Genomic DNA, 69,445 nt, shown 5'->3' on the forward strand with positions numbered 1-69,445 from the left:
TTTAAGCCTGTTTTTTAAACGAACCAAACACAAACAAAGCATGCTCAGTTCATTTATATTCATGAACAATCTTATTTATGTTCGTTTAAAGCTCATTTAATAAATCAAATTTGCTTTTATTGTTCGATTATTTTAAGTAATATTATTATAGTTTTTGTGCTTATTTAATTTACTTATAGTATACTTTTTTATTCATTAATATTGTTTATGAATGTTTAATGTTTACAAACAAATTCATCTAATTTAAAAAAATATATATAAACACCCATAATTAAAAAAAAAGGATGAACACAATTTTAAAATTATTAACAAATAAGAATCGAACACGAACAACAAATCTTGATGTTGGGTTTTGTATGTAACATGGAATCAAACCATGTTTCAATTGTGAATGGAACGTATTCGATTCAATGGTGGTGGTTCCTTAAAGTCAATATTAGCATGCCATTCTTCATCATTAACATTAAGCTTAAGACCAATATTAAAGCTCTGGAAATTGATGATAATAGCAAAAGGATAAGAACACTGATTTTGTTGCGTGAAAGAAAGCAAAATGTGGAACTTGCCTTTTTCCTCCTATTTTTTTTTTTATCATTAATTTTGGATGACTCTTTTTTCCCTTCTTTTTAAAAATGATATTCATGATTTGATTATATATATAACATGTTGAGCATGAGTAGTTGCGTTAATCAAAGTTGGAATTATAAAATTGAGAATACAAGTGTTGATGGATAAGATTAAATTAAGTTTGTTTGATTTTTCCAAAATTTATACCTACACCTCAATTATATCATATTTATTATCAAATAAAAAGTTTCTTTTAAATAATATAATTAAATTATTCATAATAAATTTGGACTTAATTGGATGGCTAAACATGGACCATAAAAGGTCCTTTCAGATTAAATTTGAAATTTGAAAGAAAAATGACATTCATGTTTTAAACATACAACAAATTCTGTTGAATACAACTTCTTGCAAATTATGGTGTTGTATTATGTTGAAGGAGTCCTCTGGTGAACTCCTTTTTCAGTGCCTTTTCCATAATTATATATATATATATATTAAAAGTAGGGTCTAAAGTATCTTTCTCATGCTGGTACATGTCACATATTTGATTTTTCTTTTAACATTTTATAAAAGTGGTTAATTTTCAATTTTGATCCTTCTAATATGTTTAAATTGAGTTTTAATCATTGTACTTTAATTTCTAACATAATTTGATCTTTATATTCTTATAATGTTTTTAATTAGTTTAATATTTTTATAATGTAATTAATTAGTTCATATAGTTAATATCGTTAACTTTTTAATTAAAATATTATGTGGTTATAAATTATTTGAAATTAGATTTATAAATCTAAAGAATATAGGGATTAAATTATTGAAAATAAAAGTAGAAAGACTAAATTTCAAATGTACGAAATGTAGAGCCTTAGAGTCATGGTATTAAACCAATTGACACGTAAAACCAGTAGAACTGGTTGAACAGAGTTAAAAACTGATTGAACTAAGTTTTTTTTCAATATTTTTTCTTTTTTAACGGTCTATTCAATTGAACCATACAAGCTAGTGATCTGATCAATTTGATCACATGTTTGGTTTTGAAAATCTTGCTTAGAGTATATTTTAGTTTTAAAATTTTACTCTACAATTTCATATAAACAAATAATCAATCCAACGTAAAACATAAATAGACCATATTAATTAATTATAAAAATAGTCTTTAAAAGCTTTTAATAAAATGATGCACTAACATATGCTTTAAAAATAATTAAAGTAAATTATATATTTTTTAATTTTTATAGAAAAGCTAATTGAAATTACAAGAAGATATATGTAATGGACTTTTAAAAAAAAATCTAATCTTCATGTGATATTATTATTTATTACCTAAAAATTTTAGAAGGAGCCTCCCACAACTTTCCTTTATTTATTAAAATTTATTAATTGATTGAAAATGTCAAAAAACAATTAAATAGAGAAAAAATAAAATAGGAAGGATTGATTGAAGAGGACTTCACGTTATGAACAGTCTCTCTCAAATCATTTGCCTTTCTCTTAAAATTACTTTGTTGCTACAATTACTCATTTTATAAAGGTCAATTTTGCTATTAGTACAATATTATTAGGAGGGTGGGTTGAAAAAAAAAATTGGAGCCGAAATTAAATTGTAATTTTTACAATAGTAAAAATTTAATTTCATCATTTAAATAACCTATATTTTATGATTTTTAAAAGATTAAATCAATTTTTATATTTTTAGGGGGTCAAAGTATAATTTTACCTTTACTAATTTTAAAAACTTAAATTGATAATTTTCCATTTTAGGGGGTGTCGGGCCCTACCAACCCCTCAATTTCACCCCTATTAGGAGGAGGAGAAATAAAGTTCGAAAATTTTAAATTTTATGTGTTGACACCATTTTTTTTTATAAAACAGGGTCGACTTGGATTTTGAAAACGAAAATGAATACGAGAGTCGCTACCAATCTTTTTTGATGAGGTGTGATCAGGTCACCTCGAAAAATGGTTGTTTTTAATAAACAGTTTAGATTTATTAAAACAATACTTTTGGTCTGCGAAATTCAGAAAAACAGGTTCGGGAGTCGGTTACGTACGAGGAAGGATTAGCACCCTCATAACGCCCAAAAATTGGTACCTAGTTGATTAATTAGTGTCTTAGTGTCGAAAATTGAAAAACTTGAAGAGTTTTAAAAATACGATCCTTAAAAAAACTCGAATGACATGGATTGAGATTTAAGAGGATATTTGGCTATTTGGTCGAACGATAAATCAAAACCCAGCACGTTAGGGCACGTTTCCTCGATTTTCCAAACGCAAAATATTATCTTACTTTGAAATTTTAAAAGGATATTTGACTATTTGGTCGAACGAGAAATCGAAACCCAGCACGTTAGGGCACGTTTTCTCGATTTCCAAACGCAAAATATTGCCTTATTTTGAGATTTGTTACGAATTTAGGTAAAAGAATAGTGAAAAGTTAAAAAACGCATTTAATTTATTATGTTTTTTTTAGAGAAATCATTTTATACATAAAAGGAGCTATACATGGCTACTAAACAATAATACAACATGCATCCACATGATCGCGACATAATACGCATAATAATATACACGCATGACTTTGATATAAACAAATCCTAATATTAACATGCACGAATAAGAATAATGATACAAATAGTAACATAATAGTAACAATAATAATAACAACAAAAGTCATAATAAGAACAAATCTAAACTTCGAAAGGATTTGAAACACCAAAAATAAACAAATAATAAAATAAAATTGCAATAATAATGGCGAACATAAAATAAACAAGCCAATTTAAAAAATGAATGAAATAATAAGATAAAAACTAATGTAAATTTGACCAAAAAATTAAAAGTGAGTAAATAAATAAATATTAATTGAAATACTTAATAAAACTGTTTTTTTAAATACATAAAAATTTAATTAAACAGGCTGTGGATCGAATTGAAATCGGGTTAAAATTCGGGGTCAAAATCGTAAATAAATAAAATAGGGTTGCCAGGGGATTGAAACAGAATGCGCGCCAGGAATGAGGGACTAATCAAGAATATTCCCCATCCCCAAAACGCAGCGTTTCAATGCAGATTAAAATGAAACCTGAATAAAAACCATCGGGCCAAAATGAAAGAAACCAATCGGACTCGATTGCGCAACACTGGAAAGGAAAAGGGACTGAATCTGCAAATAGCCCCTCTAAGCTGAGACGCGCAGATCCTGGCTACTGGGTTGGGTCGATTTCGGGTCAGGTAGTGAAACGACATCATTTTAAGGCTATGGTGGCAAGCTCTAAACGACGCCGTTCAGGGGGTGTATAAAAGTCCAATTTTTTTAAAAAAATTCATTCTCTTCCACTCTTCTTTAAAAAAACAGAGAACCCTTTCAACACTCTCTCCCCTCTCTTCTCTTCCGGCCACAAATGCCACCGCCTGGTCCACCATAGTCATTTGGTCGGTGATTTGACGGTGATCGCCAGATATCTGGCGTCAATTCCCAAAAATATCCCATTTTGATTAAAACGACCCTCTTACTCCCGTTTTAGAGTCTAAACCTCCGATGATCGAGCAAAAATGCCCGAATTAGCCAGAGGCTCTTCGACTTTCGGCCACCTTTCATCGGAGATGGCTACCTCAGGCATCTCGACGGAGGAACGCAAACATCTAGGTGCGCATCTTTCTCTTTTTTAATTATTTCTATATCTTTTTATTAAAATGAAGTTGTAAAAAATGATCAATAAAAGAAAAAAACGAATAGAAAACGGTAAAGGTTCAACCTTTTCGAACTTCTGTTTTGCTTTTTTGATTTCTAATGTGCGTAAAAAAATGTACAACAAGAATATTTTGGCTTTTATAGCCATATTACAACCGTTGATTTTCTATTCTTTGTCTTTTGCCATTTACTGCTACTGTTGCTTTGTTTGGTGGTCTTTTGCAGGTGACAGAGCAGTGTCAGATGCGCGTGGATGGGGCGCTAGCATGCGACGGTGCGAAGGGCACGTGAGGAGGCCACGTGCGGCGCAGGGGCATGGGCCGAAACGTGCGGCGCCTTAGGGTTTTCCCCTAGTTGAAAGATGTTGAGTTTGTGGGCTAGGTTTTTTTTTGGGGGCCTGTTGGGTTTGAATCGGGTTGGTCTGATTTGGGTTTGAATTTACTGTAAATGGACTGGAACTTTTTATTGGGTTTTATTTTTGTCTGGTCTTGGGCCCGGACAAAAATGGGCTATCACATTATGGACTGTAAAATATATATAAATAATATTTTAATTTTTAAAAAGAATTATTATTAATACTTGTATCATAGATATATATAGTAGTGGTGGCAGGGGCCTAACCTCACTAAAATAGAAAATCTCATTTTTAATCTTTTAAAATCTATAAAAATTTTAAGTTAGCTCATGGTAAAATTGCACTTTATTTCTAAAAAATATAAAATTTTGATTTAGTCTTTAAAAAATTATAAATGTATACGCTATTAAAATGGTGAAATTGTATTTTAGCTCTCATAAAATATATAATTTAATTTCACCTCCAGACATATTTTTGGCTTTGCCCTTACATGCATAAGTTGTAGATTAATTTAGTCATTATACTTTAATACGGTCAATTATAGTCATTGTGCTTTTCGAATTGTTCAATGGTAGTTCATATACTTTTCTAATTTTGAAATTTCAATTTTGACCTAAACTGTAGCCATTAACTTCATTAGGTCAAATTATACTATTGGTCCCATAAGTTGTGAGTTTAGTCCCTATTCTCCAATTGAATCACGTTTAGTTTTCATGTTTTTTCGAATTTTGAAATTTTAATCCCGACTCAAACAATAATTGTTAAATCCATTAACTTTCGTGAATATTATGTGAAAATAACAACTTTACATATACACATTTGATAATATTTTTGCTATATAATATTTTGGAAATAGTAAAATTTAACAACTATTATTTAGTCATGACAAAAACTTTTAAAATTGGAAAAGTATAAAATTAAAAATAATTATACCCAAGATTTAATTTAGAATTTTTATCAATAAAATAAAAAAAGTCTCTTTAGCTTAACAAGTTATACAATCAGATGTCACGCATGGCTAAAATTTATAAAATATCCATGCCCTATCTTTTGGGTTATAAAAACAAGTATATAAATATTGTTTTTAATAATGGAAATAATTTAAATGTGGGTTTGGATGGACGGTGTGCTGTGTTTAGTTTATATTTATTACACTACAATGTCGTTATAGTATTTAATCTCACTGTCACCGCTATTTTTACACTAATCACAAGTAAACGCACCATTCGTCCAAACTTACCATAAATTATTTTATAAATGATCCTAATAATTATTTATTTCATATAGAATACATTTTTAGCAATAAAAACTTTTGACAATTTCAAACAAAATAAATAAAATTTTGTTTTAACAAAATGTGATGTATTTTTGTGATTGATGAAGAAGCAATAGCAAAATAACAATGTCAGCAAATATAGTTTATTATAAATGTATAAATCAGTCGTCCATAAAGGTTACTTGAGTTACTAAATTACTTCAAGTTTAAAACTTTACTAAATTACTTCAAATTTAAAACTAACTTAAAGTATCTTTATCCTACAACTGATGTTTTATTCAACAATAAATTTGATATGAGATTATGACATAAGCATAGGAGGGTTAATTCTTTGGAGACAAGTATTTTAAGTGTTATATTTGAAATCGATAGACTATTCAATAAATTTAGTGTTGTCGTATGACTTTGTTGAAAACTCGAGTTAAAGGTGGATTTCATATAGTGAAAGTGTTTCGTCAAATCAAAAGCACAATCACATACAAAGGAAATAGTAGTCATTTGCCAATGGTAATAGTTTGAATCCAAGCCTTAAATAACATCAATGGGGTGATAGACGGGGTGATAGACGCAGGGGCGAAACTAGGGGAGGCTAGCAGGGCCCCAGCCCTCCCCTAAAATGAAAAGTTTTTCATTTAGGCCTTTTAAAATTTTTTAAAATTTAAATTAATAAAGGTAAAATTGTACTCCGATCCCCCTAAAAGTACAAAATTTTGATTTAATCTTTTAAAAATTATAAAGATATAGATTATTAAAATAATGAGATTACATTTTTACCATCGTAAAAATTATAATTTAATTTTGCCCCCTTAAAAAAATTTATGATTTCTCCCCTGAACAGATGACCCGATCCAATGAAACGTTTTCGCTCGATAAACTCTTATCTCCAACTTGAGCTCCCAAAAAAGTTGAGAAATAAAACCCCAACTCTATCTAGAATAATATTGACCATTCACTCTCATAAACAACAATAAGGTTAAAATATTAAAAGAAGTTTCACTTCTTTTTTAAATAACTACCTATAATAACTGATTATTTAGATAGAAATTAGAAGTTCCTTATTTTGGTCTAACAAAATTTAAAATATATACATATATAATAGTAAATCCATTTTAAAAATATATATAATAAATTTAATATATTATTTGGTAGTCGAGTTTGACATTTTTTTAGTGTGGTACCTATACTTTGGTATCCAAAGGTAAAAGATGTTAATTTTTAGTGTATAATTTTATTTTAGGGTTATTCAATGAAAGTTAATTGCTAAAATAATTAAGTTTAAATTTTTATAATTTTGTTAACAAAATGAAATTAGTGTTAATTGTGAATTTGTTTAATTTTATCTTTACAATATGATAGATGCGATTTAATTTTAGTTATAAGGTTGAGTTATTGAAAGTTAATTGCTAATATTATTAGCTAATTATGTATTTCCATCTAATCAACTTTAAAACTCGAATTACGCACTGAAAAGTAAACATTGTTACCTTTAGAAACTAAAATATATAACTTTTATCAAATACATGTACCAAATTGGAAAAAGAATTCAAACTCATAACAAATTATGTCTTAAGTGAATATAATATCAACACAACAAATTTAAAAAAAAGCTTAATATAACATTTAATACCGAACTTAACACTTTTTTCTAATTTGGTACCTAATCTTTTTCTCGATTTGGTACTTGTCAAATGTTTTACAAACTACTCCAATATACTAAAATGTTATTTTTTATAAGGTAGCAAAATAATCAATATATGCTCGACATGTGACGAGATGATATGATATTTTTTGTATTTTATATGTTCAATTACTTTTAGTTTTATTTATTTATTTAATTAATTATTTTATTAATTGAAAATAATGAATTTCTTTTAATTTGAGGTTTTATTTTTTCTTATTTAATATTAATTTGTTAATCATAGCTCAATACTTTTTTTAACATGAATTTCCTCTAATCTCGACAATATACTTGTTGCACAAAAAAAACAATTTTAACACCGTTAGTATTTTGCGTAATTTGTATAACATTTAATAAATTTAGGTACCAAATTGAACCTAAAAAAAAGCTTAGGTACCAAATTAAGAAGACAAAAAGCCAAGTTCAGTACCAAATTGAGCCCAAAAAAGTTTAAGTACCAAATTAGGAAAAAGTGACAAGTTCAGGTACTAAATTGGGCAAAAAAAAAGGTTAGGTACCAAATTAGAAAAAAATATAAAGTTTAGGTACTAAATGTTATATTAAGCCAAAAAAAAGGTATGAAGTTTTGATATAGGGTGAGCCATTGAGTATTAATTAAGTAGGCATGTTTTGAATTGATTTTCCATGCATTTGTGCATGCTTAGAATTTGTACAATAATTACTCATAAATAAAGACTTCTAAAAACGGGAATAAAAACTTGTCAATTCAATTAATTAATTAAATTAAAGAATTTAAATATTATATTTTAAAGGTTTGTAACGTACACCCTACATTGTAAATAAATATTATTTATTTAATCACAACTTTAGTCAAATTGTTGACCACCTTGTCCCCCCCCCAGAACAATAATTTTCACTGCTTCACTCCATTGGTTTTCACAGCACAGTAAAAGAGTTTAAAAAGGAAAACACTTTTTCCTCCCACTCTTCAAATATTTGACCCCACCAGCCCTTTTTTATCCAAAATGGAAACCCACTTTTTGACACAAAGGGTAAATTTGTCCATCAAAAGTTCATATGTTTTTGTCCATAATTAGTGGTGCTCCTCCATTCTTCTGCCGACGGTGGTGGCGCCTTGGCCCCACGCGGTTAACGACAAGCGCGCAAGATTAAAAAAATAAATTTATCTATAGCATGTACATATATATTTTTTTAACTTATTTTGACCGTTGATCACGGACCAATAGTATCGAAACATCTCGACCGTTAGATAAAAAACCAACGAGCAATTACTTCCGTTGGTTTACCCCTTTTTTTAATTCACGAAATGGTAAAAAAATGAGCTTATATTTAAATACATAACTTACAAGGCTAAAATAGAACAGACATCCTCTGAAAGCAAACTGCTGCTATTGTTCTTGCCTTTGCCTCCTTCCCTTTCTAGTTTCTGGGTTCTTTTCTTTGTCTTGTTTTGGGGTTTTGGCTTTCCTTTTCGACGGCTACTTATGTTGTCTTTGATGCTCACTTAACGAAATAGAAAATTTTGTGAACTCTCGAAGGGCAAAAGCTTGAATTTGAAGAAGAATTCGATTTTTTTTTTTTTTTTGCTTTTTATTATGAAGATAACGATTTAGAAGCTGGTAAATGTTGGTTGAACCTTCTTTTCAAATAAGGTGATACTTACTTCGGGGGAAATTTTTTTCAATTTTTATACTATTGATTTTTTTATTATTCGTTGTTAATTTTGTTTTTGTTTTGAAGCTAAACTCACCATTTTTTTTTTCATTTTGGCAGACGAAAATTTTCAGGTGAGAAAGTGGCGTTAATCTCAAGGTTGTCGAAAAAAGAAATAGCAATTAATCGGAGTATGCAAAAAAATAGTTTGACTTAATAGAAAAAAGGGGTTTTTTTTTGTTGTTTCTTTTTGGTGTTTGGATTTTGGGTTTTCTTTGGGTGTTTTGATAATGTCGTCGACTACTTCATCGGAGATGCAAGAACCGAGCATCGACACTGATAAATTAAGTTACGAAATCTTTTCGATTCTTGAAAGTAAGTTTTTGTTTGGCTACGATGATCAGCAGAAGCTATGGATTCCGAAACCGATCTCTCCGGCGTCTGAATCGCTGCCGTTGGTTCAACAGGGCGATGAGAATCCGATGTCGGCGATCAAGAATCAGAGGGGTAAAATATGTATTTTGAGTATCGACAGCGGCGGCATGCGGGGAATTCTGAGCGGTAAAGCTTTGGCTTATCTCGAACACGCGTTGAAATCCAAGTCGGGTAATCCAAATGCTCGAATCGCCGATTTTTTCGACGTGGCCGCCGGTTCCGGCGTCGGTGGTATCTTCGCCGCCATGCTTTTCGCCACCAAAGATAACAGCCGCCCCATTTTTACCGCCGAGGAGACGTGGCGGTTCCTTGCTGAGAATGGGAAGCGGATGTACCGGTCCGGGAAAGGTAAAAACGGCGGTATTTTAAACAAGTTTTTTAAAAACGGTTCGACCGGATCAAGTTCAACCGGTTTGGAAAAGGCGGTGAAGGAGACGTTCACGGCGGACGGAAGGAGTTTGACGTTGAAGGATACACTGAAACCGGTTTTGATCCCGTGTTACGATCTTTCCAGTACGGCGCCGTTCCTGTTCTCGAGGGCGGACGCCTTGGAGACGGACAGTTTCGATTTCCCATTATGGGAGGTTTGTCGTGCCACGTCGGCAGAACCGGGATTATTCGAACCGGTCAAGATGCGGTCTGTAGATGGTCAAACTAGTTGCGTGGCGGTTGATGGTGGGTTGGCAATGAGCAACCCGACCGCCGCCGCAATTACGCACGTGTTGCATAATAAACAGGAGTTCCCTTTTGTTAGAGGGGTCGAGGATATATTAGTGTTGTCACTGGGGACCGGTTCGCTACTCGAGATAAGCTACGAATATGAAAAAGTCAAGAATTGGAAGGTCAAGGATTGGGCTAAACCGATGGCTCGAATATCCGGTGACGGCTCAGCCGACTCGGTGGACCAAGCCGTTGCCATGGCTTTCGGACAATCCAGAAGCAGCAACTACGTAAGAATTCAGGTATTCTTTTTTATTCCCATACATGAATTTTGAGAAAACAGACAGTTAAAACTCCAGTCTTTGGTCCTTTCCAAGACAATGGAAACCAGGCTGGTAATAAGAGTCATTGTCTTTTACACTTGGGAATTCTTGAATTAGGGGTTCAATGGGGGCCATTCATGCTTTCTGATTTCCCATTTTTTACTGCTAAGCTAAGTAATTCTGGATTTTATAGATACCAATTGACATTTCGTTGAAAATGGGGACCTAAAGCAGCCGTTGAATTGTCTAAGAATTTCTTTTTTCTTGTAATGGAAAAGTTTTGTTTAGTCCTCCAAGTTATTGAATAATATAGGAATGTTTTCAACACTGGGGAAAAAAAAGGACCTGCAATTGAGGGGTGGGGTTGTTTGTAAGAAGTAAAAGCTTGAATGGGGACGTCATTTGAGTAAAGCTAAAAAATATGCCATTTATGATTTCATGTCCCTATATCTAGTATAGTGTGGCAAACATGCAATTCTATAATTAGCTCAGGTCCTGGGTTCAATTCCATATATTTATGACCATGGTTTTTATGATTTTTACCCTACCCCTAAAGGTGTTGAGGAAAATAAATAATAAGTGGTGGACTCCCTTAATAATTTGGTCCCTTGATTTATTTATTTCTCTTTCCCTGTCCTTTTGTTCAGTTTCGTTGAAAACAGGCTTCTTTTTTTTTTGTATTTAATTTACTTTTTGTACAAACCTTAATTGTTTGCTTGCAAACCTAGAAAGATTGGATTTTTCATTTACTTTTTTCCCTAAAATATTTAAAATTGATCTCGAAACCCTAAGTCTGATAGGAACCATAATTTTAGTATTTTATTTTTAGATGAAAATCAACATTGCATCTTCATGATAATTTTCTGAAATGAAATATTTGGTGCGACAGGCAAATGGGACCAGTTTAGGACGGTGTTGCCCAAACGTAGACACAGACCCCAGCCCCAGCAACGTAAAGATGCTGATCGCCATAGCCGAGGAAATGCTGAAGCAGAAGAACGTAGAGTCCGTGTTGTTCGGAGGCAAAAGGCTGGCCGACCAAACCAACTTCGAGAAACTCGATGGTTTCGCCGCTCAACTCGTGCTTGAACATCAGAGGCGGAGTTGTAGGATTGCTCCCACTGTCGCTTTCAAGCAACCTAATAACCCTAAACCCACCACCCCTTAAGAACATTTTCATAATTTTCTCGAGAAAATTTGTACCAAATATAATTTATATAAATATATAAAAAAAAGGTATGCTTTTCTTTTCATTCCATGCATTACTATAGTGTTATATATATATATATATTAATATTTGTTCAAAGAAAGCATCTTAAAGAGTGGACCCTTTTAATTAATAGAAATGATCAAATGGGGACATTTGGTTTTATTAGGGAAGATGCTGACATTTTTATTATGTTATAAAGTTATGGAATGGGTTTTGATGATTTTGTCAAACGTAATTATTATTATTTTATGTATAAATGTCATAATTCAATGTGACCCATTGTATCAAGGTTTAATTCAATTTATATATCCAATCTAGTACTTTTATATCTAATATATGACCATTTTGACCTTTTTACTCAAAATCCAAACTTACCTTTTCAACTCTTCAAATGTCTTTTTCAAGTGGAAGCCAGACAATTTCCATACCAATACAATTTCTCAGAAGGTTGACTACCCTATATCACTTGGTTGGACTCGATTTAAGAAAAATTTTTAAAGTGTTATTTGTCAAAAGTTGAGAATTCCTTAACAGTGGTTAATATTGTTCTCAAAATGCTTATACTCATTTTTATCTTTGGCTCTGTCTCCCAACTTATTGAAGAGCCTTAAGGGATTTATAGAATATGAGCACCATGCTCTTATATGATATTTATGGATAAGATGAATAATCACCCGAGGATAAAATCAAGCATAAACCTTTCTTATATTATTAACTACTTACAGATCCATCTTTCCTCAACAAACCTTAATATTATTTATTACATAGTGTTTTGCAAGGCTTGAATTGCCATTTCATGTGTATGATTCAAAGAACAAAAAAAGAACAGAGAGGGAAACAGTGATGTGGGGAAGACAGCTCCCAATGCTGTCTGTCTACCGACACTTGCGGCTTTGAAAGAATTAAAGGGTAATTGAGTCATTTTATGGGGACAAATCTCTCATTGAATATATATAATAAATGGAGAAAGAAAAATGAGAAAAGGTCTGTCCGATTCCGTAGTCCTGATAAAAGGTTTTGCCTCTTTGAGTCTGGTGATCATGTTATTCTTGAAAGGCTTCAAATTCTTTTTCCTCAATTAATTTTTTATTTTAGTTCAATTATATATATATATTTTAAAAGTAAATGTCTAAGTCAATTTATATGATCATTAAACTTTAAAAATTTACGAAATAGTTCTTAAATTATTTGAAAGTTTTCATTTAAGTAATTGAATTACTAGATTTTTTTTTTTGAAAAGTTTAGCTAACAAACTTCAATTGACAATCCAACGATTGATACAGTAAATCAACATATATCGATGAGTAAAAAAATATATCTCAAATCCAAATCGATCTGACAGTAAGTATCAAAGATTTGAAAAAAATAGATGTTTGTACATTAGTTCGCAGATTTGTAACGTTCAAAGATATTTTATGGAAAAAAGATTGATCTATAAAAGAGAATGGAAAAGATTGCTTTAAATTGATGCATATGCAAATAGAAAATGTCATATATTACCGATTTTAACAATTTAATAACTTAAAATTAAGTAACTTTTAAAAATTGAGTTATCAAAACATAAATTTATTAACCACAAGAGTTAGATTAAATGACAATTATCTTTCCTACCTTAATCAATGGTTAAGGGTTCGATCTTCGCTCTGCGTATAGAGTAATTTTAAAACTTATAGCTAACATTTACCTCCTTAATGTTCCTACAAAACACGTAAGATTAATTATTAAATTCACTTTAGTAGACATATTTGAAAAAAAACTCATAAACTTACTAATAATCTAGTGATGGTCGGAGTGATGTTGATCCAAAAAGAAAATAAGATATATGGGCAGCTTTTACTTAATGGAAGTGAGATATTAAGGTACTGTAAACAAAAAGGCTGGGGGCAGAGATCTCGGTGGGATACTTTGCCTGCTACACGACACGCATCATTTATCTACTCCACCTTTCTAACATCGGGTGGTCGGTCATAATTTTTTTAAAATAAAACGAATGCATCAATGAAAAAAATTAATGTATGTAGTCTTAATAAATTTTAATTTTAATTATATTTTAAAATTTAAAATTTAAGTTTAATTGTTAATATTAGTATTTTTTCGATTAAATTTTTGAGGTGATATTTTTAAAAATACTTATAATAATTATGTAATTAAAAATGTTTTAATAAATTTGAATTTAAATTAATCCTAAATTTTAAATTTTAAATTTTAAAATGTAAAAGATTAATTTCTGAAAATAGAAATACATAGATTAAATTCTGTATTTATATATTTTAACGATATAAAAATTGAACCAAGGCCTGAAATCTATTTTTTTTATGTCTAAAATCAAATTAATGAAAAGTATAACATGGAAAAAGAAAGACCTTTTACCATCTTATATTCCCTACTTTTCCTCACAAAGTCCAAATTGTTTTCCTTAAATTATTCCTTCCATTTCTCTACCAATTCTTATATAATATGTACACCAAAATTATTTGCTTCATTATAAACTTTGGGTTTATAAAAATTAATCTTTCAGACATGCTAGTAGGGGGAATTTGAGGGGAACCTATTTTTTTCATCGGGTTTGGGTAGAGATCAAAGGTCTTGAGCGATTGATCCGACAGAACAATTCAAAAGATAAAGAAGTATCATTAATTTCTTCATACTCGTTATAAGCTTGAAGTACCGTTTGTACAAATAAAAATCTCCTTCACTACATGTTTTCTTCTTCATATAGATAGAAATAGGATCTAATGAGCAATTACTTAGAAGTATATTTTGTACAATAGTCCTTCCTATTTGATAGAAAAGGATCCCATGATCCTGAAACGATCTTACCCTTGCCCCAAATGAAAGTTATGCAATTTAATCTTTTATGAATTATGAAATTTTAAGTTAATATATGATAAAATTATACTTTGTCCTCTTAAAATGAAAAAAAAGTTTAGTCCAATGATGAAAACATAAATTAATAAACGATAAAATTATATATTGACCTTTCAAAATTTTATAATTCAATTTCGACACTCACTAAATAAATTTCTAGATTCTCCTTACTTCATAACAATGCCGTCCTCCAAAGTTTGAATCCAAGTCCTCCCATTAATAATACAATATGATTTATCATTGCACTTAATACTTAGTAAAACAACTTTAAATCCAAACATAAACCCTAAAATGGACATAAAAATTCAAAAATTTAAAAACTCCATAAACTAAAGTGGATAAAATAATACCATCCTCTTTAAGTAATATTAGAAAAATTAAAAATAAATGAGAACAAATATATTCTATTCAATTAATTTTGCTTGATCATGGAGAACATAATAACCCACATATATAGGTGAACAGTCGTTTCTCAAAACCATAAATATGAGCCACAGTTCTTTACTTGATCTTTGGTTCTTTCCTCTGTTTTTCTTTTTCTTCTTCTCATTTTAATTTCAGGGTAAATTATTTAGTTTGGTCACTCAATTTTTAGGGTGCTTTCATTTTGGGCACCCAAAATAAATTTCTTGTAATTTGGTCACCCAACTTTTAGGTCGCTTTCATTTTAGTCGGTCAAGCGTTAAATCTCTAATGGCGCTTAACTGTACACAACACATCATGTTTGCACTTTCATTTTAGTCACCCAATTTTTAGGTCGCTTTCATTTTTTGTCACCCAAAAAATATATTTTTTAAGTAATGGTCGGGGTAAAAAAAAATCAAGGATTAAAGTGAAAAAACAGTAAAAACTAAAATAATACACAAATGTGTCAAAATGTACTTATTTATCCCATTGCTGAAAATTCTAATTTTGGGTTTTGAAATATAAATTTTTAAATATTAATATTCAAAACTATAGTAGTAAATCGTTGACATCATCAATGGATAAAAAAATTCAACAATCTTAAGTTATTTTGATGTTATGTAATTATTTTCAAAATCATCAATGAAAATTATTGTCTTTAATAGTTCTCTACAAAATCCAAATTCTAAAACAGAGAAAATCTTTGTAATTAATTAAATTAATTAATTTTATCTTCCTTCCCAAACAAAACTCGTAATTTTTTCATCACTTCTTTACCCAAATGAAGAACAAGCAAGTAATTTTTTTTCCTTTACTTTTAGCTTAGATGGAAGATTCGAGATTATATAATTAAAAGAAATTTAAGTTTCAGAGACAATTATTAAATTTGAATTATTTGAGTTGATTTTGTCAAGGATAATCTAGAAACATAAAACAAAATTCTAAAATTTAAAAGGAGATTAAATTAATTAATTTTAATATTATAGTAACAAATTGAGTGACATTATTAATGGATAAAATTTTTTGAACAATTTATTTTGATGTTTTGAAATTTAAAATTTAATATTAAAAAGAAATTTAGAATTCGCAATGAGATAAGCAAGTACAATCTGACAATTTTTGTGTATTATTTTAGTTTCTATTACTTTTTCGCTCTAATCCTTGATTCTTTTACGCCAATTAATACTTAAAAAAATAATTTTCGGGTGATTAAAATTAAAGCGATCTAAAAGTTGAGTGACTAAAATGAAAATGTAAACAAGATATGACGTATACAGTTAACCACCAATAGAAATTTAACGCATAAGTAACTAAAATAAAAGTGTCCTAAAAGTTGGGTGACCAAATTGCAAGAATTTCATTTTAGGTAACTAAAATGAAAACACTTTAAAAGTAGTTTGGCCTTTAAATTGATTGCATGACGGTGGAGAAGGGATTTTAGGGTATCTTTTTTGACAAGCAACCAACCATATCGGTGGATTGGATTCCGGAATTTGGTTGGTAGCCCACAAACTCATAATTTTTGTGTGCTAATTTATTTTTATATATGTAATTTTTTTAAATAAATTAATAAATTATTTATTCGGGATCTCTTTTTAGCCTTTTTAGGCACATCAAAAGATGATCTAACTTACAAAAAATTCAGAGGTTTCCTTCTTTTTTCTTATTCAGACCTAGGTTTATTTTATCTTATTTGTTGAATGTTGATTTAATTTCGCATTTAAACCATTAAAATTTGAAAAACTCTTTGTTGTGTTACTTTCAATTGTGGGTGATATTTGATTGGGTTGTTTTTACCTAAAATACTATCCTTCCCTTTTAACCATATAACTTATCACTCCTTTCTTTTTTAGGCTTTTAAGTCCATAACTTGAATGCAAAACCAGAATTTTGAATATTTAAATTATTTTGAGATACATTGAATGTCTTTTTTTTATATAAATAATCCATTAATTAATTAGATTCATACTTATCTAAAAAAAGTGTTCATCATTTAAACAATAAGAGCCTGCCTTGTGTAACCTTTAAATAAAAGTTGATTTTTTTTTTTATAAATTCCAAGAATAAGGCAAAGTTTGAACAATTAATACGACTAGCACGACTCGAATTCAGGTCACATCTGGGGCGATGAACACCCTTCACCATCAGGCTATCACATAAGTTCAAATAAAAGTTGACTTTGATCCCAAAATAAATTATTTTGTATGAAAAACGAAATGGATTGGTTAATTAATTTGCCCGTTTTCTTCATATTTTGATATAAATAATTTATAACAGCTTTTGAGAAAGGTTTTGAAATGAAAGTGAAGATGAAGAAAATGAAAATATTTATTTGTTACCAAAGGGAAAAAAAAGCCATTTCTAATGGCTTTTTCTTCTTTAAAATTGTCAACTTGGTCACCAAATTAGAATCCCAAAGTTCTCGTAATTCATGAATTACCCTTTTATATGCGTGTGTTTTCCCCAAATAAGCAAACTTTGTTCGAAAGTTTTCTTCTCTTCTTGTTCCTCCCCTTAATTTGATTAATAATTCCCTTACTTAATACTTGTTTTGGCCCGTGGAATTATTACCTTCTACTTTAATTCCGAAGTAAACTATTAAAATAGTCACTTTTGTTTATCTCAGCTTATATTTTAGTCACTTGTGTTTGAAATATTATGTTTTAGTCACTTACGTTATTGTGTTGTAATATTTTAGCCACTAAGTGTTAATTGTTGTTAACGGTGTAACGGTAAGCTAACATGGAACGTTAAATCATCATTTACAAATGAAAATTTTAGGTTAAATTATACAATTGGTCCCTATATTTTTTTCATTTTGAGCATTTTTTTCTTTTATGTTAAAAAAGATGGAGAAGGGAGAAAAATAGAGGGAAAAGTAGAAGAGAATGGAAAAAAAAAAAGGAAAGTTAAAAAACATAAAAGAAAAAAAATTAAATTGCTTAAAACGAAAAAATATGGAGACCAATTGTATAATTTAACCTATTTTTTTGTTTGAAATGATGCTTTAACATGTTATGTCAACTTACCGTTATACCGTTAACGACAATTAACGGCCCAGTGACTGAAATATTACAACATGTTAACATAAGTGACTAAAACGTAAAATTTCAAACATAAGTAACAAAAATATAACCTGAAAGAAACAAAAGTGACTATTTTAATTATTCCTTTAATATTTGTGCGACCATTGAAGGCAATAGTAAATGAGCAAAAGTGAGAAATTCAGTATAGAATGTTATTTTATGAGTAATAGTAGAATATTATAAAATGTTATTCCACTCTTCAATCCTCGGTGTTCTGATCATTACAAAACCAATATAAATAAATTAGTGATATATTAGATGCACATAACAACAACAATAATAATATTTTAATTATAAAATAAATATTGTAGTAACACCTTATATGGATGTAAAATTCTCGTTTTATTACTTTTAAAAGAATTGAAACTACAAATAAGACAACACATAATATATATTATATGATGAAAATATGATAAATATAACTTTCTTTACTTGCATCCTATTCAAGTTATGCACTTATGATATATTATTAAAATCAAAATAATAGTTGAATTACTTTGGAGTTGTAAATTACCTAAACAATTCATTATAAGTATGAGTAATTAAAATATATGTTAGTCAAAAAGAAATTATGATGCTTGTTATAGTGTTCGTCATTACCCGTTCCTGAACCTACCTACTACCTGACCAAGTCCAACCCACCTCTCCTTACCTCAATAGATATGTAGTTACATTATCATGCAATTCACCACTATGGTTCGTCTATCCACTTTCCCACCATGTGGGCAAACTTATACTAGGAGGGCACGTGTTAATCCTAGGAGAGAGTACGTGTTAACATGCATGGGCCATATTAAATCCTAGTACGTCACATCAGAAAATCATACCTTATAAATACGAAAATGGACCTTCAGGAGAGGGGGAGAGAAAACCACCACTCAACAATGCTAACAAAACCTTAAGCATCAATGTCGGTTCGAGCATGCTGGAGTGCATTTATCTTCTAGTTTAAGATTGGGGAAGGATTATGGATAGCTAATAATAGTAAAATATCTCGATTTTTTTTTTTGCATTAATTTGAATAAACTCAAGTTTTACTTCTACAAAGACATTTCATATATATTTGTTGGAAAGGAGGGAAAAAATGGAAATATCAACAAAAATTACTTCTTCTTTTTTTCGAAATATATGTAGCTAATAATAATCATAAAATATCTCTTTTTTTTCATTAATTAGAAATAAAATTAGGTTCTACTTCTACTAAAGACGTTTTATATTTGTTGGAGAGGAGGAAAAAAGGAAATATGTACATGTGTTGGAAACTTGATTATTATTAATAAAAAATAGGACCTAATTCTTAATAAAAATATGAATTAACAAAAATATATTTTCTGATAATTATTTAAATCTTAAATAATTATTTTAAAAATTAAATTATAATTATAATTAGATATTAATTTAGTAATATGATAAAATAAATATTCTCATCAATTCAAATTTTTTCAAATCCTTGCTTTATATATATCTATTAAAAAATATATATTAAAAATTTAATAAGCACGTTTGTTTGCCAAGAAAATATTTTCCGGAAAATGATTTACTTTTCTAGAAATGATTTACTTTTCTAGTGTTTGGATGAATCTGTAAAATATTTTCGTTGTTTTATGATTTCTTGAAAATATTTTTCGAAAAGCTATTTTTACATATATTAATAAATTTATATTTTAAATTGTTTTTACATATATTGCAATGATTTATGGATAAATAAATAAATCAAATTAAATATATAATAATACTCAACTATTAAGCTAGAATATTAACCGTCATAAATTGAAAACATCCATAGTCAAATAATAATATTATCCAAATACATAAATAGTAGTACACCACATAATAACAACAACATTGCCGAAGTGCATAACTAATATTACACCACATTTAAAGTATCAATATCTTCAACCTTGAGAAAATTTTTGAAGCCAAATTTTTCTATACTTCTTACTTTTAATTAAAAAAACTTTGGCTACAGATTCATGACTCACTAGATAATCAAACACAGAACACAGGAAATCATCATCAAATCCTTCTTCCTCCATTGACATCACTTCTTCGTAAATGTGTGGTGTCTTATCCGCAGTAAATTGTTCCAAAGCATTAGCAATTTTGCCAAGTTGTTCACCCACAAATTTAATTTGTTCATAAACGACACTTTCTTAAACATTTTTTCTTTTACGTTTGGATGTGCCAAATGAAGATACTTTTGTTCTTACCTATTCATTCTCTTCATTGTCGCAGTTTATAGGCACTGAATCTTGGTTACCATCATCCAAATCTATGTCAGCAAATGTTCTGGCAAAACTCCCTGTTGCCATATCTTTGCCAACAACCAAAACCATTTCATCATAATGATCAATGCTTTAATTCAAAAATGGTTCATACTTCTTGTGTGCCAGTTGGATAGTATACACAATTAGAATAACAAGTAAAAAACAATTGAAATATACTTAACATATATATACATATATTACCATCATTGCTGCATCATATGTTGCTCTATCACATGTGATCATTTTCATGTTATCATCCCATTCAAAACCACTTTCACCTCGATTTTTGCATATAATCTTCCACTGGTTTTTTACAGTCCTCAAATGATTTTCCACATGCTTCGCATCGCATTGGACTTGGAATCTTTTAGAATTAGCTTCGACAACTCGATTAATAGAAACTGCTTTGAAAGTATTAAAAGGCTTATTCGACAACTCAAATGATTTTCAGATCTGTCTTCATATCCTCTTTCTGATTGTTTCTTGTTTTTTTTTTTTTTTGCTTTTGTTTTTTTATTTTATTTTAATGGTTGGCCTAAAGAATAGTGGAGTAGGCCATGCTCTTTACTTAATCCTCAATCTTGGAAGAAAACCAATATTAAATTCCATGTAAAAATTGGTGTTTGATCTTTGTTTTCATTTTGGATAGTTGCTATGCTTAAATTAATGGAAGGACATGCCAACTTAAATTAAAAATTGATATGACTTTTAGAGAATCTCCCAATACATTACATCATTTGTTTCTAAACCCACAAGTTCTTTCAACCTCAAAAATATGATAAAATCCAAAGAAAGAAATGAAGCAGCAGCATTTGATATATGGGATTGTGGCAGCCAAAAACTATTGTGGCATCAATTGGTTAGAATATGCAGCTATAAGCATCATGAGACTAGCCAATTGTCGATATGTATGACAGATTTCATATGCAAAGTTCTCCCACTCCACTACACCTTATCTTTATATGTACAGAAGGTGCTATTTTTAAAAGTTAGTACTTTTTAAAATCCTAGTTTTTACAAGCAAAAATATTTTCCATCAACGCTATAAAAGAAATACTTAAATAATTGAAGCCTAGATACCAAAAACATCCAAAAAATTTTCTGGCATGTTTCAAGAAATTGCTTGACAATTGAATCTGTTCTACCCAATTCCCATGGAAAAGTATTACCTGAAAGCGTCTATCGCGGCCATGCTTGGCATTGCCACCAGTTGAGTCTCCTTCAACTATGAAAATCTCTGCATAATGTAACCATAAAGATAATTTTTAGACACTCACAAGTAGCAGATGGAATGCATTATCATTTATTTTGAAGCATGTAGAATCCATAAAAATGAAAAATAAAGTCCTATTTAACTTAATCCCTTAACCGGTATAATTTCATTCTCTGAGAACTGAATTTTCTTGAAAAGATATGCTACATGGCTTGGTTAAGATATTTTCTATTTTAATTATAATACTAAAACCAAAAGGACACCAAATACCTTGGTTCTTAATATGGAATTCCAGAACCTAAAATATCCTATGCAATTGTGCATTAATACCCCTCCCAAAGTTCAAGCAACATATATAACATCATCTAATTGTAGGCAAAAATATTTAGAGAGAAACTACTCTTTGCTCAGTATTCAAAAATAATATATAGAAAGGTGCAAAAACCATTCAAAGGGAAAAAGTTCATAGAAGTATGTACAACAAAACTATATCTCATGTAAAGGTGTTGAGAAGGAGAAAATAATAAAGACAGAAAAACCTTCAGCAAAGAGAATTTGAAAAATACTATGCATTCAAAAATATACCATATTTTTGAACAAATTATACCATTCAAAAACTATCGGCGACCAAACTTGAACAAAATTGCAGCCAATTCTATCTAGATAAAGTGAGAAATAGAACCCTAAAACTTTCTTCAAAACAACTACACATCACCACAACTACACATCAAGATTTTATAAACGGATTAACACATGCAAAGCAATAAATTGGAAAAAGCTCTGATTTCGGGGGTCTAAAAAATCAAAATGGGAGAGATTATTAAACGATGAGTTAATAATTATAAGAGAAAAACTGTGCTTGGAGGAGCGAAGGAAGCGAGAAATGAAACAATTGGATTGCAAATTTCCAAACAATACTTTACTGGTTTTTCGTTTCAACAGAAAGGGACAGGAAAAATAAATGAAAAATAAAAAATAAAATTCAACAGAAAGGAAGATTATCAGTCTTGCTTTTGCGGTAGAATCTCTGAAGCTTTCAGCCGAAGAGGAACAGGAAATTTTCTAAGAAAGAGAGAAAGAAATTTGGCTGAGAAAGAATGAAGGAAGGAAAAAGGGGATTTGCCTGAGAGCTTTAGGAAAATGTCTTACAGAAATTGGAGCGGTAAGACAATTTCCTAAAATGTAAGCCATTTTACCCGTATTTTGGAATTCATTTTCCAAATGGAAAATGTTTTCCTACAAACAAACACTGGAAAACTGGGAAAACAATTTCCGAAAAATGAAATACTGGCAAACAAACGCACCCTAAGATTAGAAGAATTTGTAAGCGCGGGCTCATATATAATATATATATTCTATCCCAAAATCATTGAGAAGTCTTGTTATGTGTATAATAAATATATTTATAAAAAATTATATAATTAATAAATTAGATTTTGTTTTTGAATTCAAATCTTATTATGTGTATTTTTCTATATAAAAATATGAAACGAATTTACTTTAAAAAGTGAGGATATTTTTATCATTACCAATCAATTAGTGCTGAATTAACTCGTGACATAAATAAAAAATTTAATATTAATAGAGATACACATTTCTTCTTCATAACAATATTTAGAAATGGGGCAATGATGAAAGACAATGGGAGAACACAGGTAAAAAAAACTAATAAATTAAACAAAAGTTTGTGTTAATTAATTATTTTAGTTGTAACCTAATTGTAATTTCATTTAAAAAATTAAAAATATTTTAGATTTAAATCTCAAAATATAAATAACCAACCAAATTCAAAATAAATCAAAATGTTTTTATACTAATTGCACCAAACAGTGGGTGTTGACCTCTCCAAATAAAGTCCTAATCTCAATTATGAAAATATAACTCAAATTAAATCATCCCTTCACCAACCATATATATTAGAAACACACTCAAAAGCTATATAATCATACGCAAAATTTGATTGAAGACCAACCCATTTTTTCTAACCAAAAATCATAACCTAGTGTGGGGGAATTCCGACAAATTAGATTTCGTTTGTGTTTCAACTTTTTGCAATTTGGGTAAATCATATATGAACCCTAGATTTTCACCAAAATTCACCTTTGCTTTTTTCATAGTCTTTTCTTCTTTTTTGGGGTTAAAAATCAATGGTTGTAATCATTTTTAGGGTTACTTTTCGATTAGTGTTTGGTTTGGGTTAAAGTTTGAATCTGAAAGAATTGTGTAATTTAAATTATAAAAAAAATGAACTCTTTTATTTGGCTTATTTTTATTTATATTCGTGGTTGAAAGAAATGATCGTTTATTTTTGTTTAAACATTTAGATTGAATTTAAATCCTAATATCAATATGATTGAGAAATCTTTACTTGAATATCACTATCGAGCGAATATAATTAGTCGAGATAAAACTAATTTCTTAACTTGCTTTAACATATTGAACTTATAGTGAAAAACACTTTTAAACTTATAAAGTTGTACCAATAGAAAACCATAGTATATTCTTCGCTTTTAATGTAAAGGAAATGAGATAATGGTTGGGATGCATTTGCTAAAATTGAAAAGAACAAGTTGAAGACTCAAATTCCTTCTTTCTTTATTTTATGCTTACATCATACATATATTATATCCTATTTTGGACTTTATTTGACTCTTCCTAATCAATGAATTAAGAGGAATATGTGTGAGCAAAATTTAATTAGATTTGAAAAAATAAGAAAAAAATATCCGAATTTCGAGTTAATCGAATTGAGTTATTCAAATTTTTTAAGTCAACACGAATAATTAATTCAAGCTTCAAGTTCGAGTAGAGTTGAATTTTACAATTCGAATAACTCGGATAATTCAAATTACAAATTGGTGCAAATATCCCTTTGATCCCTATCAATTTTGAAAATGAGCAAATTTGTTTCTCTCTCAACAAAAATTACAAAAAAAGTTTTAAATTTTAAAATATTTATAAAATTCCATAACTTATATTTTTAAAAATATTATAAAAGTTTTGAAACAAATTTTAAACAATATATAAAGAGTTAAAATTGTAAATTTTTCTAAAATAATAATCTTGGGACCTAAATAAGTTAATTAATTATTCAATTTTATCATATTAAAGTATATTATTTTTCTTATTTTGCTTTAAGAAAGTTTTCAAATATATATGATTTCAAATTTATGTGCTTTAACATAAAATTAGTTATATCTGTAACAAGATTTTAATTTGATATGTTTAAATTTTTTTTAAAATTTTTAATTTAACTGAAAAAATTTCACTCGATTCGATTCAATTTAATTCAATTCGACTTGAATTTCATTTCACTCGACTCAATTCAAAAAGAATTCAAATCGAGTTAGGATGATAAAAATAGACTCATCAACTCGATTAGCTCGAAATTTTTTCACTCGATTCTATTGAACGCTAACCTTTAAAATGAAAGAAAATAATGATTAAAAAATAAAATTTAATATTTAAATTTGCACATAAATTAGATAAGATCAACTTAAGTTTAAAATTTAAAATTTAAGAACATAACCAAAATTTTATTGGCGAATAAAATTTAATAATTGGATAATGAATAAAACAGGCGAAACCAAAAGAAATTATTAATACTCTAGGTGAAATTGTAGGCCCAATATATATATATATCAAGTCAAAGTCTTTTTTTCTTAAAATCATTTTCCTGTTGCAAAGTCCTTATTAAAGTTTATAATTATTGAAGGAATTGCTATTTTCGCATGAGAACTAATAAATTTAATTAAATCATAGTTCAGCCTCCATATCAACAACAAAGTTTAGAAATTTTGGTTGGCCAAATTAAAAAAAATCCTAAAAGGATGATATTGTATTACTAAATAAATAGAAGGTTTAATACTGCAATAAATCTATTTTTATTCAAGGAAGCTAGATCCCTGCTTGCCCTCCTTTATATTAACTATAGTAATCAAGGTATCAAAACTTGTTTATTTTTTATTGCCATCTTTTGATTATTTATTTATTCATTTTGCATATTGTGGTTCTTCTTATGTGCAACAAATTTGGTGGTATGATTGAGAAAAATATTTTGTTAAGCAAGAAAAAGACGAGAGAAACTAAGCGTGATTATCTTTACAAGTATACATTAATCAAGAAGTTTCAAAAATAAATAGAGATCCATTCCAATCACACTCACAGTTTTGCTTGCTCCAGAATCAAACTTGGAGTATGAAAAGTTGTAATTTTAATGGCAGTAAGGTTAGAACGTGTGTAATTATATGGTTGTAAGGTTGTGAAAACTATAACATATTGCTCTGAAAAGCCTTCCAAGACAATAATTAAAGGATAGGTATGCTTGTATTTGTCTATATGATTGGGTCACCTGTCTTACAAACTTATCTTATTCTTTTGGAACTATATAATGCATTATTGGGAACTCTTAATTCTCACAATACCAATAATTAATCAATATTCTTTCTCTTAAGTTGTACTACAATATTTTGTTTAAATAATATATTATCTCTGTTCTTCTTTTCTTTGGTGTATACTGTTGAAACCTAACTTTATTAATTATTATGATTGGAATCTGCTTTTTTCTTATCATAATTAAAGGGCTCATATCCTTTAGTTAGGGGTTATTGGGGCCATCTTATTTTCCTATCTGCACTTTAATTTAATAAAAAGTGTTTAAAATGATAATATTATGTTAAATTATTAATATTGATGATGACTTGTGTGTTCCTTGTAGATAGACTAGTTGCTGTTGATAGACATCAGTATATAAATTAATTTAAAATTAAATTTGATTTATTATTTCTATTATATTATGAAGATATTAAAAGCTAACAATAATTGCAAAAAAAGGGATGATATTTTAAATTTAAAATACTTTTACACTATTCATATTTTAGTAGTTCAATTATTATATTTATTATGCATATTGTTATATTATACGTTGATAATGATAGTCAAAATAATAACAAAACAATAAAAATAAAAATAAAAACACACCCTTTTTAATTATTTCTGTTAATACTTTTATGATATGATTAGGAACAAACAATTATGCAGTTGAATAAATTTAACTGAAAGTTAACAATTAAATATGATTATTCAAAAGATCTGTCAGTATCCATTAGCTCATATTTTGTTAATAGTTGTTGTACTATGAGAATTTAACCATGTGATTAGTTTTAGTCTTTTTTTTATAAAATAATAAGTTGACATGATACTACACATATGATTATATGTTTATTATGTATGATAGAATTGAAATTTTAAAATTTAAAAACTAAAAATGATTAAATTAGAGTACAATAACTAAACCCATAACTTATGTATAGTACGGAAACTAATAATAGAATTTGACTTTATCCTTTAATGTCTCCGAAGCAAGATCCAAACTTAAGCTTTAATTTAATTAGCTTATATAATGGTAAAAATATCATGCTGCACTAGTAGTTAGATTACAATTTTTTCTCTCTATTAAAAAATAAGTAAATTAGTACCTCTAATTAAATCAAAGAGCAAATTGATCCTTTTATTAAAAATTCCATCCTTTTTCTCTGTTAAAAATTTGTCCTTATACGTCAGCATAAGCTACATGTGGCACGTCACTTGTCACTGTCTGATTATTTTGTCAGCCAAGCCAATTTTTAAGAATACAAATGGATACTTTTTAATAGAAATAACTAATTTGCTTTTTGAGGCATACTGAATCATATACATAATAGACTGGTTTAGATCAATCCTAACAAGATGATTCTGAAATACTTCTTTTTCTAATTAATAGATTAATAAAATATTAACCCCTTAAGCTTGAGTTAAGAAGGAAGGAAGAAGAGGGATTAAATCAATCTTAATTAAATTGTGGATTGGTGTTAAATCGTTGCTATTGCTATTTGTTATTTAACTTAGTTAACCGCTACAAGATCCACAATTCCATGACATAAAAACACCTCTTTCCATGTCTTTGGGTACAAACCATAGGGTCTTGCCCGTTCTTTGTACATAAACCATTGTGAGGCTTTATGCCTCATAAAAAGAACTAGCAGGTTGATGGAGGGAGCAAAATGCTATTCGACTTCTAATACAAAAGCCTCTAAAGTACTTTTACCCTGAATAAGTTCTGATTATATTTGGCTCTTTCTGAGACAATGCGTAAAATTATCCATAGTTTCTTTTCAAGTCATAAATAGGAGGATAATGCGTTTTAGCGCACTCGAACCCATGTGCTCTTGCATTGGCAACAATACACATGCTAATCGAATTTAGACTCAACTGGCACCAATGATGACTATAATTAATTAGTAGTAAATATGAGACAGGCTTTATTTTCATAATTTCGTTTCAAGAAGTCAATGAAAAGAATAAAAAAGTCCACAAAATTTAGGTAAAAATCATGTGAAATTCAACAGTAAAAAGCAGTAGATTGCATTATCAAAACTTCCCTTTTCATCATCATTTTGTTTATGAATGTAGCAAATTTGACAGCTGAATTTTGTTGTGTTTCTTTTTTCAGATAACCTAACATTACCAATAAAAAAACTTACCAATATTCAATCAAACCCTTTTGGTATAATTGGCATAGTAGTAATCACATGAATGAAATTGCAATTTGATTATTAAGATACTTTAGTGTACTTACTTTTACCTATGAAGCTATGAGTTCAATTATCTGCTAAGTCAACATTGAATGTCTGTAAGCTTAATTTGGTCACTTAAACTTTGAAAATGAAGTAAAAAATTTTGACCAACTTAACCATTTGTTGTTTGGACTAAAAAAAAAATTATTATTCTTACTGTTTATGTTGAAAATGTGTAATGAAGAGCATGATTTAACAATTCAATAATGAGTCCAAATATAAACCGTAATGTATTTCACAATTAATCTCAATTTAAACTTAATCGATGTACATACATCCTCCCTATTTGAAAAATATAAAATAATTACGATCTCTTCCCTTGATCAAAAAGAAAAAGAATCTCAATATTTGTAATTATTTTATAATTCTTAAATGAGAAGGATGTATGTACATCGTTGTAAAATTAATATAGTTTTATATCATTTCATAGTTTTTATTATAATGGATATTTTAACAATTCAGCCATACTTTACGTGCATGTAAAATTTTGAATTAATCGATATTTCTATCATTTCTATATAAAATATTATCTATATTAATATACATTTAACGGTTGAAAGTTTTTTTCATAAAACAAATAGTTAAAACCTTTTATTTTCTTCAAAGTGAACATGCATGATCTACATGAATAGAACATGAAATTTAATAGTTGGATTATAAAAATATTAATCGTAGAAAAGTTATAAAATGTGTAAAACCATGTTAGTTTTATACCGATGTAAGTGAATCCTCCTCATTTCAAATTGTGATATATCTATAATATATATAAAAGCATGATGTTGGAAAAACTTTTAAGAGAATACCTTTTATTTTCTATCATATTACTAAATTGGCATTTAAAAATATTTATAAGTTAATTTAGAATTATTAGTTATAACTCTATTTAAAAATAAGTCATGATAATTTTATTAATTTTAAAATAGAATTATAGCTTGTAAAATGTCTAAGCATACTCACTATCAATAAGCCAAAATAATTAATAATTAAGGTTAATTTTTTTATTTTGATTTTTATTATAAATAAACCTTTTTATTTTCACTTTTATTAACATAATAAAATAAAGTTATGACTTGAATAGAAGTCTAAGTATATAATAGAGATTGATCACTTAATTAGTGTTAAAGTTATTTATCAATTAAAATTTAAGTTTAGATCTATAAATAACATCTATTAGTAGCATCAGTATCTCAAAAAGAAATATTCGAACTACAATGACACCAGAGAGCACTGAATAAATATGTAAGATCATTTTAATTAAAGAATCTTATAAATTGTTTATTCCGTGCAAAGCAAGTAATCTTTGATACTTATTACTATGATGATGATCATAACATGTATTAGCACTAACTTACATCCTCATTTGTAACTCAACTACACTGAGACTGTTATTCTATCTACTGTTGGAACTTGAGAAGCAATAAACGCTCCAAACAGTTACAAAGAAAACACACAACAATAAAGTAGGGCAAAACAGAAATGCTAATAAGCCCTTCGACTTAGGGTTGATAAAACCTTAAAACCAGAACATTCTGCAACCATTCAAATCATTGCTGGTTCGAAGTTGGGGAAACCTAAGCTCAACGGTTCTTGTAACTCCGCATTGATAGGAAAAAGGTTACATTGTGCATATTGTGCCATTAATTGGTCCACAAGCACCAAGGCTACCATGGCTTCAACAACAGGCACCGCTGCATCACCCAAATCAACACCACAGATTAAAATCATAGCTATTTGTGAGATATTGTTTGGAAGTGAAGGATAATATCAAATAGCTTAACATGATTTTCCAGGGAATTTAGTTGCCTTGGAAAAATGGTAGTTGCAAAAGGAAAATGTATAGATACTAATCTAGGAAAGATGGTAAAGGAGGATGGAAAACTATCATCCAAAGAAATACCTCGAGGGGCAACACAAGGATCATGACGACCGTGGACTAGTAGTTCTATCTCTTTTTTCTCACGAGTCACTGTGTGCTGCTTCCTCTGCAGAAAATATCACAAAAAGCCACACCAGTTTTAACTGAACTAAGAAAATATCATAACAGCCATACAATGTAGGAAACAAATACGCAGGCAAAGAATATCGAACTTACACTAATTGCAGGTGTTGGCTTGAAAGCTACTCTCATGTTTATAATTTCCCCATTGGATATTCCACCCTGTAAGTCAACATTACAATCACATGATTTTTGTATTGAACTAATGGATTTAGCCCAAGAATTAGGAAGTTGGAGAATAAAAGCAAACCAGCTTGTATTTGTTGCATTGGTTATTGGCAAGTATGTCTTCAACATGAATATCTTAAATTTTCTTAATGTTTTTCCATGTACTCAATAGGTCATATCCCCATACCATGTTTGTATGTGTTGGACATTGGTGTTCGACGTGGGCAGTTAATGAAGAGTCAAATCGACCTAGATAACGAATAAAACAAATACCTGTATCCCACCGGAGCGATTTGTTCTTGTCCTTATTCTTCCATGTTCATCAGTATAGAACTCGTCATTATGTTCACTACCGGTTAGAAAAGCACCTGCAAGGGATTTTATTGGACAGCATTTAGAACAAACTTACAATGCAACTAAGCTGCAAAATTACCACACAAACCATTGACCAACTCAATTCAAAAAAGATTTAGGGAAATCAAACAGTAGTACCACAAAAGTACAAAAATTTCTTAACCTGAAAATCCACTCCCAAGTTCAAAGCCTTTGGATGCAGGTACTGACATTACAGCCTTAGCAAGCTCTGCTTCAAGCTTATCAAAAACTGGTGAACCAAGCCCCTGACATACAAGAATATAGATTTTCAGTTCTATAGAAAACTTCCAGGAGACTTTGGATGGTACAACTAAAGCATTTCCATCATTTTAAGGCCAAGGGCTACCTAAATTTTCAATCTAAACATGTGAATATGTGAGAGACATAGAATGTACATACACGCGGAGCATTCCTCACTATGCACGTGACAACACCGCCAACGGAATCTCCTCTTATCCGCACAGCATCGATAGCAGCGATCATTTTCTCAGCGTATTCAGGATTTGGGCACCTTACAATATTGCTCTCTATCTGAAAACATGTAATTGAAAATAGATAGATGGTGGCTACAATAAATTGGTCAGAAATAAAAGGAAGTCAACATTCTAGACATTGTGAGCTAAAGTTGACCAAAATGCATAATATATCTCAAGATATATTGAGGAAAAGTCTCTGGTAACAACTTCTTGTTTTAGATCAAGACTTAAATAACTGAGAGAAGAGTTTAAACCTGGTCAAGAGTTACAGTGTCATGGTCAACTGACCCATCTGGAAGAAGAACCTGTTGAACTTGAGAGACATATGCAAGAACCTGAAAGACAGACAATATGAAGAAACTCAAAAAATAAAGACATAAAACTCAGTAACAAAAGTAGAATCCACATCCCCATTCATTTGAAGCTTGACACATAGTTGAAGGCTTGAAACTATGTTGTACTGATTCTAAACATCCATTCGAAACAAAACAGATGCTTTCAACGTTATTCAGAGAAAAGAGTAGTGAACTAAATCATGTACAACAAGATTAAATGATCAAAAGTTCAATCTGACTGGCTTGAGACATACCTCAGTTCCTGAAAATTGCTTGAGAATTTTCTTAGCAATAGCTCCAGAGGCAACTCTTCCAATGGTTTCTCTGGCTGATGATCTGCCACCACCCTTCAATTACAAGTTCAGTTCAGATGATTGGGTCCAAACATCTCTGCTTCTCTTAAAAATTGATGGAAGAAATTGAAACATTGGGTTGATAATAAAGGGCATTACCTGCACTGCCCTGACACCATATTTCATGTCATAGGTTGCATCAGCATGAGATGGCCTATAAGCTATTGACATTTCCTTGTAATCCTGAAAGTAGAATGGCATCATCAATGAATGTTGAAGTTCACCACAAACTCAATTAGTGGCCTAAAATCTTGGGCATATCAGCAGATGAAATATTCAAATTAGTTTCAATAAAGTTGTTGAATGATTAGCTAAAATCATGGTTTAATATCTGATTGTGATTTTTCTTATGATTTATCCTAGTTTTTAGCTAAAGTTGTTGTAGTTTCAGCCTATATAAATGATGTAAATCAGTGAATAAAAAGTGTCTTGAGTTCTTGTTTTTTATTGAGTCTTTTGTATACAATTCATAAAGTGTTATTGAGTGAGTTTTTTTTATTTTTTTTCACAGCAAATCTTTCCATTTACTCTAATAGTGTGGTATCAGAGCCAGGTTCGTGAAGGTAATCATGGTTGATTTTTCAATTGTTGGAGCAGTAAAAAAGCTTAATAACCAAAATTACAACACATGGGCAAAATGTATAAAGTCTTACTTGCAGGCTCAAGATGTGTGGGACATTGTTAGCGGAGATGAGCCTTCACCATTGCCTTAAGAAGCTAACAACTTAAAGAAGTGAAAGACCAGTGCAAGCAAGGCTATGTTTGCAATTAAAACCATTGTAGAGGAAGAAATGTTAGAGCATATCAGAGACGCTGACACACCAAAACAGGCGTGGGACACGTTAGAATAACTTTTCTCACGAAAAAATGACACAAGGCTGTAACTCTTAAAGAATGAATTGTTATCAATGAATCAAGGAGATTTGGCAATCAACCAGTACTTCACTAAGGTAAAAACCTTATGCCGTGAGATTTCTAAACTTGATTTTAGTTCTCGTATTGCAGATTCTAGAATAAGAAGAATCATCATTCATGTGTTGAGACCGAAGTACAGGAGTTTTGTTGCTGCAATTCAAGGATGGCCAACACAACCATCGCTTGTAGATTTTGAGAATCTGTTGACGGATCAAGAGGCTTTGGCAAAATAAATAGGTGTAGTCTCAATGAAAACTGAAGATGTGGCACTTTTTAGTGGAAAGAGCAAAGAAAAACCCATGTATAATGTTAGAAGCAGACCAAGAAAGAATGATGGAAAATCAGAAACTCATCATGGGAGTTCTCAATTTGGAGAAACTTAAAAGCGTAGCAACTACAAGAACCGATTCAACCAGAGGAAGAAGTTTGATGGTGATTGCTATAATTGCAGCAAAAAGGGTCACATAGCCAAAGATTGTTAGTCCAAGAAGAATGTTGTTGAGAATAATGCAGTGACATCTAATGGAGATGTTCAGAGTGATGATGAGTGGGATGCTGAAGCATCATTTGCTGTGGAAGAAGAAGACTTGGCACTCGCAGTAACAACTTCCCAAAAGATTGACTACAAGAATGATTGGATTGTTGACTCTGGTTGTTCTAATCACATGACTGGTGATCAAGAAAAGCTTCAAGAAATTGCAGCGTACGAAGGAAATCATGTGGTGGTAACGACTAACAACTCAAGGTTACCTATCACCCATATTGGTAAGACGACTATCGCACCTCGATTTAGTTCTGATCCAATGTTAATTCAAGGTGTTTATCATGTGTCTGGCATGAAGAAATATTTATTATCTATGGCACAATTAACATCTGCAGACCACCATGTTTTGTTTAGTCCACAGGGTGTAAAGGTATTCGAAAATGTTAAAGTCTTAGGAACACCAACCATGGAAGGGAAGAGAATGGAATCTGTCTATGTGATGTCGGTAGAAACTGCTTATGTGGACAAAACAAAGAAGAATGAGACTACAGATTTGTGGCACGCAAGGCTTGGACACGTCAGCTATCACAAGTTGAAAGTTATGATGAAGAAGTTAATGCTAAAGGGTCTTCCACAACTTGAAGTGCGAGATGATACTGTTTGTACAGGATGTCAATTTGGTAAGGCGCATCAGCTGCCATATGAAAAATCTAAGTACAAAGCAAAGGCTCCGTTAGAGCTAGTTCATTCTGATGTATTTGGGCATGTCAAGCAACCTTCAATTAGTGGGATGCGCTATATGGTGACTTTTATTGATGATTTCTCAAGGTATGTGTGGGTTTTCTTTATGAAAGAAAAATCAGAGACATTTTCCAAGTTTAAAGAATTTAAAGAAGTAGCTGAAGTAGAGGTTGGTAGAAAAATTCAATGCTTATGCACAGATAATGTCGAGGAGTACACATCAGATGAGTTATCTACCTATGTAAGAAATAACAAGATTCATCATCAATTCACATGTGCCAACAAGCCATAGCAAAATGGAGCTACCAAGAGGAAGAATCGACATCTTGCTGAGACGTGTCAGAGTATGCTTCATACAAAAAATATACCTGGAAGATTTTGGACAGAATGTATGAATACCGCTGCTCATGTCATTAATAAACTTCCAACACTAAAGCTTGGTTTCATCTCACCCTTTGAGGTACTATGGGATACTAAACCTACTGTTGGTCATTTTCGAGTTTTTGAGTGTATTTGCTATGTATTTGTTCCAGGTCATTTAAGGAGAAAGTTTGATAAGAAAGCAATTCGGTGTATCTTCGTTTGATATGATAACCAAAGGAAAGGATGGAGGTGTTGTGACCCTGTGGCTGACTAATGCTACACATCACGCAATGTAGTGTTTGATGAAACTTCTTCTTGGTGGACTCCACAACAAGTAAAGTTGCCAGATTCTGAAGTAAAAGAAGATTAACCTCAAGGGAAAATAGAGGAGCAGTTTCTTAAGATACAACCAAGTCCTGCAGCCAATGAAGTAATTTGAGACAATAAAGTTGTTGAGACAACAACATATCCTTGGCAAAATGGTGTTCATCAGAGGCAGGAGGCCGAAATCAATCTAGAGGGTAAAAAAACTTTATAGACACAACTTAGAAGATCAACTAGATTTCATAGGCAAAATCCAAAGTATGCTAATGTAGCTGTAGCAGAGGAAAAACCTTTGGTTGAGCCAACAACTTATGAAGAAGTGTCTTAAGATTCTGAGTGGGTAAAAGCAATAGAGGAAGAGATTGCTGCATTGGAACAAAACCAGACTTAGGAGCTTGTGCCACGTTCACCAGATGTGAAACCCTTATCTTGTAAATAGGTTTATAAAATAAAGTATCGTTCTAATAGATCAGTTGAGAGGTACAAGGCTTGGTTAGTTGCAAGGGGATTTTCTCAATAATATGGATTGGACTATGAAGAGATGTTTAGTCTGGTGGCAAAGATTGGAAGTTGTGGCAAATGGATGTGAAGAACGCTTTTTTGCATAGAGAGCTAGATCGTGAAATTTACATGAATCAGCCTATTGGATTTAAGAGTGGAAGTCATTCTAGTTATGTTTGCAAGTTAAAGAATGTGTTATATTGGTTAAAGTAATCGCCGAGAGCATGGTATGGTAAGATTGTTCAATTTTTAACTCAACCTGGTTATGTTATGGCTCATGCAGATTCTAGTCTGTTTGTCAAAGTTAGTGAAAGGAAGTTGGCAATAGTGTTGGTGTATGTGGACGATTTGATAATTACTGGAGATGATAGTGAAGAAATCCACCAAGTTCAACAAAACTTGTCAGTCTGCTTTTAAATGAAGGAACTTGGCCAACTTAAACACTTCTTGGGGCTAGAAATTGATCATACAAAAGAAGGCATGTTTCTTTGTCAAGAGAAATATGCAAAAGATTTGTTGCAGAAATTTGGAATGTTCAATTGCAAGACCATCACTATACCAGTGGAACCAAACACCAAGTTTTGTGCTCATGAAAGGAAAGACTTCGAAGATAGGTTGATGTATCATCAACTTGTAGGTAGTCTCATTTACCTAACTTTAACTCGACCTGATATTTCTTATATTGTTGGGGTAGTGAGTCGGTATATGCAGAATCCCAATAAACAACACTTGGAAGCAGTTCGACGAGTTCTAAGATATGTGAAGGGCACTCTTGATTATGGTTTTCTATATAAGAAAGGTGAGGTTTGCAAACTAGCTGGTTATTGTGATATTGACTATGCAGGGGATCATGATACACGTCAATCAACCACTGGCTATGTATTCAAGTTTGGTTCAGGGACAATTTCTTGGTGTAGTAAAACAAAACCAACTGTGTCCTTATTGACAACAGAGGCAGAATATAGAGCAACAGCTATGGCAACCCAAGAAAGTACATGGTTAGTGCAACTTGTGGAAGATTTGCACCAAAAAGTTGATTATGCAATACCCCTCTATTGTGACAATCAGTCAGCTATTCGTTTAGCAGAAAATCCTGTGTTTCATGCAAGGACCAAACTTGTGGAGGTGCACTACCATTTTGTTAGGGAAAAGGGGTTACAAGAAGAAATTAAGTTGTCCTATGTCAAGACTGATAACCAGGTTGCAGACTTATTCACAAAAGGCTTGAGTACAACTAATTTGGAAAAGTTTTGCTCACAACTTGGGATTGTGAAAAGGTTTGGAGTTGGTGTTGAGGGGGAGTGTTAAAGTTCACCACCAACTCAGTTAGTGGCCTAAAATCTTGGGCATATCAGTAGATGAAATATTCAAATTAATTTCAATAAATTTGTTGAATGGTTAGCTAAAATCATGGTTTAATATTTGATTGTAATTTTGCTTCTGAATTATCCTAATTTTTAGCTAAAGTTGTTGTAGTTTCAGCCTATATACAGGATGTAAATCAGTGAATAAAAAGTGTTTTGAGTTCTTGTTTTTCATTGAGTCTTTTGTATACAATTCATAAAGTGTTATTGAGTGAGTTTCTTTTTCTTTTTTTTTTCACAGCAAATTTTCCCATTTAGTCTAACAATGAATCCTTCTAGTCCCATAAGAACAAAGAATGAAGCCGAAATTGAGCAAATGTTTTCCATATTATATGTATGTTTTCCTCGAAATTTCTGACATATTAAAGTCACGATCCTTAGCTGAAAGGGGATTCACTAGATTGACCCCAAAGTAGTACATGTTTTCACATTATCTAACCAGTGAATACCATTTATATAGCTGCATTATTTGATTCATTGATGAGCTCTCATTATAGACCTGATAACATATAATACTCACTTGTTCTCTGTGATCAGTATTTGGTACAAGTACATGTATTGGTGTTCCAGTAGTCACTCCTGCAGTTTGTCATGAAAAGTTTATTTAAACACAAAATATAAATAGTGATATGAAACAGAAGATCAAAGGGAAAAGAAGATTTAACCTTCAGAAACTCCAGAATATATTCGGCATGTGTCTGTCTCTTTCCTTGGGGTAGTAACACGGCTCTGACCCGGCCTCCTGCAGAAATATCTTGACTGTTCATCCAAAATAACAAAGAAACTTACAGCAAAGAGGAGAGAAATTATATTATCAAAGTTGTATCATTAATAGGCCAATCATGTTCACAAGCACTACCACTAGATCAATATGCAATAAACCACACAGCGCTACCACGAGGATGCACAAACCTTTTCTAAAGGCAAGCACAAGAAAGAATCAAGTACCTTCGGTCAAGATCACCTTGCAAATCAGCTTCTGAGAGAGGAATCCTAGGAGGACATCCATCAACTATACAACCAACACCACCTCCATTAGATTCTCCAAATGTTGTAACACGGAAATAATTTCCAAATGTGCTCCCAGCTGCTTGTATCTCTGTTAGGTAGTATAGTTTGTCAGACTTATGATCAAACAAAAATAGCATTTCAATGTAATTTACAGACACCCCAAGATGCCTCGGCCTAGTGGCAATATGTTACCATCAACCTTAATGATAAGACTCTAATCAGATCAAGCAGGTAACACTGTAGATTAATACATGTATCTCAGCCTATGGTGTATATTGATCACAAAAGTTCACTCTCAAGTCAAAACAACTGACCATAACAAGGATAGCTGCTATAAACATCTGAATCTAATATCAAACTTTCGCTACGAATGAACAGATTTCAATGCTGACACAAATATCTTGTGACCATCTATAAACTATTCATAAACACGTAGGATGCTCACCTTTTTTTTCTTTTTGCAATTTAGTAATGGTTAAATTCTAGTTTTAGTCCCTCCTATTATGTCTATATTTGAGATTTGATCTTTATACTTTAATTTCTAATATAATTTGATCCTTATATTTTTATGTTGTTATTAATTAAATTTTAGTTTTAGTCCCTTTATTATATCTAAATTTGAAATTTAATTTCTAATATAACTTGGTCCCTATATTTTATAATTTTATTAATTAGTCGAAATAGTTAATATCATTTAACTTTTCAATTAAAATATTACATGATTATATATAATTTGAATGTCTTGAGAGTCTTAAAGACTAACATGTGGCTTCTCATTTCTTTTAGGTTTAATTTTTTTACATTATAAGACTATTGTTAATTCAATTTTGACCCTAAACTATTTTAAAACTTGAGTTTCAACCTCTATACTTTAAATTTTCATAGATTTTGGTCCCTGCTTTTATAATGTTATTAGTAAATATAAATAATTAATATTGTTAACTATTTCAATAAAATGTTAATAACATATTTTTCCTTAAAATACTATTCCAACAGGGAAAATTGTTTTACCATGATAAGTTTGATAAGTTCGAATGAGTATTTTTTAAAAATCGTAATCGATATTTTTAATATTATTTTATCTATATTGGACCTAAATTTTTAATTCAAAAGTAGATGGGCTAAAATTCTAAAATAAAAGTAAGAAACTAAATTTCAAATGTATAAAGTGTTTAGGAAATAGAGCATATTTCAACCGTCAATTTTTACTCTATAATTTGACATAGATATATAATCAACCAACAGAATGCGTGAGCCGGAACCATACTAATTAATCGTAATTAGAAACACTATCACATACGTATGCATGTAAAACTTATGTATTTAAAATACAAATTTGTGTTTAAAATAATATACAATAAATAATAAAATTTTTGATCTGAAATTAATTATCAATAATAACACATGAAATATGTATGATATTAATATATATATGCAATTAATGGAGATAATAAAATATGCATAATGAAATTAAAATGTATAAAAATATTAAAATAAAACTTTGATTAAATGGTAAGGTTAAAATTTTACTGATTGAATTGGGTTCATATCCCATATAAATAGTTTTATTGGCTTTTAAATAAAAAAATACCCTCAAATCGACTTAGTAAATAACTTTATAAATAGTAAGTATAGATATACCGGAAATAATAAAGTGTGTATAATAAAACTTTAGCTCAGTGGTAAATTAAAATTTTACTAACCCAATTAATTTGAGTTATATTTTTATTCTTTTTAATAAAAAATTAAATTAATATTAAATAATATAAATTATTTTAATTATAAAAATATTTCCGTTATTTCTTTGACCGAGTTAATAACCCAAATGAGGATAACACAAACTCATTAAAACTTAATTAATTTGGACTCAAAATATCATATAGGTATTTTATTGACTTTTAAATAATTAAAACCTAAAATGCCCTCGAGACTCAGTAAACAGCTTTAAAAATATAGATATCTATAAATAACTTTTAAAAGCTTTAATTAAATGGTAAATTAAAATTTTACTCGTTTGGGTTATATTTTTATTTTTAAATAAAAATAAAATTATTTTCGAATAATATAATTTATTTTAATTATAAAAAATATTTTCATAATTTGGTAAACTCATTAAAACAAATAACAAATAATATAAATAAAAGAGTAATATTGCAAATTACAACAAAAAAATATAAATTTGAAGTTAATAACTACTTATTACTTAAGTCCCTAGAAACTAGTAATATTGCAAATTACGACGAAAAAAATACAAATTTGAAGTTAATAACTACTTAAGTCCCTAGAAAGTAGTAATCTTGCAAAGAAACTCGACATAATACTAAAAAAGAAGCTCAAATAACAAATCTTACGAAGCTTTTTGTGGGTTATTGGTTTGATTGAGATGCGAAGAGAGGGAAAATGAAGTCTTTGAAGGTCAGGAGAAAGAGAAGAATTGGGTTTAGTAGCTCTAAGGAAAGGCTTGGATATAATGGAAGAAGCCATGAAAGCTTAGAAACCAAAAACAGGGTAGACGTTGAAAGAGATGAAAGAGATTGAGCTAATAAAAATGTGAGATTTGGTAGAAGGAGGAGGATTTTGAGAATGGGGGTTTGTTGGATTTTGTGATTCTATAGTTTATATAATTTGAAAACAATTGTTACGGTAAGGGTGCAATTGACCAAAAAGAAAAGCAATTAACCCTATAATTTATTACGCTGCGTTTTCCAAGGCTTGAGTTGACAGCTCATTTATATGATTCATAGAAAAGGATAAAAAAGGACAGAGTGGGAAACAACGATGTAGGACAGCTCTCGAATCCCGACGCATTTGAAAGGACTAAGGGGTAATCACGGGGGACAACCCTCTCATCTTAACTAGGGTAAATTATATAATATTATTAAATTATTAGTAAGTTTATGTTGTAATTATTCAATTTAAAAAAGATACAAAAGTAATCATTAAATTATTTAAAAGTTTTTATTTAAGTTATTGGGCTGATAAAATTAATGATGTATGACATTCCTTGTTCGCACCGTCTTTACCAATCAAAAGCTCTTCTTCTATTTCTCTTCTATGATTAAATTTTTTTTTTATGAAATAATTTTGAACGTCACGAATCTATAAAGCAAAATCTAAACAGTTTTCTTATCTGATTTCCGTCACTAACCATCAAATTGACTTGAATCTAAGGTATCTGTTTTTCTACTCATTAATGGGTACTAATCTGTAATATCAATAATTGAATTGTTATTTAAAACTTACTAGTTAATTTTTTTTTAAATTTAACAACTTATTAACTTAAATAAAAAATTTTAAATAATTTAATGACTATTCTATAATTTTTTTTAAAATTGAGTGATTAAAACATAAATTTACTAATAATTTAATCACCTTAAATATAGTAGATAAATGAGGAAATGAGAAAAGGTGGTCCCTAGACTTTCTCATCATGTTTTTCCTTGAAAAGCTTGAAATTCTTTTTCCTTATTGAATGTAAACTTAATTAGTTAAAATATTTTTAATCAAATTAAATACCTAATTTTATTTCGGTAACCAATATTAATCTCTACCATTACATCCGCTAAAACAAATCTTGCAATCAATTAAGAAACGACACAGCGGTGGAGCTAGCAACCTAAAATGGAAAATTTTTTCATTTAGATTGTTTATAATTTATAAAATTTTAAATTAATAATAGTAAAATTATAATTTGATCTCCTAAAATAATAAAAATTTGATTTAATCTTTAAAAATTATTAGGATATATATTATTAAAATAATAAAATTATATTTTTATTACAATTTAATTTCGGTCCCTAAAAAAATTTCTGACTCCGCCGATGCATATCATTAAAAAATCTAAATTACTAAATTGTAATTAATTTTAAATAAAGTAAAAATATATATATAAGAAAATCCTCTCCCTCCAGCTCCAAAAAAGGACATATTTTTTCCTGACTGCTTTGTTGTCTTTTTGTTTTGTTTTAGTGGTGGGATGAAATTGTCGGTGTCTTCATCATATCCATATCTACCTGTTATCTTTTATATATATTTGTGATGGAAATCATTTCTAGCGTGCTAAAAATGAATGGTTCAGCAGGACAAATATCAGAAAAAGAACAAATCTCTCCATAGAAAAAGGTCGATATCATTCACTGATGAACATTATAGTGAATACAAGGAGAGAGGAGGAGGAGATTTTTATTTTATTTAATATTAATATATTATTTATTTAATTATTCAAATAGTTGATTTTTTTTGAGATAATCAGCTGGATTTTGGCTACTTTACCAAAAAAAGCCTTTTTTTTTAATTTACCGAAATTGGTCGATTTTTTGATTATTTATCGGAATGGCCTATTTTCCGGGAAATCACGTCCACGTCGTAGCGATGTCGATGCGATGATGAACAGACATCGCGTCCATGTCGTGAGAGACTGCGACGTGGACGCGATGTCCCCGTCGTGTGAAAGATACTCAACAGTCAAAAATTTGACCGTTGCCCCCCACCCCAACGGTCAAAAAAAAACTATAAAAACCCCCACCCTTTTTTTTCCACAAACAAATCCTATCTCAATTTCCTTCCAAAATCCTCTCAAACTCTCAATTTCCTTCCAAAATCCTCTCAATTTCCTTCCAAAAATCTCTCAAATCCATAATAAATTTTAATTTCCCCTCAATTTCATTTTTTAAAAATAATTTTAAATAATTTTATATTTTTTAAAAATAATTTTAAATTTTTTATATTTTCATCAATGGCCGGATCATTGATTCGTCTTGATAGCAATCACATATCGGTGGAGCAAATGAAAATTGTAAGTATTAAATTTAAATTTTAAATATTATTTAAGATATTTTATTTATGTATTTTTAGATAATTATTAATTTATTATTTGTTATAAAAGTCTGAAGATCGGGTATTGGAATGCAATATCTGGAATATGCATGCTCCTCCATCACCGTTAGTAGAGAACTACCTGCGGGAAGCGGGTTTTTGGCATGTGGCGACGGTAGGCCGAGGATGCAAGTTGGAGCCGAAACTGATGAGTGCGTTGATCGAGAGGTGGAGACCCGAGACGCACACATTTCATCTTACATGTGGAGAGTGCACTATCACTCTAGAAGATGTCCATCTGCAATTGGGATTGCCGGTGGACGGGCACCAGTCACCGGGTCTGCCCAATCTAGCAATTGGGAGGCGGTGTGCTACGAGCTTTTGGGCGCTGTTCCGGATAAAATGGATGGAGGTAAGGTGGAAATGGGCTGGTTACGTGCCACCTTCCCCGATCCGAATGCAAATTCAACCGAAATTGAAAGAATCTGATATGCTCGATCATACATTCTTCAAATAATTGGAGGTTATCTGATGCCCGACACGTCACGAAGCCGTGTACATCTAAGGTGGCTGCTAAAACTCGTTGATTTTAGAGGAGCCAGTGAATTTAGTTGGGCGTCTGCCGTATTGGCAACATTATATCGGGAGATGTGCGGGGCGACGTGACCGAGGAGAGCAAACATCGGAGGTTGTCTGTCACTACTGCAATCATGGGTACGGTTTCGCTTTCCATTTCTACTCCTCGAGTGAACCACCCATATACATTCCCACTCGTAACAAGGTAAATTTTATATTACATTTTGGAATTGTTATGTAGATTTTGTAAGAATAAAAGTATGCTAAAAATTTATTTAATTAGGTGGAACCATCTGGCAAGTTATCGTGGATTACCGTCTGAACTTGAAGATATACGGCTTCTATTGGAGCAACGGTCGGAAGCAGAAGTAAGTATTATTGCAAATAGATATTTCCATACATTCGCTAGTGGATTGATATTTAGTATTTTGTATTTTGTATTTTGTATTATGTATATAACTAATATTTCTATCATGTTCATGTAGTTTCAATGGACACCATAAAGGATCCGGCAATCCGGGCAGTAATCCCGGAAGAGTTTTTACAAAATCTGAACGCTTGGCACGCGAAAATGATGTTGATCAACTATGCACCGTGGAGCCCCACCAGACAGACAGAGTCCTACGACAGTTTGGATGTAGACAACCGATTCCTAAGGTGTTTGACGATCACCACAAAATCGACCTTCGGCTATTAGGTATGGATTGGCCTAGATATTGGTCAGAGTACACGGAAATGTGGGAAAATCGGCATGAATATCTACCTACTCGGGAAGAAATCATCGTTCCGGAGTTAGCGTGCGTTCCAGAATACATGCCATGGTTTAGGATCCATAGCAAGCCGTATTTACTTACGCCAGATGAGAGGCAGCGGCAAATACATGGCGGAAGGGAAAGGCGCGAGCCTCTAAATCCAAGGCGACAAGACTACGAAGGCAGCCCCTCAACGAGGCCCAGACATTCACCCAGCTCATCATCAGCGGCCATGCAATCACCGTCCCCAACGAGAGCACCGACGCAGCAATTCAACAGATGATACCCACGCAATCGCATTTCCCTATGATGCCAGGTGTGTTTCCTAGCCCTTATATGTACCCTAACTCGTACATGTATCCTTTTCCGAATCCTATGGTAGGTTGGAGCCAAATGTCCGGATCAGCTCCATTTCCTATTATGCCGAGCGGACTACTGATAACTAGGCCAGCAGCGCAGGAGGGGTCACAAAGGGGGCCGTCGTGGAGTTCTCCTTTTTACCAATCGCCAGCAACGCATGGCTTTCAAACACCATCGCCGTTCATGATGCAAACACCTCCACATACACTATTCTTTGAAGGTGGATCATCGTCCCATGTCCGACAACCAGATGCCGAACCGGAAGAACAACAATCAGCACCGGAGGAAGAACAACCGCCGCCTGAAGCTAGAGGAAGGAGGAATCTAGCGCGTAACCGTCGACGGCCGCCATGTGGAGCCGAATCCCCCGGGCATAAACATTGATTACCGTATTAAAATTTAGTATTTTATGTAATGAAATAGAAGTTTATTTTATGTAATACGCATAAAAATTTTTCCGAGTTATTTTGATATTATTTGATATAATTAAATAGAAGTTCTATTTGATGTAAAAAATCCTAATTTAGTTAAAAACCCTAAACACTAACCTAATTTCATTAAAAACCCTAACTCTAACCTAATTTAATTAAAACCCTAAACACTAACTTAATTTAATTAAAACCCTAACCTTAACCTAATTTAATTAAAAACCCTAACCCTAACTTAATTTAATTAAAACCCTAACCCTAACTTAATTTAATTAAAACCCTAAACCCTAACTTAATTTAATTAAAACCCTAACTCTAACTTAATTTAATTAAAAACCCTAACTCTAACCTAATTTAATTAAAACCCTAAACCCCAACCTAATTTAATTAAAAACCTTAAACCCTAACCTAATTTAATTAAAAACCCTAACCCTAACCTAATTTAATTAAAACCCTAAACCCTAACCTAATTTAATTAAAACCTTAAACCCAACCTAATTTAATTAAAAACCTAACCCTAATCTAATTTAATTAAAAACCCTAACCCTAACCTAATTTAATTAAAACTTTAACCTAACCTAGTTTAATTAAAAACCCTAACCCTAACTTAATTTAATTAAAAACCCTAACCCTAACTTAATTTAATTAAAACCCTAACCCTAACTTAATTTAATTAAAACCCTAAACCCTAACCTAATTTAATTAAAACCCTAACTCTAACTTAATTTAATTAAAACCCTAACCTAATTTAATTAAAACCCTAAACCCTAACCTAATTTAATTAAAACCCTAAACACTAACCTAATTTAATTAAAACCCTAACCCTAACCTAATTTAATTAAAAACCCTAACCCTAACCTAATTTAATTAGAAACCCTAACCCTAACTTAATTTAATTAAAAACCCTAACCCTAACTTAATTTAATTAAAACCCTAACCCTAACCTAATTTAATTAAAAACCCTAACCCTAACTTGATTTAATTAAAACCCTAACCCTAACCTAATTTAATTAAAACCCTAAATCCTAACTTAATTTAATTAAAACCATAACCATTAACAAAAGTTTTTGGGCTTAATAATTTTACATAATTTGATAATTTTACTAACCATTAACAAAAGTTTTTGGGCTTAATAATTTTACATAGTTTTACATAACGTTAGATTTGGTAAAATGTTTTGACCGGTACTAACAATTAAGAAATTAAACTAATTTGATAATTTTTTTCTAAAATTACATTCAGCTATTGCGATTAGGGCATGATCGACTTGTATGGCTTGGGTTCCTACACCATCCGCACAACTTCGTTGGTGGTCATTTCTCGGATATCCATATTGTTCTGTATTCTAGTGGAGCAAGGTCGACCATTTGGTTTATGACGCAATTCTCTATCCGTAATGACTTAAAAGGAGCAAGAGATACGGCGACCACTTACATTCATCTCGGGACCGGTGGGAAAACGTGTCTCCATACGTTGTACATGTTTTCTAATTTGTACACTTCGTCCACATAACTCAGCGGATCCAGACGGAGTTTCTGACAAGATGCAATAATATGAGCGCATGGATAACGAAGTGCATCAAACTTCCTACAGTCACAAGTCCTGTTTCGCAAGTGTACACAATATTGCCCGCCAACAACACCTTGGTACGGCCTGTCAAACTCCGTCATGCGAAATCATAAATTGTCTCGATCGTGACACACTGTGTGCATGATGTTTGCCCTCGCCTTCGCCTTGTTAATTTCTTGAACTACCTTACTGTACCATACATGGCCACCCTGCATCTGGCCTACATAAGTTGCTGCTCGCTTTGGAAATAATGCCGCCAAACAGAAATATGTCTCTCGCACAACCGATGTTATCGGTAGATGGCGCGTTCCTTTAAGAACAGAATTTATGCATTCTGCCAGGTTCGACGTCATATGGCCATATCGTAGGCCTCCGTCGTATGCTTGTGCCCACTGTTCGAAACGTATGTTACAAAGGTAGTCCGCCCCTTCTTCGTTTTGGGATTGTAAAATTGCCAACATCTCGTGAAAATGATCTTTATTTATTTCATAGCCTACCAATATAAGTTCATAGCGAATATTTTATACCACTTCTACCAATAAAACTAATTCAAATTGACAAACGAAATAATACAGATATAGAGTAAATACCCATGTTGGTTACTTGTCATCGTTCGCTCTTAGATGGATATTACCTGTAGTAGTTCGAAGCAACGTGTCTTAGGCAATATCTATGGTGTGTGCGCTGCCACAAGCTTCCCTCTCGATCAAATGCAGCTAGTATACCGGTACTCCGATCTGAAATAACACAAATATCAGGTTGGGGGCACACATGCCTTCTTAACCTAGAGAGAAAGAAATCCCAGTCATCAAATGACTCCCCCGGTGTTATTGCAAATGCAATTGAAAGAATTCTCCCACCGCCGTTCTGTGCCACTGCAACCAATAGCCGATGAGTATACCTACCGAACATGAAGGTACCATCAATTTGTACCAACGACTTGCAGTATGGAAATGCATCTCGACATTGCTTAAAGGTCCAAAATAGGCGTTTGAACACTTGGCATCCACGTAGCAATCGGCCGCTGTAGTACGCATATTCCGTTTCAAGGTCTGTGATGGCACCTGGGACGTATCTCTCTAGCACCTGACATCACTGTCATATTTCATTATATAAGGCGTCCCACCCACTATGCAGCTTCTCCAACGCCTTTTGCTTAGCTATCCAAGCCTTGCGGTAAGAGGGCGTGTACCCCATTTGGCTACGGATATTGGCAATTATCACCGGCACTGAAGTCCTAGGATTTGCTTTTATCGTAGGCAGTATCAAGCTAGCCAACATAGCTGAATCTATTTTGGGATGATCTTGTGAAACACCTACAGAGGGAGTACATTAAATAATGCAATATTACAAAATAAAATTATTATTCAGATACATTCAATACTGTACCTGCAGCACATGTATGTGGACATTTGTACTTTTTTATCTCCCACAACCCTGTCCTTTTCCTTAACGAGGAGACGATTTTCCATGAACATGTGCCGTCTTGCACCGCATACTTCGCCTCAAACTTATCAGATTTTAATTTAACGACGTGGTAATTAACGCCGTTTTTGATGCTATGCTGTTTCAAAGCACCAATAAAACTATCCTTATTGGTAAACTGATTACCAACTTCAAGTTCACCGAAATCTACCCCCGAACTTGTACGATCGCGCATTCGGTGTGGTAGATCTGGAAACTCTAACGCATCATCCGCTGACAGATCGACATTATGCATGTGGGCTGGAGGTGAGTATGCTCTGAATCCTGGATTTTCTTCATCATCTGAACTCCTTTCACCATCTTCACCTTCTGTTGGAATAGGCTCCGGTTCAAAAAATAATCCCACCTCTGCACCATCCGTCCCGGGCTCTCGAGGTAGATCCACATCGGAGTCATCTTCTAACCCACAATCATCTGCAGCGTACGACGTCCCCTCACCGGTTGATGTCGTAGGTAGTACGTCATCCCTTCTTCTGGGCATTTGATAACGTCCCCAATTGGATGTAGATTGCCATCCACTAGAACTTGATGCAGTTCTCCAGTACGTATTTCCAGCGTTAAACGTCGAGCCACCGACGTACATGTCCCATCCACCGACAGAGTGTCTTGCGGGGGATGTGCATTTGACACCGCTACCGAATATGGGCTGTTCCGTATTTTGTAACCCGCTAACCGAGTGTCGGCCAGGGGTCGTGTATACATCTCGAACACCAGACGGAAGTACATCAGTTGGCAACGTAAATTGTACATATAACTCAATATAAGTTGCTCCGCTAGCAAGATGAGTCTGCACCATTGCCTCCAAGCTACGAGCACCTTTTATGTCGAACAAGTCATATGTCACCGGATCAACACAAGAACAAAATCTATACGTGATTGACAGAACTTTCATTAGCGTTGTTCCGAATATTTTACGCCTAATTCTTTTACGAAGTTCTGTCAAATCTATGTTCTGGTTAAATGACAGTCGCACCGTATTCTCCGACAAAAAAATAACACCATTCTCGATGTGGCAAACCTCACCATCGTAGTAAATAACAGCACTAATACGTTCACTCATTTTGAAACTCTAACTTTCTTAGCCTCTCTAAAATGTTTCTGCTATGACTTATGCATTCTAAGAACATTTTCTGCCTAATTTATAGCCTCTGCCCAAACTTGCTACTGTAGCAAAATCGCGTCCACGAGGGTGCGATTTTATACTATTTGCTAAGAAACGTCAAAAAAAAAATTTCTTACATGACCAACTGTAGCGAAATCGCGTCCACGAGGGCATGATTTCACAATTTCTTCTCAAATAGCATCTTGGTAGAAGCGATTTTATATTATTTGACCAGAAACATCAACTCGAAATAATTTATTCCGGGACCCCTAAACCCTAAAAAGCCTGCACCCTAAACCTTAAAAGCGAAAAAACCCAAACGTGAAATCAACGTCAAAATCGTGTCCCCGGGAACACGCTACGTGGCAGGACATCGCGTCCACGTCAGCAAGTCTGACACGTACCCTGACATCGCGCTGACGTGGACGCGATTTCCCGAAAAATGGAGCATTCTGGTAAATAATCAAAAAATCGGCCCATTTCGGTAAATTTAGAGAAAAAAAGGTCTTTTTTGGTAAATTAGCCTTGGATTTTATCCGTTTATTCAAAAATAAAGTCCGGCTATACATTCAAAGTGAGCCATCCCAATAGGCCCAATAACCCAGTAGAAAAGAGCTTGCTCTAGAAGCATCCAGGAGGCCAACCTAGGAAATTAGTTCAGCACGATTCATTAATTAATCATTCCATTTCTAGAGTTTTGAAAAGCCTTTCGTCTTCTTTCGCTCTTCTTTTCTCCAATCTCTCTCGCTCTCCCTAGATTACCTTATCGGAGCAAAAAAACTTAGTCTGACAACACCGCCACTCGTCGGTCTCTGTTCACCGCCTCTTCTGCATATCCAGGTACCCTATTTCTCATAAATCTTTGTTCCCCATTCTTCAAACCTTTTGTAGCTAACAAATGAACGACTTCGTTCATCGATCGGTTGCCATACTTAAACATACAGGTTTGGAAACCTTTGCTTAGACAATGACCATCTTTAATGTATTCATAAATTTCCGATTTATCCTCCCCTCCCTTTTGCAGTTTTTTGACAACTAAAAGAGCTTCTCCTTCAACCTCCACAGCCGTGAACTCTAAATCTAAATCCAAACCCAGTTGAAGTCTCTGAACACATGCAAGAGCCTCCGCCACAAACATTGTAGCTGCGTTTTCGTTTAACACAATCATTGTCTAAATTTTAAGTCTGAGCAAAGGTTTGAATAGTTTTATAGACGTTACTTTTATATATTTTCATAAATTATATAACAAAGTAAGTAAAATAAAACAACAAGTAAATAATTTAAGAGATCTTACAAAATTAGATTTGAACAATAAATTTAAAAAAATATTATCTAATGTTAATAATAAATTAAAATAAATTGTTATTGATAAAAATATAGAACAAGAGGTAAATTTAACTTTTATATCATAAAAATAGTAATATAATATTAACTTTTAAGGAAAAAATACTTTTTAGAAAAATTATTTTCTACTAATAAAAGAAATAAAATATAAAAGAAATAAAAAACTTGAAAAGCAGAAAAGAAAATATAATTATCAACAAAAAATAATTTTAATCCTATAAACAACTTATAGAACATTGGAAGTATAAATTTACTAAGAGTTCGATAAAAATGAAAGAGTTTAATATTTAAAACTAATAAAACAACTTTATGAAAAACATAAAGATTTATTTACTTCATTTAACTATTATTATATGTTAAACTATTACACTACTGACAATAGTAATTCTAGTGATTTTGATAATTCTATAAATCTAAAAGACCTAAAAGTTACAAGTTATAAATCGATGAAAAAATACTTCAACAGATGAAGAAGAAAATATAGAAATACTAGAACCTATGGATCTTGATCAAAGCAGATCCTTATGGAAAAAAAATAGAGTCGATCTTCAAAATGATGATTATTTAAGATCTTTTAATAAAGATTTTAAAAAGTTGAAAATACAACTAGAATTTTTGATAATAAAACAAAAGTATAGCTACAATTGAAATAAAATTGAAAATCTAGGAGAATCATCTACTCAACTAGTTCCACATAGAATAGATGATTTAAATAAAAGAAATGTTGCTGAAGGAGGAATAGATTTAGATTTAACTAATATTTCTATAGCAGACTATGAAAAAATCATAGATGACTGGGCACAATTTATGACTATTGTTGTAAACAACAATAATATGTGGTCTAAAGAAAATTTTTTAAACTATTTTGTTGGAACATTTCAAGGAGATGTTTTACAATTTCTAAGAAGATGGTAAGAATCGATAAATGAAAAGAACAAAAAGGGCAGTTAATCAACCAGATATGAACTCCTAAAGATCTTTTAAAAGGATTAACTTTTATTCTAAAAACAAAATTTTGTGGCTATTTTGCTAAAAAAAAGCTCAATATAGTATATCTAGTTATAGTTTGTCAAAAATTAAATTATGTGATATTAGATATTTAGAAGAATTTTCTAAAAATTTCTTCATGAATATCAAAACTAAAAAATGAAAATATACAATTTTGGAAGAAATCAATATTTTCATAAATTACCACCACCGTGGAATAAGATATGTATAAAAAATATGTTTCTTATTTAAAAAAATAGTAAAATGGCTAATCTATACTCTATAGGAAATATAATAAATTTTGCAAAAGTAAGAATAACTTTACATTGTTTACAAAGCAAAACTTATAAACAAGTTAAGCATAAATTAAGTACTAAATATTGTACAAAAATTTTAGAAAATGAATGGAAATTTGGATGTAAGCCAATACGTCCTAACACTTATAAAAGATATAAAAGAGAAATAAAAGGTATAAACGAGTTAGATGGAAACCAAGAAATAGAAAATATACTGGTTATAATAAAAGAAAAGATTTGTTAGAAGAAAGACTTCTAAAAACCTAAAAACTAATATGTAAATGTTTTATATGTGATGAATAAGATCATATAGCATCAAATTGTCCTAATAAAGGAAAAAGTGCAAAGAAAATGATTAAAATACTTGAAGAACAAGAGTTAAAAATATGTTCAAAAGAGGAATAAATCTGAAGAAATAATATATGAATTAATATCATAAAAATATTTTGATACAAATGAAGAAGAATATATATTTATGTTTAATACAGCAAGTAGTTCTAATAATAAATTAGAAAAATTCCTAAAATGAACAAGATATAAAATTAGAAAATTTAATTGGAGAAAAAAAGACTTTTATGATAAAATGATAGAAAAAGTAAATAAAATCATATTTCTAAAGAAAAAATATAAAAATTTCTAGATTCAAAATATGGAGTAAAAAACATATAGAAAAAATAAGTAGTGCAAGTACTTCTAAATCAGTAAATACTATAGAATATATGTTGTGCGGAAATAAATTATATTTTAAAAATACTGTTATAATAAATATAAAGGACAATTTAATTTTACCTCAAATACTCCAATAGAGGAAGAATATGATAATATAAGTTTTACATCAATAGGAATAAAAATAGTTTATATTCCTATTTTTCCTACAGAATCAAGTAGAAATTCTAGAAACACTAGAATGGAAAAATACAAACTTTAACAATTATTTAACAAATGAAAATTGGAACAAGTGATGTAATTACATTTTCAACTTTTCAATTTAGGAAATATCACACATATATTGAAATTACATTTCAATTTAGAGAATATAAAACATATTCCTTCTATACTTTATTAGATACAGGAGCTACAATTAGTAGTTGCAGAAAGAATACTATTCCTGTAGAAAAATAGGAACCTATGAAACATCCAATAAAAGCAATAGGAATAGATGGTAATGAAACTATAATCCAATATAAAGCTAGAAATTTACCAATATACATAAATAATGTAAGATTTGTGATACCAAAAATTTTATGTTTTCTTGCAATGCATGGAGATATATTATTAGGAAATAATTTTATATACCAAAGATTTATCATTTTCTATTGATAAAATTTTAATTATATTATCTGTAGAAAAATCTTTTGTAGAAATACCATTAGTAGAAAATCATAAATTTGTGTGTGATAAAATTTTACACCACCAAGAAAAGAACAGATTAAAGAACTTGAAATAAATCATTGGTCATTTAAAATTTTAGAAAATAATTTTAGTGAAGAACTATTAAAATTATGGCAAAATAGCCCTAGATATTGTGAAATTAAATTGAAAAATCCCAATAAAATTATTAGAGTTAAACCAATGATCTATACTAAACAAGGTATAAATGAATTCGATATACAAATTAGAAAATTATTAGAAAAATGATTAATAGAAAAACTAATAGTTTACATTCTAGTCCGGTTTTTGGTTAGAAATCATGCTAAAATAAAAGAGAAAAAGCTAGAATGGTTATTAATTATAAAATATTAAATTAAAATATTATTTTTTATGGATATTTTATTCCAAGAAAGGATGTTTTAATTAATCAAGCTAAACAAGTAAAATATTTTAGTAAATTTGATTGTAAATCGGGATTTTAGCAAATCATGCTAACCGAAGAATCTAAACCTTTAACAGCTTTTAGTGCTCCTAATGGACATTATCAATGAAGAGTAATGCCATTTGGATTATGGAATGCACTACAAATCTTCCAAAGATGAATGGATTCTATATTCAATAAATATAAAAAAATTGTGCAGTCTATATAGATGATATTTTCATATACATTAGAAAAACATAGAAAATATTTAAATATTATTTCTCAAGAATTCATAAAACACGTAATCATATTAATTCATATAATATTTCTTCAGATTTATTTCGCTTTGAACATATTCCTAAGTCTTGTTCATCAAGTGTTTTAATCATTTTCTTTGCACTTTTTCTTTTATTAGGACAATTTGGTGCTATGTGACCTTCTTCATCATATATAAAACATTTACATATTTGTTTTTAGGTTTTTAGAAGTTTTTCTTCTAATAAATCTTTTCTTCTTATTATAACCAGATATTTTCTATTTCCTGGTTTCCATCTAACTAGTTTGTACATTTTATTTTTCTTTTATATCTTTTATAAGTGTTAGGACGTATTGGTTTACATCCAAATTCTCATTCATTTTTAAATTTTTTACAATATTTAGTACTTAATTTATGCTTAACTTGTTAGAAGCTTTACTTTGTAAACAATGTAAAATTATTTTTCTTTTGTAAAATTTATTCTGTTTCTTATAGAGTCTATATTTTCGATGGTACATTAGCCATTTTACTATGTTTTTCTAAATAAGAAACATATTTTTTATACATAACTCATCCCACGGTGGTGGTAATTTATGAAAATATTGGTTTTTCTAAAATTTTATATTTTCATTTTTAGTTTTTGATAATCATGAGGAAATTTTTTAGAAAATTCTTCTAAATATCTAATATTACATAATTTAATTTTTGACAAAATATAACTAGATATACTATCTTGATCTTTTTATTAAAATAACCTCAAATTTCTATTTTAGAATAAAATTAATCCTTTTAAAATATCTTTGAGAGTTCCTATCGGTTGATTAACCGCCCTTTTTATTCTTTTCCTTTATCGATTCTTTCCATCTTAGAAATTGTAGAACATCTTCTTGAAATGTTCCAATAAAATAGTTTAAATTTTTTCTTTTGACCACATATTGTTGTTGTTTACAACAATAGTCATAAATTATGCCCATCATCTATGATTTTTCATAGTCTGCTATAGGATATTAGTTAAATCTAAATATATTCCTCCTTGAGCAATATTTCTTTTATTTAAATCATCTATTCTATGTGAAACTGGTTGAGTAGATGATTCTCCTAGATTTTCAGCTTTTATTTCATTTGTAGCTATATTTTCTATTTTATTACCAAAATTCTAGTTGTATTTTCAAAATTTTCAAAATCTTTATTAAAAGATCTCAGATAATCATCATTTTGAAGATCGACTCTATTTTTCTTTTTCCACAAGGATCTGCTTGATCAAGATTCATAGGTTTTGGTATTTTTATATTTTCTTCTTCATCTGCTGAAGTATTTTCTTCATCGATTTATAACTTCTAACTTTTAGGTCTTCTAGGTTTATAAAATTATCGAATTACTAGAACTATCGCTGTAGTGTCATAATTTAACATATAATGATAGTTAAATAAAGTAAATAAATCTTTATGTTTTTCATAAAGTTGTTCTATTAGTTTTAAATATTCAACTCTTTCATTTTTATCACAACTCTTAGTAAATTTATACTTCCAATGTTCTATAAGTTGTTTATAGGATTGGAAATCATATTTTGTTGATAATTATATTTTCTTTTCTTTTTCGGTTTTTATTTCTTTTATTAGTAGAAGATGATTCTTCAAGAAGTATCTTCTTCCTCGCATAAAGTTAATATTATATTACTATTTCTATAATATAAAGGTCTTAAATCTACCTCTTGTTCTATATTTTTATTAATAAGAACTTGTTCTAATTTATTATTAACATTAGATAATATTTCTTTAGATTTGTTGTTCAAATCTAATTTTGTAACCTCTCCTAAATTATTTACTTGTTCTATTTTACTTACTTTGTTATATAATTTATGGAAATATATAGAAGCAATATCTATTAAACTATTAAAACCTTTACTCGAGCTAAAATATTATTTTCATTTTTAGAGTCAACATTCATAGTATGATTGCAAATTTTTTTTTATATAGACAATTTGTTTCTTCCATGAAATTTATGTTTGGTACCTAAAACCTTTCGTTATCTTTTTATGTCTTTACTCTCAACGGCCTACTATCTCACTCAGACATAAACAGACAATAGTAAGATAGAATAACAGATATATGGGTTTTAAGATAGATAACCATGAAATAAACGGAATAAGTGGAAGAATCATCTTTACAAACTGATAATCAGGTAGTTAAACAATTCCGTTTAGAAAATAATATTTAGCACCTGAAAAATTTATTATAAAAACTGATAATCAAGCATGTTGACACCATTTTTTGGATGAAAAACGGGGTCGACTTGGGTTTTGAAAACGAAAACGAAAACGGGAGTCGCCACCAATCCTTTTTAATGAGGTGTGATTGGATCACCTAGAAAAGTGGTTGTTTTTAATAAACGATTTTGATTTTATTAAAACAACGATTTTGGTCCACGAAATCTAGAAAAATGAGTTCGGGAGTCGGTTACATACGAGGAAGGATTAGCACCCTCGTAACGCCCAGAAATTGGTACCTAGTTGATTAGTCAATGTCTTAATGTCGAAAATTGAAAATTTTAAAGAAATTTAAAATACGAACCTTTGTCTTAAAATGACTTGTATAAAATAGGTTGCTTATATTGAAAAAAACTCCTACAACAAAAATTAAAAAAAGGATATTCGATTGTTCGAGTCAGATGAGGAAATCGCAACCCAATGCGTTAGGGCACAATTTCTCAACATTCCGAACATTGAACATTGCCTTGGCTGTTTTTAAGAAAATCCTCATCTCGAAAAAGCAACGTGTCACATCCAATGCGTTAGGACACGACATATTGAATTTCCGATAATGAGCTTTTATTTATTTTATTTTTAAAAAGTAACCTCGATTATTTAGATTCAACAAAGAAAATCGAAACCCAATACGTTAGGGCTCGATTCTCTCGAAGATCCCAAATACGTGTTGCTTTGATTTTGGAATTTTTTGTTCTTGATAAATTCGAGTAAAATGGATGTAAAATAATAATAATGAGGATAATGCAAATAAAATAATACAAGCAAAATAAGAAAAGATAAATAAATAGATAGCAAATATAATAAAAAGAAATCAACAAAGAAAAGTAAATAAACAAATAAAATTAAAGCACTTTAAGTAAATAATAATAATAAGCATATGTAAATAAATACATAAATAAATTGATACAAATGAAACAATAGTAATGAATAAAATTATAATATATATATATATGCATGTATGTATGTATATATATGAAATAAATAAAATAAAATAAAAGCTTATAGGCATATATATAAATGTATAATGAAGCTAGCTATATATATATATATATATATATATATATATATATATATATATATATATATATATATAGTAAAACGAATGTATATATAAGCTAAAAATATTTAAGAAGAGATATAGATATATATACATAATAAGATATAAAGATATATAATAAGGTATGTATATATAAATAGTTATAATAGTAATAATAATAGGACAAGTATATTTAAATTTAAATAAGTAAAATAATAATAATGTAATAATAATAATAATATAAAGCTAATGGTATAATATAATAGTAGTAACAAGATTAAAGATAGTTAATTTAACAGTAAAATAGCTAAAACAAAACAGATTAAATTGAAAATAAACAAAATCTTAAGGGGCGAAATCAAAAAAAATAAAAAAAATGGATTAAATCGCGACGCGCACGATAGAAAGAGGACTAGAATGGGAATTATCCCTTTTCCCAAGCGACGTCGTTCCAGATGGACCGAATTGAAATCGCAATAAAATATCAGGGTAAAAATTAAAAATTTAGAAATACCTAATTAAAAAGAATAAAAAATTCGGAAGGGCTAAATGTGCAATTAGGCCTTCCAGCAGAAACACGCGGACCCTAGCCTTGGAGCGGGTCGGATCGCGGGTCGGCCTAAAGGCAAAACGACGTCGTTTCGCTAATGATATTTAAGCCAAAACTAAAACAAACCATTCCAATCCTCATTTTTTTAAAAAAAACAAAACCCTTCACCCCTTTTTTCTCTCAAAACCTTTCCCCTCCTCCGACAGAAACCCAGAATCCGGCGAAGGAGATCGCCGTGCCTCCGTCGCTCCGGCGCCATGCCGACCACCGCGCGCGGTGGCCAGAAAATTCAAAAAAGCTAAAAATTTTATTCTTTTTTTTATTTTGCGCAAATATAAACTATTCTTTTTATAAATATATGTATATATATGTATAAATGTAAAAAGAACAGATCTAAAAAAAGGAAAAGATGCGAAAATAAAAAAAGAAAAAGAATCACCTTAAGATTTTTTTTGTTTTTTATTTATTTATTTTTTGATCTGGTCTCTATTACAAAAGGAAAAATCGAAAGAAAGAAAAGAGCCCCCTGTTTTGATGTTCGAATGGCTTTATATAGAGCCATTTTACAAATTTTTCTATTTTTTCTTTGCTTGTTGTTGCTGTTTTCTTTATTTGTTTGCAGGTGAGCAGTTAGGCGGTGGCAGAGAGTAGGTGGCCACTTGCACTGATGAAGCGACAATGGGCGCTTAGGGCGAGCTAGGGACGGCGGAGAGATTAGGGTTTCGTAAAAGTGAAACCCTAGTTTGACAAATTATTTTTGGGCTTGTTGGGTATTTGGGCTTGGTTGGTATTTGGGTTAGGCTGTTGGGTTTATTTTTGGGTCTGCTATTGGGTTATTCGGGTTTGGGTTTCTGTTTAGGTGGGTTGTTGGGTTGTTGGGTCAAAATGGGCCTGTACAAAGCAGTTAAACAATTCCTTACTAACAAGAGTTTAGAAACTATACCTAGGAGAATAAGATGGTACAATAAATTATGTACTTTTAATTTTGAAATTTTATATGTAAAAAGAACCGATAATATTATTGTTGATTATCTTAGCAGGCCTTATGGATAGAGGTAAAAAAACCTCTAGAAAAAGTTGGTGAATGGACAATTGTCCATAAAAGACCCAACAGAGGGAAAACAACAAATTCTAATCAAGGATTTGTAACTATACCTATACAAGCTCCTTTTTATTTTAATCAAGGATATTATGTGTCATATCCAATGGTAAAATAACCAGTTGGAACTCATTTATCTTTAACACCAAAAACGGTAAGTCAATTCTCTTGGTCCTAAGATCCAAATTCAGCATTCCAAGATAGTTATGCTGAAATGATAAAAGGGGCAGAAATTTTGTTGAAATAACAACAAATTCAGGAAATAAAAGATTTTTACAATCCAGGCTTATCACTAGAACTATATAATTTTATTAATGAAATATGTAAAACTCATATTTTTGAAAAAGAGCCAATTTTAGAAGAGTTCTAACTAAGTTTTCACAATTTTAGTTGAAAAATAATTAAAGAAAATGAAGCTCATGATCTATTACTAAAATCTATTTCATATAGAAATTAGGAAGAGCTTGAAATAGAATATATGGATATTAAGGAGATAAATAATCTTCTTGATATATTTCAATATTTTATTAATAAAGGAACAAATAATCCTATTATGAATAAAATGTTTAGACTATATTTATATAATAAAGCTAGAAAAATTTTACTAGTAGAAATTTTACAAAAATAGATGGAGCTATTTGCAAACAAAGCAAGTTCAATTTCAAAAGGTTTTTTCAAAATATTTTCTACAAGCTTACGTTTTACTAATGATTTAGATGAAAATTTTCCTACTATAAAATTTAGACTGGATCATGAACAATTTGATATAAGTAGTATTGAATAGGGTTTTATTAAAGAAATAGTAGTTCAAAATTTTCTTTTCATCTATTAAGAGATTTTCTTGCATCTATTAAATCTATATTATTAAATATAATAAATAATGATGACTGTTACTATTATTTTCATATTGAAATAAGCAGTCTTATTGGTATTGCTGAAAAAGAAAAAAAAATTATCAGCTATATCAAATTTGGATTATTCAAAAAATGATTGGAAACCCCAAATTATCAGCAGTCAAAGAAGACAAACAACACTTGACAAAAAAACATTGACAAGTGTTACAAAAATCTCAGTTATTATCAAACCCAAACAGGGATAGATTTGATGACAAAAGCCCAATATTTACTTCAACAAGAAATTTTTAAACTCTGGACTGATGGAAGACGCATATTGGCATATGAAACTGGAAACATCCAGAATGATAGAGACGAAGAATCTGTGCAACTATTAAAAAAGATAGCTGAAATGAAGATTGAAGATTTTTCATCTCATATAATAGAAGAAATAAAAAATACGTGGAAGACTTAAAATTCACCAAGACTTTCATTAAATTCATTACATCTAGATCAGATAGAAGAAATAAATCTAGATAAGATTCAAGAAGGATAAAGTCCAAGAAAAGCAACTTGAAGAAGAGGGCATCCAAATGCAAATAAAAAAGATTGCAACGTGGAAGCAACCATCAAATCAATGATGTGACAAGATAATGCAATGTGAAAGTAACCATGTTCATAATGAAACAGGATCTTTATAAAAAAACTGTGTGGGATTTAAAGAAAATTAAAAAGAGTTTTAGAATTCTTTTATAAATAGAAAAGGAAGAAGCCTAAAGAAGGCATCGAAAAATAGTTTAGAATTTTTTCTTTTTCTTAATCATCCTCTCCTACAATTCTGTTTATTTCATGTTTATTTGTCTTACTATTGCCTATTTATGTCTGAATGAGACTGTAGGCCTTTGAGAGTAAAGACATAAAAAGATAACGGAAGGTTTTAGGTATCAAACATAAATTTCATGGAAGAAACAAATTGTCTATATAAAGGAAAAATTTGCAATCATACTATGCATATTGACTCTAAAAATGAAAATAATAATTCAGCTCTGAGTAAAGGTTTTAATAGTTTAATAGATATTACTTCTATACATTTCCATAAATTATATAACAAAGTAAGTAAAATAGAACAACAAGTAAATAATTTAGGAGAGGTTACATAATTAGATTTGAACAACAAATCTAAAGAAATATTATCTAATGTTAATAATAAATTAGAGCAAGTTCTTATTAATAAAAATAAGAGAATTCTCTTATCAAAGTTGATATTCACAATCGGACTCTCCAGCAATTGCCACTTCTTAGCCTCCATCCTTCTGGCAAGTATAGTATTTCTCAAGCCATTCAGTTCTCAAATATAGCTTCTAACAAACTCTACTATGGCTAACCATGTTTTATTTTGTCCTTCATGCACCTATTTATTTCTTTCTGTCCATATTGCCTTATAAAGCATTGGCAAAAATCTGGCATTGATTGGTAGAATTGTGTTAAAAAAACCATGTAAGCTAGTCCTTATATTCAAGATTTGATACTGAATTTGGCCACCTACAATTCAACTATTGCCATGCCTCCCTTGTCATAGGGAAATCACACAATGTATGTTCTCTGAATTCCACCTCTTTTACACATCTAGGACATGTTGTTGATGCTAATCTTTTATATTGTAGATTACATAGGGTAGGGAGGAAATTCATGGAAAAACGCCATACTGCAATCTTCAATTTTGAGGGCAACTTTAATCCCTATAATTTTTTGTAAAAATCCATATATGCATTCTAATTGTATTTATGATTAGGATCCATAGTCTTTTGTAATAGAAGCTTATAAGCACTTCGAACTGAATATTCCCCTAAAGCCTCTCATTTTCACACTTGGTAGTCCTTATGCGAAAATATCACCAATAGAATACTCAAGATCCTGCTAGCATCACTTTTGCAAAAGGTATTCTTTATAAGATCTCTTTCCATCTCATTGTATAATTGTCGATTAGATCTACCACCATAGTTTTGTTATAGAAAATTCAGATACATATAAAATATTAGACAGGTATACGATTTCAGTTCAGTTATAAAATCAGATGCAATTTCAAATACATATTCAAATTCTACCTCCATCTACTAAACACCATCTCCATCCATCCTTACACACCAATTTCGATGTTAAATACCCATCTAACCCCACACACCTATAAGAAAGCGTATATCACTTTTTAGAATACTGTAGTCAAGCTGTCAAATATAAAATGCAGTAATTTGCCAGAAACAGATAAGTGTGGTTGAGCCACTAGTACAATAATGTGGTTTAACCACCAGATAAGGCAGGTTATTAAACTGCCAATACTTCCTCCGTCACATCATTACCCTACCCTAATGTACATGCACATACTAACAGATATCAAATGCATAATTTTCATGCATGTTTTTCACATCAAAACATGCTATCAGAATTACCAGATTACAGATCATATACGAAATTCGCAGTTTAGTCATGCTAGTAATTAGATTACAAACAATAACCATATCACATACAGTAGCAATATATTATATATTTTTTTGTTTTAGTTATTTTTATATAGTACGGATCCTACGAAGTGGCTAGATACGAATTGCACATTAATACGACCCTAGGTAAAAGTTTTCAAAAAATGCGTCCGCACGCTCATGTGGCCCACACGGTCTAGAAAACGACATGTCAGATGGCTGTGTACACGGTCGTGTGATATCAACAGTTCAGACAGTCTAGAAAACGACATGTCAGATGGCCCTAGTCTGTTTTCCGATGTGAACTTAACCGCGAGAATTCCAGTACCTAAAATTGACATTCAACTAATTTTATTAGCAACCAAAATCGAGATACGACCCTTGCCTTCTTAAATTTTAGGCCTAAATCAATAGGTACTTGGCCTTACCACTAAATCGATCACTTACCCCAGGGAAAACAATAGTCTAACACGGTGCCTAGGTCACCAGAGAGACGTATGTACCACCTTCTTCTCCTATCAAAAAATCAAAACGATTAATAACGAATATTACGAAATACCATACCTCTAATTAACATGTGAAAACAAACTAATTAATCTTACCACCAAAAAACACACTTGAAAGACTTACCTGTTAGAAAATCAAAGACAGAGAAATGACACCAAAACTAGAATGACAGGGTTGGTCGAATTATTTTCGAGATTAAAACCTGAACCCGTTGGGTAATTCACCGATGCTGAGGTACCGACTTGATATTGTTGAGGTCTTATGATAACAGGTACCCCTCGTGGATATGTATCTGGTTGGGCTTGGACATTCTCCGGGATAAAGCCTGGGGGTATGTAGGGTCTTCATTATCATCCCCAGAGTTAATCACAATACTTTTTTCTTTTTTCTATCCCTCCGGCCAGTAACTGAATCAACTGGCTTATCATACTTAATTGGGATTCTTGTATTTGATCCATCATGTCTTGTTGTACCTTAGCTAATTGTTCCTGCAGTTGCGCTTGCAACTGATCTTGCATATCTTTCTAAATTTGTTTTAGTCTCTCTAATCTTTGATCCATGAATTTGGTTTTACTGCGGGTACCGTAACGATATTTAGTTGGCAAATTCTTGTTGGTTTTCAGGATAACTGTTATAATTTTAATTAATTAGGTTTTTTATGAAATTTAATGCATATGATGAAATGTAATATTGATGAATGAAATGAATACAAAAAGATGCATTGATTCTGATTCAATTATATTAGAACTTTACTAAAAAATAAATATCTTTACATAAAACGGATATATTTTATATATACGGCCTTGCCCTAATACTTAAAGCCTTGACCTTCTTAAGAAGTCGAGCTAATTCTCAGCCCTGATTTGATTCTGATTTGTATTTTAAGGTCAGCATGTGGCTTAAACCTTTAGGGTTTACAAATGGTCGGCTACTTCTTGTACTTGAGTCACAACTTCGCCCATGAAGTGATCTCCATCCCTAATTTAACCTTGAGAGCGTTGGAATTGCTCTTTCCAGTGTTCATTATTCGTTTCAAGAAGCTCAACTCAAAGTTCACAATTTTGTAGTATGGCCTCGAGCTCTTTTATCTTTCTCTTCAACTCTTCAATCTTATTTAGGCTTGCTTTCAACTTAATTGTAGAGTTGCGACTACGATATTGATGTAGTGACCTTTCTAATTACTCTACCCGGGCTCTCAATCCAACATTTTCATTTTGGTTTTCTAACAAATCCCTTTCTAGAGCATCTTCTCGAACTCGAGTATCTTGAAATTTCTTTTCCCACTGATCAGTTCTATTTTTTTCTTCTTTGATTTCTTGTCGCCATTCTTCTGATGTTTTACCCAACCCGACAGTTCTCATCGACAAACGCAACTTCTTATAATTTGTTTTTAGACTGTCCAAGTCTTCCTTAGCCTTGTTTTTTCAGCTTCTAGTTTCTGGACATCTACGTCTAATTCTAGTTGAATCTTTTCATCTTCCAACTATTCTATTTTTTTCCCAGCTCCGAACTCCTTTTTTCAAAGTCTTGCTTTACGATCTCTAATTCAGACGGGATCACTTGCAAGTGTTCTTCTATCAACCAGGTACTTTTTTAGCTCTATGAAGGGACATTGCCATTGATTCTTTTACCCCACCACCAATAATATTCAGGGGTCGTTATGAGATTTGCGACAAATCTTTTCATTTTGTGAGTTTGGTTCCAAGCGTTCGATATTTCACGAACTTTCTTTTTGTAATTATCATCCTTGTACGCAAACTCAAATTGTGCCAACCCTGGCGTTGCTGGTATAAACTTTCTCGACCTATATTGCCTCAATACAAGTAGAGGGGCATATCCAATAGCTCTCCATATCCCGAGTAGAGGGACTTAGTCGCAGTCTCCACATCAGTACAAAATTTCATCAAGAATCATTCAATGGGCCCTTTATTCAACATCTTTATCTTGAAGACCCTGGAGAATTGTCATCTACTTTTCTTCCGGAACGTTGTCTCGCCTTGGGGTAGCCACGAACTCTTTCAACGGTGAGTAGTTTTCGAAGAATACTCGATAAAAGACTTTTTTTACCTTCTAAAAATGGCTACGGAACTAAGCTAGCGAGAGTTGTGCACACCCGATAAATCTTTCTTCACCCGCTCTCCGGTATGCACTTAAAGATCTGAAAGTTTCAACCAAAATTGTCAAGACGGTCGTGACTCTTTTGTCAAACCGGTCAAATAATTCTAAAACTGCATCATCTATATGCCCTAGTACTTTGGGAAGGATAACCAACATGTAAATACTCAAGGCGAAAACGTCGACTCTTTTTTTCGTATCTGAATGTGCCAAGATCAAATCTCGTAAACTTTTTTAAGGAATTAATTTGCCATCTCCCTTTTGTTTAATTCGGGCCGTTAGGGTGACCCATTGCTCGCTTATCCTGGTTATGCTCATTAGCCTTTTTAAGAAAGTCGGGATGTTGGCAACTTTAGAATAAGCTTTGTCGGCTTGGATCCTTGGGCAACAGAGTAAAGTTGTGTACTCTTCTACGATGGGCACCAAGCCTACCTTCCCAAATGTGAAACAGCTATAGGCGGGATTCTAATACTGGGTAAGAGTTCGGAATAAGTGCTTATCCACTTTGACGTCGAGTAAATAAAGCAAATTATTATAGTCAGGGTAGACTAACTGCTTGTTTTTGTCATCCCATTGGTCTCATATGTCTTTCAACTCTTAAATATTATTCTAGGTTACACTGATGTGAGTGAAATCCCATAGTTCTGACATATATCCCTCCGTCAGGCTGTCGCCCTTCTCTTGTTGTGTCTTTTTAGACCATATTCGTACAGCCGCATTATCTTTCACTTTATCAAGAAATCTCTTTTTCATGATAGACTCTCTATTTAGCAACTGAACGCTAATTAACACATTTTTCTACGATAAAAATACAATGCAATCACAGCCAAAACAAAACGAAACAAGTCAATACATTTCATACAAAGTTAGAATACAAATCAAGAAATAGAACATCTATTTGAGTGACCACTAGAGGTTTGATATGGTTCTACCCAGGGTAAGTTCTTAGGGCTCATTATATGCGGTTCGGTTCTAAAGTAAGGTTACCTGAACCAGTAGATTCCTTAATCCTTACTCATTATGGGCTTATACGGATCGAGTTCAGTTCAGGGGAATACATTTCTCTATGGCTATACGGAGATGAAGATCTCACGAAGACATAGGTACAGATGTATCTCGAAAATGATCCACTATCCTATACGGAGGTGAAGACCTCACGAAAGAATAGCTTCTCACTCTCATTTAGGAAGGACAAAATTGAATGGTTATGTAATGCAATATGCGGAAATATACCAAGAGAAACTTGAGCCAATAAAGCAGACATATCATTATGTAACAAAATGATGAAGACGTTATTTACCACCAAACTAAAATATGAATGATGAAATGAGGATGAGATTGTCAATTTAAACCAAATTATCAATTTTCGACAAAAAGACCAAAAAGTAATCAACTCGCGACTTGACTCTTTTATTTTATCCCCAATGGAGTCGCCAAGCTATCGAAACCTTTTTTGGATATCGACTTTTTATTTTTAAAAAAAATGGAGTCACCACCAATCCTTCTTATTAGGTGTGATTGGATCACCTCATAATTTGATCATTTTAATAAAAGGTTAGATTTACTAAAACGATGGTTTTCGGTCTACAAAATTTAGGAAATGGGTATGGGAGTCGATTACGCACGAGGAAGGGTTAGCACCCTCGTAACGCCCAAAATTGTTACCCAATTGATTAATTGATGTCTTAGAGTCAAGAATAAAAAAATTGAAAAGAATTTAAATACAATCCCACCTTGCATGATGATGTTTTTTAATCACTTAAATAAATTAAAACATATGTAAAAGGCATACTTATCTCGAGGTAACCAAAATGAAAATGTCATGTCTCGTAAGTTAGGACACGACATCTCGAATTCTCGAAGATAAGCTTACTCATTTTTTAATTACTATTTAAATCTTAGGTGTTTTAGTTTTAAAAAAAATATTCGGTTATCTAGGTTTTGAGAGAAAATCGAACCTCGTGAGTTAGGACACAACTTCTCGAATCTCCCAAATACAGAACATTGCATTGATTTTGAAAATTTTCCCCTTTTTTAAGCATAGAGTAAAATGAATGTAACATCTAAAACAAAGTGTATTTAACTTATTTAGGCATAGTATAAAAATATATAAGTATGTTTAAACACGATTCGTGGCATAGTTGTAGCAAAATAAAATAAAATGGAAGCGTGTAAAAAAGAAACGATGATATATAAACAATGAAAATTTCATGCTAGTAAATGACAATGATATAACTCTAATGGTAATAAAATATCGACTCACAGTCACCGTGGCAATAATCATGCCATAATTACTATTCTAATATTGATATAAATAATCAAAGAAAAATAAATAATAACAATAATAATAATAATAATAACAGGGCAACAAAATGTGTAAATAAAAGAAAAAGAACAATGTAAATTTTAAATATAAAAAGAGTAAAGGAATAAGCAAATAAATAAATACATAAATAAATAAATAAAATTCATAAAAGATTGAAATTAGATAAACCAAGAACTGAATCAGAATTAAAATGAAATTAAAAGCATAAATTGTAATAAAATAAGTAAATAAAATACAAAAATAAATGCGAAAACAAACAGGGACCGAATGGGCAATTATTCCAAGCCTTATTATGCGCATCGTTTCCAGGAGACCAAATGATCAAAGGACCAAAATAAAAAAATTAAATTAAATGGATAAATTTTAAAAAAAGGCTGAAAATAGGACCAAATTGAAAAGAATTTAAAAATCGGAAGGACTAAAACTGAAAATATCCTCCCTAAAAAGCACACAGATCCTAAAGGTGGTTCAGGTCGGGCAATCGGGTCTCGTCAAAACGATGTCGTTTTGGGCTTTTTGAAAAAGCCCTTACAACTCTGCTTTGAAAAAGCATCGCTCAAAAACTCAGCATACCTTTTTCCTAGGTATGCTTAATGAATGTTATGGATGTGCAATTAACATGGTATATGAAAATTAGAATTGAAAGAAACAAACATACAACAACTGAGAATACTCTACCCTAGCAATTTATTAAAATAATTATGTTTCTACTGGAGCAGTTCATGGGTAGGGTTGGGCCATGGCAAAATTTTAGGCCCAAACTCGATTCAAAAAATGGACTTAAAATTTTGTCGAAATTTGATCCCGATAAAAGGTTAAAATCCAAGTTCAACTCGGTCTATCCGTATTAAAATTTTTTTATAAAAACAAATTTAAAAAATATAATACATCAAATAGACTAAAAACATTAAAGTAAATTTTTCTCAACAAATTGAAAACAAATTAAAAAGTATTTATACTAAGATAAGTGCAATTTAACAAGCAAATGCCTCTAAAATAGTAACAAAATTAACAATAAAACAAGAGTTATACAATACCCAAACAATAACAACAAAATAGTAGCAATATAATAACAAAATAATAACAAAATAGTGACAAAACAGTAGCAAAACAATGATAAAACAGACACAGTTTTTTTCACAAATTCGGGCCAAGGTCGGGCCAAAAAAGCTAACTCGAGACCCGACCTTATTTTTTGTCCAAACGCATTTTTCAAGTCTATATTTTTATTCAAATCTTCTCACTGTTCAAATGAACCTTTAGACCAAATCGAATGACCTACCTGTGGACAGTTCTACTTCCTACGGCATGAAATCCACTCATCATCCAAACAACGTGACTAAAAACATATCCTATATTAGATACGTGTGAAAACACTACCCCAAAAGTGTGAAAATGTAAAATTTGATTTTGAACCAAATAGATGCATAAAGGTATAGAAGGCGTTGATTGAGACTTGATCCCATTAAAAACAACATTCATTAATTATTAAACTTTGATTACATAAAGTATTGATGTTTATAGGAAACAGTAAACCCTAATGTACAACCTTTTAATTTTATTCAAAAGCCTTGTCACTCTTTGCCACTATTCCCATAATGAAAGCTTTTTATATTGACCACCACTCGCAAGTCAACACCCTTCAAGGATATAGCATGTAAATGATGCATCCACAAAAGATAATGAGAAAGAAAAAAATAATAACTAATGATACATAATTAAAATAGACAATTAATCATAAAGTTAACAGCAAAATGTGAGGATGACCACTTATTTTGGTGACCACTAATAGAAAAAGGTTCGCCACGGCTTTGATAGAGCGAGCTCAAATGATTGATTATACGTGGTTTGAACTTTAAAATAGTACTCCAATTATTTTTATAAAAATTTATTAAAGTTAGTAAAGAAAATTCGAGGGATACATTTCTTTATGCCCATGTAGAACACTCATGATGTGTGAATAAAAAATTCAATTATTTACTAAAATAGTAGAAAAGCACAAGTAAAAATCGTTTTGTTGTTTTGTTTTTGTTTCGTAAAAGCATGAAAAAATTTAAATGATGCATTAATGAAAAGAAAGAAAACAAGGTGATTCAAGAAAATGGTGGGTTCATAATTAAATATGGGTGTACACCTATAACCTTTTAAAAGAAAAGTTAGCAAATTCTTTTTAAAAGATAATTATTTGGTCTGTGTTTTGAAAATCATGGAAAATTTGAGTTTGAAAGTCGATTACATATTTTTAAATTGCATATATTTAAATTTTGTATCATGTAAAAAAATTGAATAGATATACATTGAGTAAATTTGATTTAGAAACTCAAAAGTAATAAATTTATTTTATTTTATTTTATTTAAACATTCAATCAAGTTTAAGGACATTTTAACATTAAAAATAATAAATGAGATCTCATCCAGTAATTTCGATAACTATCTCATCAATTTTCTCTAATGCTAGTTGCTAAATGTTACCAAACAATTTAATATGAAATATTTTAGTCCTTTATTTAAATTTTTGCTTCTTTTAACCTTGAAACATATTTCATTAGTATAGCTTTATTAATAGATTAATTAATTCTTTTTGAAGTTATGAGTAATTATTTTCTATAAAAACAATGTAATTCACTTATAAAACGTATAAAATGATTTGTACCAATTATCATTGGGCTTTTATTGCCAAGCCCAGGTTTTCTGTGGCTCATTTTGGGCCTGGGTTTTTCAACGTTGAAGAACAAAAGAGTAATTACAAGATAGTATAATTATAAATGTTTTTAGTCTTTAAA

At 30.8% G+C, this 69,445-nt stretch overlaps 2 protein-coding genes across 2 annotated transcripts; one reads left to right on the forward strand and one right to left on the reverse strand.

Moving 5' to 3' along the window:
* The first annotated feature begins 8,908 nt into the window (after nucleotides 1-8,908).
* On the forward strand, nucleotides 8,909-11,875 carry LOC105777424 (patatin-like protein 6). The gene is made up of 3 exons (XM_012600688.2): nucleotides 8,909-9,203; nucleotides 9,325-10,601; nucleotides 11,512-11,875. The coding sequence occupies exons 2-3, from the start codon at nucleotides 9,495-9,497 to the stop codon at nucleotides 11,788-11,790; spliced, it is 1,386 nt and encodes a 461-aa protein (XP_012456142.1). The 5' UTR covers nucleotides 8,909-9,203; nucleotides 9,325-9,494; the 3' UTR covers nucleotides 11,791-11,875.
* A 17,638-nt stretch (nucleotides 11,876-29,513) lies between these two features.
* Nucleotides 29,514-40,313, reverse strand: LOC105776723 (chorismate synthase, chloroplastic). The gene is made up of 13 exons (XM_012599586.2): nucleotides 40,043-40,313; nucleotides 37,629-37,779; nucleotides 37,346-37,422; nucleotides 37,201-37,259; nucleotides 32,088-32,171; nucleotides 31,890-31,982; nucleotides 31,555-31,635; nucleotides 31,224-31,355; nucleotides 30,967-31,069; nucleotides 30,723-30,817; nucleotides 30,378-30,443; nucleotides 30,183-30,267; nucleotides 29,514-29,973 (listed from the first exon to the last, which is right to left on the reverse strand). The coding sequence occupies exons 1-13, from the start codon at nucleotides 40,173-40,175 to the stop codon at nucleotides 29,825-29,827; spliced, it is 1,308 nt and encodes a 435-aa protein (XP_012455040.1). The 5' UTR covers nucleotides 40,176-40,313; the 3' UTR covers nucleotides 29,514-29,824.
* Between the last annotated feature and the right edge of the window lie 29,132 nt (nucleotides 40,314-69,445).

This window comes from Gossypium raimondii, chromosome 10 (assembly GCF_025698545.1).
Source record: "Gossypium raimondii isolate GPD5lz chromosome 10, ASM2569854v1, whole genome shotgun sequence".
Lineage (NCBI taxonomy): Eukaryota > Viridiplantae > Streptophyta > Magnoliopsida > Malvales > Malvaceae > Gossypium > Gossypium raimondii.

Coding starts and splice junctions, on each gene's coding strand:
- LOC105777424 (XM_012600688.2), top strand. CDS start 9,495: ATGTCGTCGACTACTTCATCGGAGATGCAAGAACCGAGCATCGACACT. Junction 10,602..11,511: donor GCAACTACGTAAGAATTCAG/GTATTCTTTTTT, acceptor TTGGTGCGACAG/GCAAATGGGACCAGTTTAGG.
- LOC105776723 (XM_012599586.2), bottom strand. CDS start 40,175: ATGGCTTCTTCCATTATATCCAAGCCTTTCCTTAGAGCTACTAAACCC. Junction 37,780..40,042: donor AATAACCCACAAAAAGCTTC/GTAAGATTTGTT, acceptor ACTACCTAACAG/AGATACAAGCAGCTGGGAGC. Junction 32,172..37,200: donor ATACTGATCACAGAGAACAA/GTGAGTATTATA, acceptor TTCTACTTTCAG/GATTACAAGGAAATGTCAAT.